This window comes from Saccostrea cucullata, unplaced genomic scaffold, assembly GCF_032062105.1.
Source record: "Saccostrea cucullata isolate Sc308-1 unplaced genomic scaffold, CSIRO_AGI_Scuc_v1 ctg39, whole genome shotgun sequence".
NCBI lineage: Eukaryota > Metazoa > Mollusca > Bivalvia > Ostreida > Ostreidae > Saccostrea > Saccostrea cuccullata.
In genome coordinates this window covers 607,908-679,996 of record NW_026937104.1, presented here as the reverse complement: position 1 = coordinate 679,996, position 72,089 = coordinate 607,908, and the positions used below count along the sequence as shown (strand labels likewise).

Genomic DNA, 72,089 nt, shown 5'->3' with positions numbered 1-72,089 from the left:
ATTTATTTTTTCTTTTAACTGCAACAAGTTTAGGGGAAATAAGTCAGTATCCTCCAGCATTCTTAATCTTCCAGCAGCATCTTCATTTGTAAAATATGAGATACCAGTTTTCTTGCCTTTTAAATATATTTCAAAAGAAACCATATGCCTGATTAATACAATGAGGTCACATACTATTGACTCTTATCATTATTTTACTTTCAGTGTTCTTTATGCCCATGCCATAAGAGCATTTCAAAAAGTTTACCTGCAATATTTTGTTATTAATTAATACTTTAATCTAAAACAATATAAAAAGTTTCACATTTTACAGTTCGCAGTTTTCTTTTTCAATCCTTTCAAATGAACAATTATTTTTGCATTAACATCTTTTAACTGCAACAAGTTATAAACATGACATCTCTCTCTCTCTCTCTCTCTCTCTCAAACACATGAAATATGTCACTATATTATAAAACACAGTTTGATTTTAAGCAGCATTCTTAATCTTCCTCAAAATCTTCATTTGTAAATCAATATGAGATACCAGTGCAGAAGTTTTTTCAATCCCATATTGTGAATGCAAGATAAATATGTTGACATCATTTTCATTACGTTGGAAAAATATGACATCAAGAAAATTGCAATCAAATAAATATGTATAAAAAAATCTTCCTTCCCATAAATATATTTAAAAGAAACCATATGCCTGATTAATACAATGAGGTCACATACTATTGACTGTGATCATTATTTTACTTTCAATGTTCTTTACATGCCCATGCCATAAGAGCATTTCAAAAATATGTTTGCACCTGATGACACGTTTTCTTATATTAATTGCCTGATAACATCCTTTATGCCCATGCCATCTTATTTCAAAAAGTAGGTTTTCTTATTAATTAATAACACCTTTAATCTTAAATATTTCACATTTTACAGTTCGCAGCCGTCCGATAAGTTCCCCTTCATGTTCGAATCCATTTCAAATGAACAGTTTGGAGGCAAAGGCCGCATCCAACTGGTTACCGTTTATTGTTGGTTCACGTAAATCATTACCAGCGATAAGACTTGTTAATAAATTCGTTAGCTGCATTAACATGGGATAGATTTGTAAAATGCAACGTTCAATACAGAATTATTCAGAATATTGAATTTCAAATTAATAAAAATAAATACATAAACATGACATCTCTCTCTCTCTCTCTCTCTCTCTCTCTCTCTCTCTCTCTCTCTCTCTCAAACACATGCATTCCACGTGACTGTCCTAACCCAAACAAAGGGGAAGGGTTGGGTAGAGCACATATGTAAGTTTCTTCAATTTTACAACTTGCCATTACTACCAAAACAGCAAAAAATAAATTAAAAAAAGGAAAAAATCCTCATTTGTATCGGTTCAAGCATATACTAATCTTGATGAACAATATTTTCTGATTATATGATATGAATGAAAACATTTTGAAAAAGTCAAAGTTCTCTTAAACAAGTTCCGTGTTCAAGCAAACGAATTTTATTTTGATTTTAATTTCATTGATTTTATTAATAAAGACATCAAAGGGCATTCAAATCCTCCCTCGTTTAGCACGGATAAATTGTTTAGTCGTAAACTACAGATATTTGTGTATCTGCGCATTTTTCAAAAAAATATAATTCAGCGTAATGTTTATCCAAAAGTGGTACTCATATCTGTAATTTATTGTATTCAGTATTTTAATAAACAAGGTTGTAGAAAATATTTATAATAATATTACGATTTATAAAAGTAATGGCGGATTAAAGGGGGTGTGGAGGTCGTATCCCCCCCCCAAAAAAAAAAATTCAAAGTATCAAAGTGACATATGACTAATATTAATAGTGCAATGCGTTGGTTTTTTATAATTTATGGTTAATTAATAAATGGTAATTTTATGACTGTTTTTGTGAAATCTTGTGGATGTACAAATGCTATTTTCAAATCTGGTCTTGTTTGTTCGTTTTTTTTTCTAAGTGAAATATCATAGTGTACATAAGTAACCCATTCCCCTTTTTTGTGCCTGGTTTTACACAAAAAGCCAGGAGCTTCCGCGGACTTCGTTCCTTAGACCCACTGCCTGAACTAAGTTATCCACCCCACCCCCTTATCACAAATATTGTTTTCGCCTATAAAAAGCATGCGGTAAGTCCTTGAACGATACGGTCAGTGTAATAATCTGAGTAGTGCACGTCGTAATTGAAGATCAAGCCAGTGAAAAAAGGCATGGTTCTACTTCTCAACATCACCCCATGTTTTGTTGAAAATCTATTATTCATTTTTTATCCATTCCTTTGGGACGTGAGAGGTAGGTTCACGGCAGATTTTTTTCAAAATACTCAGTAATAGCCTTGCTTAGAACTTTGCTGTAACAGAGGTGGAACAATAAACCTTTCAAGGATCATTTTACAGTAAAAGTTAGATGTATGTTTTAAAAAAAAACCGAGGGACCAGTTTCCCTCCCCCTATATACTGTATGCTAGGATATATCAAATGTTTGGAACAAACAGTGTGTCAATATGAACTCTAAATAAAGAATAATCTCCATCATAAAGCAAATATAACATAAATAAAATCTTGTCCAGCGATTTAAATAGATTCTTTAAGCAAAAACATTGGATCTGAAAATTACATTTAGTTACTTATCTCTCATTTATAAAATAACTTTTAAAATATCATAAATATAGCTGTCGTTTACCAGTACAAGGCAGAAGCACAGGAATTTGTGGACAGGACAACCCCCCCCCCCGATATTAAACCCCGGAGCTTATTAGACATGTACATGGACGTGTATAATATGAATAAATTTCCAAAACCCCAAAATTATCGCTACACAAAAAAAATACTCCAGTATACATCTCTCTTATAATATATAGGGTTTTTTTTTTGGTGGAGCGATTATTTTGGGGTTTTGACGATTTATTCATATTGTTCACGTAGTAATGATTAATATTTATTTTCTCGACTATAGTTTTACATCAGTCCAACCGGAATTCGCGTTTGAGTGGAGAGCAAAAGTGGCGAGCTAGGATATATCGCTCGAGGTTCCTGGAGAAACTCTTGAGAATCAGTATTTATACTTTATTTTGGCACCAAAAATGAAAGTAGTTTTAACTTAAAATTATCCGTGTTTGACACTGAAAACTATTCATGATTGCTTGATAAATAAATTTGATTAAAAAAAAAAAAAAAGAAATATTCTGATCATTCTTTGAAATTTCGACAGTGAAACTTAAAAATCGTACGTTTTAAACAAAATTAAAGAGAATGTAAAAATGTTTTCCATTATGTACCAAATCATCGAACCTGTTCGATGACGTATTCATTTTGAATATGGATTTAACTTTAAAATAACCAAAAGATTTTGATAATTATTTCTCGTATATTAATTAACCTATTCACTTCATCAAAAATATAAGCAATATTCTTTTTTTGTAATATGCACACTAGGCGGTACAAGATCGTTCTAGTATTAAAGCAATAACCTACTGCTATCCTCCATCAAAGTTTTATAATATTCTGAATTAAAATCGCCTGCTCAAATTTGCACATTTTTAGATAGATTATACAGAAAAGTAATTAATTATTAAAGACGATGAAGACAAATATAACTTCTTAAAATCATTTATTTTTGATTTGGCGATTGTGGCCACGACCTACATAATACAATAAATATTTTATTAATATAACATAACTCTTTAATTATAAACCTTATCCTTATAAACCTTATATCCTTATCCTTATAAACTTTATATTGTTATCCTTATAAACATTGTATCCTTATCCATTTTAGATAGATTATACAGAAAAGCAATTTATTATGTTTTGCAATCTGGAGCAAAATTTAAAATTAGAATATTATAGCCCAAAATCTCACGATAAATATTGTGAGTTTAAGTGAAAAACAAAAAATACTTAGAGCATTTCAGACCTTTTTTGTGTTTGTGATTTTAGTGACACATGGACAAAAAGGACAATTATTCCCGATGATGTCTTTTAAAATAATACACAAAGTATTACAAGTCCTCTCTCAAAGTATCGTGCTGAAATAGTAAAACTGTATACAAATACATGTATGTAGCTTTTAAAATTTATCGTTAACGTTGCTATAATTATATTAAATAAATATAAAAATGAAAAAAAAATATTAAATTATAGACCCTTAATCTTTAACCTGTATGACGCCGACGATATACAAGCTCTCATCGTAAAGGTGAGCTAAAATTTCCCTTTTTTTTTTTTACTTTGCTAAGCCATTATGAGAACCACAATCTGACTGGTTGGAAGCAATTTTAGTGTGTGTTCGTTTGGGGGGATGGGGGCTGCACAAATATTTTCACGGAGGGGGCAATACCAAGCAAATATTCCTTGACAAGCAGAAAGGGAAGGGGGCATCTATGTTGAAAAAATTAAAGGGGAATTCAGCCCGGGAAATAATTTTTTTAAAATTCAACTTACCCGATAAAACTTGATCAAAAAAAAAAAAAAAACAGAAGAAAAGAAAATTGTCCAAATATATAATCCTATTCCAAAAGTGTGTGGTGGAGGGGGGCTTTCAATAAACAATTTATATAGTTAAAAAAATGTCTGGAAAAAAAGGGGGTGGCCAACCCCCCAACCCCCACCCCTATGATATGTGCCTGTTTATTATTGAGTGTGCCTGTTTATTATTGAGCGTCGGAAATAAAGTTACTGTAGCTGTAACCGATACTGCTCTGTATCAGCCTTTAAAATACAAGAGCTCTTGAACTTATTTGATAAGAAATACATGTATGCATGTTATAAAAGGACACTTTTATTAACTAATATCGCATTACATTATGTTTTCATTATTTAAAAGGATTATATTCATTATGGTATAATTTAAGCTAGGACTTACACAAGACAAAGGTGTCTCGCCCGCATGGCGCAGTGGTTAGAGCGTCTGCTCTAGATTTGCAATTAATTGGGGTTAATTGATCCTTACGTCACAGGTTCGAATACAACTGTGGGACGTGGATACCTATCCTTCGGATGAGACCGTATAAACCGAGTTCCCTTGTTGCAGCAGGTGTTTGCACGGAAAAGATCCCTCACTTCTCCATGTCCGTACGTGCCAAATATAGGACAAAATTTGCAGGGACATTAAACAACATGTACCAACAAACAAGAAAAGGGTTTTTTGAAGACCTTGTACATACGGTTATAATTTTTGGACTTGCACAGTTTGAAAATTAAGAAACTGAGGACCTTACACACATGGTAAAACTTTAGGGACAAGATCAAGATACATATATATATATAGAAATTAGGGACTTACTTAAGATCAAGATATAAAAAGAAATTGAGGATCTCATACACACGATAAAAGTTTTAGGGACTTATACATGATAAGGCTAATAAAAGAAACTGAAGACTTTATACATATATTTATAGAAACTGAGACCTTATACACATACCTAATGTTTGGGGACTTGCATAGGATAAGAACATTTATAGAAACTGAGGACCTTTTAAACATGTTAAAAGTTTGGGGACTTACACATGATACAGGTATTTATAGAAACTGATGACCTTATACACATGTTAAAAGTTTGGGGACTTACACATGATACAGGTATTTATAGAAACTGAGGACCTTATACACATGTTAAAAGTTTGGGGACTTACACATGATACAGGTATTTATAGACTGAGGACCTTATACACATGTTAAAAGTTTGGGGACTTACACATATTTATACAGGTATTTATAGAGACTGAGGACCTTATACACATGTTAAAAGTTTGGAGACTTACACATGATACAGGTATTTATAGAAACTGGGACCTTATACACATGTTAAAAGTTTGGGGACTTACACATGATACAGGTATTTATAGAAACTGGGGACCTTATACACATGTTAAAAGTTTGGGGACTTACACATGATACAGGTATTTATAGAAACTGAGGACCTTATACACATGTTAAAAGTTTGGGGACTTACACATGATACAGGTATTTATAGAGACTGATGACCTCATACACGTTAAAAGTTTGGGGACTTACACATGATACAGGTATTTATAGAGACTGAGGACCTATACACATGTTAAAAGTTTGGGGACTTACACATGATACAGGTATTTATAGAGACTGAGGACCTTATACACATGTTAAAAGTTTGGGGACTTACACACGATACAGGTATTTATAGAGACTGAGGACCTTATACACATGTTAAAAGTTTGGGGACTTACACACGATACAGGTATTTATAGAAACTGAGGACCTTATACACATGTTAAAAGTTTGGGGACTTACACATGATACAGGTATTTATAGAGACTGAGGACCTAAAAGTTTGGGGACTTACACATGATACAGGTATTTATAGACACTGGGGACCTTATACACATGTTAAAAGTTTGGGGACTTACACATGATACAGGTATTTATAGAAACTGAGGACCTTATACACATGTTAAAAGTTTGGGGACTTACACATGATACAGGTATTTATAGAGACTGAGGACCTTATACACATGTTAAAAGTTTGGGGACTTACACATGATACAGGTATTTATAGAAACTGAGGACCTTATACACATGTTAAAAGTTTGGGGACTTACACATGATACAGGTATTTATAGAAACTGAGGACCTTATACACATGTTAAAAGTTTGGGGAAGTTTGGGGACTTACACATACACATGTTAAAAGTTTGGATACAGGTATTTATAGAAACTGTTAAAAGTTTGGGGACCACATTATATACACATGTTAAAAGTTTGGGGACTTACACATGATACAGGTATTTATAGAGACTGAGGACCTTATACACATGTTAAAAGTTTGGGGACTTACACATGATACAGGTATTTATAGAGACTGAGGACCTTATACACATGTTAAAAGTTTGGGGACTTACACATGATATAGGTATTTATAGAGACTGAGGACCTTATACACATGTTAAAAGTTTGGGGACTTACAGAAGATAAAGGCATTTCTAGAAACAAAGGACGTTTGCACATGGTAAAAGTTTACAGACATAAATGTAATAAAGAGCAAGGTTCACTGAAAGCTTTTTTTTTTGGCCCTGTGAATTGTGAGAAATCAAAAGTACTCAGTTTTGGTAACCAATGCATCAGTTTATCATTTTGATACTTTGTGACAGTGTATTCATTGAAATGGTGAAAAGAGCTAGGTTCACTTTATCCATAAAATGGCCCTCCATATATATACCAATTAACTGACCAAGTCTCAAGGTCCCATTTGAATTCTCTCATATCCTGAAAATTCCTTTTTTTTTTGCATTTTTAATATTTCAAGAACTTTGAAATCTTGTTTAACTTCCAATCTCAGGACTCTATAAAAAATCTTTGTTAAAGGAAATGAGAAATACTCCATACTTTATTTTGATGTTAAAAATGGGACAGGGGGTGATTTTCAAAGAACTAGTATAAGAACAGGACTATTTATGCATCAAATCCAACTCTTTATATTCAATTCACATAAGAAAAGTACAGCAATATCATAGTGTTTATAAAGAATGAAATATGTATTTTTGCATATAACTTGAACTAAAGACTTGATCAAACTTAATTAGGATGAATATTTTTTTCACTTTCAGAAAGGTTATGTATGTGATGCTTAATCATTTTTTTGCAAAAATTAACTAAATTGAGAAAATTTCCTTTTGCATAGAATATTTAATACTTCAAAATCATTTCCTACATACATCATGCACAGCTTCTTAAGCACTCTTCATCTATGCAAGTTTAGTCCATGTAGGTTATATGAGGCCATTCCAAGTTTTTTCTTTGTTTCCCATCCAACCTTTATTTCAAACATTTCTTCGTTCCAAAAGAAAAATCACAAACCAAAAGGGGAAAAAACAACATTTTACGCAAAGTTCTAGAACTCCTTTAGCATCATTTAAGAATTTTCCTCATATTATAACTAAATTAAACTACTACTACTAGTTTAATGAAACAAAAAAAAAAAAACTTAGGCACATCACTTTTAAAAAAGAGAGATGCTGATCCCAGAAGAGTAAATTGCTTGTCAAAGATTTGTATTTGTCAATTTTATTTTGTGTTTGTTCTTAAATTGCTTGACCTCAAAACCAATCCATCTGCAGACACTAAACACAGAAAAAAAATGGAATGGCCTAATGATAAAACTGCTGCAAAGAATTCAATGTCCTCCATTACTGTGGCTCTAAAACAGTTTTTTTCATATTTCTCAAAGTATATCAATTGAAAGTAGAATGTTAATCAAGATTTTCTCTGTTTTTAACAAGATTACAAATGTATTTCCTTGGTGTTTTACACTTCTCTAAGGTCCTATTACAATTTTTTAGAAAATCTTTTCCAAAATGTCTGTTGATTAAATTCATTTCTCATGATGTCCTTGGGATTTTTTTGTATCTCTTGTCACTTGCATGTAGAATCTTCCACAGTAGATCTAGGATCAGAAATGACTTCTTCTTCCCTAAAATGATATTTTCAAAATATAATTTTCCTTGGTTGGTGGTATGGTCTGTACAAAAAAAAAATAATAATAATAAAAATAGCTTTCAGAGTTAAAGCAATTTTTTTTCAACTAAAATATAATCTGGCAGGAGAATGATTGTTTACTAGTATATTTGTGATACATAGGTACTTTCTTTATTTGAATGGTCTGTGTACTTGAAAGCTTTGCTATATAAATTCACATCCAGGAATTTAATCTCAGCTAACTCCTCCATCTCCATTCAGAAGACATATTTGTGAAATGTTATGACTCTGAAATTGGTATAGTTCAATTAATGCAAATAACTTGTGTCTGAACTACACTCTGGCCTATCCTTGAATAGAACAACCTGTTTGCATTTTAGACTAAAGCTCTACTAGTAATACTCAATATCAAGTCTTAAGAAAATTTTCCATGCATGTAGACTGGCTGGTCATGCTGGGTTTCTGCATATAATTTCAAGTTAAGAAACTTATTGCTTAAAATGGGTAATGCAGTGTGTATACAGTACCTGGAGTGACAGTGTGGACATCCTGATTGTCAAACTAATCTCCTCCTCACTCTTATTCTCATCACCCACACAAAAACAATGCCATCAGTTTCCTTTAGTGCCTTAAAATGGGTAATGCAGTGTGGAAAAAAATGGAACTTAATTGTAAAATTACAAACATTTCAACCAGAATAAAATGTGTATGTATATGATAAACTTTTGAGCAATAATCAACAGCTTTGATCCCAGTAATTTCAAACAAGAGGTCCAGGGGCCACATCGCTCAACTGAGAAAATCAGCTAGGAAAAAGCACAAATCAGATCAGGAAAAGTTTACTGAAAAGGGGGGGGGGCTTGAATTAATCCTACTTTACAATGCCTTCATATAAACACAGCATATGACTTTACTGTTCTTGATAAAAAGATTTTTAAAAACATTTTCTTCCTATATATAACTTCATAATAATTTGAATTTGATTCCCCATTGTTTCCCTTCTTGCCCCAAAGGGCCATAATTTGAATAAATTTAAATCCTAAATACCTGAGGATGCTTACATGTCAATATGACTAAACATAGCTTTTCTGTTCTTGGGATTTCTCCCTTTATTTTTCTATGTAAACTTTGATTCACCAATGTGGCCCCACCCTACCCTTAGGCGTTATAATGGTTTGAATGGTTTGACAAATTTAATTCTACACTACCTGAGGATGTTTCAACATAAATATCACTAATCATGGCTTTGAAGTACTTGAGAAGACAATTTTAAAAGATTTCCCTATCTAGTCCTATGTAAAACTTTGATCAGCCATTTTGGCCCCACCCTATCCCCAGGGTCATGATTTAAACAAACTTGAATCGAAACTACCTGAGGATGATTTCACATGAGTTTCATCTTTCCTGGCCCTGTGGTTCTTGAAAAGAATCAATTGGTTGGCGTATATAATTTGCATAAACGCATTTTGGCCAAGGCATTTATGCATAAAGTTATTATGCAAGCCAATCGATTGATCATTGTCATGAAATTGAAAATGACAGTTATTCTTTATATTACATAGAATTGATTCCGCCAATAAACGTGCTACAAGCTCTGCTTCTTGACTCTATATTTGTTCAGCCCTGCACATGATTTTTTTTTTAGCAATGAACAAGTATATTAATGGAGAAATAAAGTGCATTCATTTGACTATTTGTAATTGTCTCTTGAACAAAGACATTGGAAACGAAAATATAATTTGACACAGGAATGAATTTAGATTTATATTATCTGACATAAATTCAAAATATTTATAAGGCTATCTAAATTTAATTCCCTGGTTCTCAGGCCAATTTTCTCCAAAACAGATGCGGGAGGGCGGCATTTTATTTTTCATTTTATAGGCAATAAAGTAGATGAGGGAGGTATTTTTTAAATTTTAATTTCCGAATTTTCTTTAACATAAAGATAATTTTTTTAATCACAGATATACTTTCCATTTCTGGTCAAAATTTCTGCTTTATCAATTGCTTATCAGCGTGTAAACATTGTAGGTAATTTCCTCGAATGTATTTTCAAACAAAGTAGCCAAAATCTCATTGTAAATGGCTACCGGAAGTGATATTTGAATACTAAACTACGAAACAAATGAGGTTGGAATTTTTTTCCCGGATTGGTCTCCGCAACACCAACTTTTTATTTTATCAAAAATACAATAAAATCGGCTACCTCAAAACGGATGCGCGCGGGCCTGAGAACCAAGATTTTAATTTTATATGGCCTAAATACGGATAAAGGTTATTTGTATACAATGATATAAGTGTGATTACATCCAAACAATATTTACTGCATGCAATACTTTTGCCTTTGGCTTCTCAATAGATGTGATCATGAACCAACAAAAAATTAATTCCCTAGTATATATTTATCTATCCTATTTATTTCTTAAATTCCTAAATAATTCACCTGTAACACTTTTAATGATGAGGCTTTTCTTCCTGACATTCTCCTAGCTGTGGAACCTGGAACATATCCATCACTAGTCCTTGCTGAGTTGCATTAACTAATCCTCTAGCAATATTTACAGCTTTGCTAATATCTGTGTTGTCTCTATGTTCAGGATGGACTCAAGCTTCTGGTTGCCTTGAACATTCTAACAAAAAAAATCATAAATTTAATTCAGAATGTATTGGAATTTTTTTTTTTAAAAGTAGGAACAAATCTTTAATACATGTTGTAATAGCTGCAGATCTGAAGCTATCCGAAAAAATATATATTGATAGACCGGATAGCTACAGTGCCACCCATTTCAAAAACTGTATATTTATTGCGCACAAAAAAGTGCGCTCGGTTTTCGATTTATTTCTCCATGTTCCTAAAACTGAAATCTCATAATATATAACTAACCGTGTGTTCCTTACATATTCTTTGACTCTTTCCACAACGAAACATTCGTCATAATTATTTTTAATAGTCCTCCTGACCCTGATAGTGTAATCATCGAACATTTCGATTATTTATACTGCCATTTTGGTTTCAAAGATAATTCGGTCCAATACGCTTCGTTCAGATGTCAACTGCGAATGTAATTGATAAAGGAAACAGAAACTTTTTAAAATCTTCCCTCTTTTGCAATTGAGGTAAGAATTAGGAAGAAATAATAACCAGAAGTCTCTGTCGAGACTGTAGCTCTACTGGTTTGCATTTATAACAAAGGATGAGAAAAGAAGCCATTGCCATCAGACCAAAACTGTAGGATGACTAGCGTGTTAAAGGAATTTCAAAGAAAATTCAATTTTGAGTAACCATGGCAACATCGTTCAACGAAATTAAAATCCAATGCACTATTTTATGTATCTTAGTGAAGTCTACTTGTGTGCCAAGTAATATTGAAATCAAATCAAAACTGTAGGAGGAGTAGCGTTTTGAAAAATTGTTTACAGACAGACAGCTGGACAGACAGACAGACAGACGGACGACGGACACCTTACTATCGCATAAGCTCTTCTGGTCTCTGACCAGTAGAGCTAAAAAACCGAGCGCACTTTTTTGTGCGCAATAAATATACAGTTTTTTCAATGGGTGGCACTGTAGCTATCCAGTCTATCAATATATATTTTTTCGGATAGCTACAGATCTGCAGCTAATGTTGTAAAAGCATTTTTATACAGAAATTTATCAATATTATTCTCAAAGTAAAAGTTTGTAATACTACTGAGTTCCCATTTCTATACAATAAGCATAGAAATTAAATGATCAGGGATTAAGGTGCTCTCTGGTTGGACTAGACACCTTTTCCTTGGGCATTTTTGGGTGTACCTCAGAGTGAGTTCACTTCAAATTAAAGTTCCAGGAGGTTTTGGGGTTTTCCCTCTTGACCACGTTGACCAACCATATATTTGCTAACATTTTTTGACCAATCAAATAGGGCGTTTTAAAACATGTGTCATTGTAAATGTTACCATGCTAGATACCAATGCACTAAACTACTTTCTTAGTAAATAGTTGAGTATCTATTGTTTAATAATATTTTTTCCACTTTTAAACATTTGATAAAGCTGATAAATTACGATCATAATTAGTGTTGGCAACGAGTACCTGACTAACTGTCGAACGATGTGAGTATCAGTTAGTAAAACTGCTATTCAGTTACTCGGATAAAATGAATTCTCCATAGTAAAGGCATAGAAATAAATGTTTAATAATTTATAAATGTACCGGTATACTAACTTACACATTTCGCTAATTTTAGATACCATTAGACTTGATCTAGTGCATGGTTGTAGTGGATCAAACTGTTTTGATTAGTTTTCACAGTTTATATAATTGATAGCTTTGATTGCTTGGGGTATATATCTTTTGAAGACCTGAGCTATAATTACCTCATTTGATAATTTAACGAGATGCCGTCGCAGACATAATAAGCTTGAAGTTTACCAGAAGAACAGCTGATTCAAAATCTGTTAAATCACCTAATCTTAAAATATTCGGAAACCAGCGATTTACTGGAAACTCTACATACTGACTATTAATTATGGAGTATGTAAATAATTATTCTCCTTGATTGCGACATATTTCGGGGGCTGAAAAGGAAAGTGTAAAATGGTGATTGACAATGATATATTTATTTGTCTTCTCGGTGTGTCGACTTCCTTATTTTCTTTATTTTAAAACAGTAAATCTTTGATGATATCGTATGTGTGTATTGTAAAAATAATGTCCATATACAGTATATTTGCAGATTACTATACCGATAAGAATGGAAAAAGATAAATAATAGATATTGATGCTTTTACCAAAAATCATCTGAGTAACCGGGTACTCGATTGGAAGATGAAGCGAGTAACCACTTAATAAAAATCATCCGATTTGCTAACACTAATCATGCAAATCATAATGTGTTATTACACTATGCTTTAAATCATGAGTGTATACATTTGTTGGAGACAAGAACAAACGTGTCAAACATTTGGAAATTCAATAACATTTAATAACAATGAATTAATTGGCTGACTTTTGAATCGCCTTTGGCCTCAGTAAACTAACATACTACATGTACATGGTCTATTGTCTCATACAATTTTGTTTGTTTCTACTTCTATTTCAATGCACTCGATCCGTAATTTGAAAATAATCTATAATTATTACATGTATTTGTAAATTAAGATTAAATTTATTTTCAAAAAGTTAAAATTACAAGAATATGAACCCACCAAACAGTACAAAAATTGTGTATGATCACAAGTACTGTTTTTGTGGTTTAATTTATTAAGGGTGTGATATTGACGTCACAATAACCGTATCAGCCCTGCAGGGCTGATACGGCTATTGTGACGTCAGCTATATCGCATATGCAAAAAACCTGTATTTATTACTAAGTGTGTAATAAAAATATAATATTTGACTTTTGAGCAAGTTAGCGTATAGATTTGATTTAGTGCATTTCATAAAGTTCTTAATTATTAACATATGTGCAAGACATTTAGCATACTGTACTTGACTTAGCGGAAGTTTCTTTCCCCCCAAAGTGCTAAAAAGATTGCAAGCCAAATAGGGCTGAAACAATTCATCGAAATATCGATATTGTTCATTATAATTCCTCAATTCAATATTCAATTCACTACCTCAATTTTCAATTCAATACACTTTTTTATATTCAGGTTAGCTAACCCTTCAATTGACTGTCTTTGTCCTCATTTTGTCAGTTTATTTGACACTCAAGAGAGAGAAAATTAAGACAGAAAAAGTTTTTGTGCAGGTTGCTGCTGCTAGAATTGACACAGACAATGCGCTTTTTTAATCGACAGAAGCACAAAAAGTGTTTTCTTTTTGTATCGTTACCTTATATGTATCTTTTGGAATCTAAATACATGTTTTCTTTAACTTAATGATCTGTTTCTTTTTTTAAATGTATTGTATTGAAAAAATTGAATTGTGACACAAGTATTGCAATACGTATTGTATCGTGGAGGGGGTGTATCGTTTCAGCCCTAACGCCAAATGTAATGTTAATATTTGTATAAAATTTTGTGATTTCTAAAATATTGGATATCATACAATCAAAATTGTTTGAATCATTCGATTGTCACTAGTGTAAAAATTGTTATACGTATGCCAGAAATCTAAATTGTGAGATTTAGAGCCTTCCCTTGCAAAGAGCGGTAGTAAGAATTTATATCTGTGAGGTACTCGCGATACTACATGTAGGTGTTGTTCTATGAGGTCAATATTGGCATTCCGACTTTACAAATTTATAACAGTCTTACAGAAAACTGCTATAATGTACGTACGATGTACATAATAATTACCCCCAACCAAAATATAGTCTAACCCAAATATGAACTATAAAAGCAATATAAACAGATGGACAAAAAGATGATTCTAGTATGTGAAGAGTGTAGCTATAGAGAATAAAGCCAGTCATCTTCCTCCCCGATCTGATAGTCGCATAAAAGTGGGTGTTTCCAAATATAAGCAAGATAATTTACATCGGGATCGAAATGAAATAATTTAAGAATACATAAATAAACTTAATATACCACAATACATTTAACAAGTCAAATGATTCTTATTATACTATAGCCTATGACTTTTCTGATAGAAAGGATACAAAAATTAAATACATGATGCACTCTGCTTTAAAAAAGATTATATCATATGATATACAATTATAATTAACTCTTAAAAATTCAATTTAAAAGCTGTTTGTATATAAACAAACACACTAACAGTGAAATGAAAATTAAACCGAGGGAATTCGGAAAGGCTTATCCATATGATCTGTCTAACAGGTATAAAGCGGTCGACATGAAACTACTTTGATGTAGTGTGTCTTTGTACAGACTTCAAGTCTCCAGAACATAATTACACAATGAATCGTTTCAAGGAATCAAACAAGGACGTTGTTTTTTTTTTTTTCAGTCCAAACCATGCCTTACCTGCTTCCTCAGTTCCTGAATAAGCTGTTTACACCGGAAGTGTATAATGCCCTTATAGTACAATGTCCTGACTGATTATAATAAATAGTTTTTTGTCAATTTTGGTGCATACACAATATCATTTTTATTGGAAATAATAATTTAAAATATTGTTATCTTCATTGAGAATCGTGGCAAAATGCACAATGAAATATATAAACTTTTTATTGGACATAATAAAAACGACAGGGGTATAATGTCCTGCTTTAGGATATAATGACCAGATTAAAAAAATCTAATAAACACAAGTTTGCATGATTTTTATATTCTAGTTTAATTCTATATCATTTCACATGTTTAAGGATAATAATTATATAATTAAAAAAAAAATTCATTAATAAATTTTGTTCAAGACGTACATTTTTATCCATATTTTCTTTCTGGGCATTTTTATTCCAATGCCCATAACACGTACAGGCCCTTAGAGACATCAAATGTGATTTAAAAAAAAAAAAAAGAATGCTGTAAAATGATAATAATTAAGAAAAAATGTGGAAAATATAATTGTCACTTAATGAATTATACTGTCATATAAGTAATGTGGTAGCTTTTTAAATTAAAAGATGCTTCAGTCCAAGTTTCTTTAATATAAACAACATGTAAACAATTAATATATGTTTGATATTCAATTACTTGCTCTTTAGCAGTAGATAATAAGTGCATTTTGAGTAAAATTGAGATAGGCTATTATTGTATTAAGTAATGCTTATATTTTATAGGACAAGTGAAATATATGATGAATATGATAACTACACTGTATGTTCTCTCTCAAGTAAAAGGTGGGGGGGGGGGTACAATCCGATCTCACTTATTGCTTTAAAAAATTAAAAGAAAACAACACCAGAAATAGGTTGCTGAGCTCGACAAGAAGAAGGAGGTGGTTGTTGAGGTGTTTGGTACAACCCGATCTTAGGTTTGGCTTTAAAAACAAAAAGTTGCAGATCTCAAGAAGAAAGGGGGGGGGGTGTTACAATCCGATCTCACTATTGGCTCAAAAAAACTCACACATACAAACTACATTTCCATTTTCCCAAATTAAAGTGGACTGGATTTAGTTCAGTTAAAACTTAGTAAAGGTCATTTCATGTTGACATGAACAGCTGATGAAATACAAAACACATTCGATTAATATACCTCACATTTGATGAATTTTAAATCATTGTGAAATGAATAGCATAAATTGTGTACTATTTCAAGAAAGAAAATCACATAAATAACTGTCTTTTCATTTCAACTGAGTACCCGATAGGCCTATGCCACAATCCCCCTCCCCCCGTCAATACTTTGATGCAAGTTTCCTCGCACCATATTTTATCTAAGAAGTAGATAACATACCGTTTTCCAGCATAAAAATCATCCTTATCAAAAGAATCTAGGATTCTGTGCCCAGGTTTTCCTCTGTGTCTTCTTTTCCACATGTTTATTGTATCCCGCTTCAAAACAATTGGACTTCCGCTTTTTTTTACACACGCGCATGCGTAATCTAGAAGTGTGTAACGTCAGAGATGTGTAAGTGAAGATGGCAACTTCAATCAACACGATATCTGTGTAATCATGTGTCCGATAAAACCCCGTAACTGGGACACGTTATTTTTTTGATATTTTTAGGATTTAGACATGTCAATTTTTCGTTTTCAACGAAAAAAAAGTTTGGGGACTTAAATCAAGTCCCCAATGTTTTTTATGTCCCCATTTTACGACTTGCGTATCTGTAGCAGGTCCCCAGTATGGGGGAGCCACACACGCACCCTCACACACACACACACACACACACATACACACAAGATAGGTTTTCGAGTTTGGGCTATTTCATTTTAATTATGCCCCCGTAAACGAAGTTTCGGGGGCATATAGTTTTTGTCGTGTCTGTCTGTCTGTCTGTCTGTCTGTCTGTCTCTCTGTCTTTCTGTCTCTCTGTCTCTCTGTTTGTCTGTTTGTCCGCAAAAACTTTAACCTTGCCCATAACTTTTGATTTAGTGGAGCTATGACTTTCATATTTTATTTGTGTATTCCTTGTGATAAGACCTTTCTTTGGGTTCCATCAAATTTGACATTTTGACCCTAACCCTGGAGTTTGACCCACTTTTACATGAAAATTTTAAAATTTTACATTGGCCATATCTTTTGAACAATATAATCCAGGACATTTATACTTCATATATATAATGTTTGTAAAAAGACCTTTCAGTGGATACCAACAACCTTGACCCTTTGACCTTGACCTTGTAGATTTCCTTACTTGTGAAAAAACTTAAACCTTAGCAATAACTTTTGAACGGTAAAGGATAGGGCTATCATACTTCATACATGTAATCCTTGTGAGAAGACCCTTCATTGGATATCAAGAACTTTGACCTTTTGACCTTGACCTTTAAGATTGACCTACTTTAAAAAAGCAAACCTTGACCATAACTTTTAAAGAGTTAAGGCCAGTGCTTTTATACTTTACAAATTTGATCCTTATGACAAGACCTTTCTTTGGGTACCACCAAATGTGATCTTTTGACTCTGACCTTGGAGTTTGACCCACTTTTACATGAAAATTTTACTTTGGCCATATCTTTTGAACAGTAGACACCAGTATATTTATACTTCACATATATAATGTTTGTTAAAAGACCTTTCAGTGGATACCAACAAACTTGACCCTTTGACCTTGACCTTGTAGATTTCCTTACTTGTGAAAAAACTTTAACCTTGGCCATAACTTTTGAACGGTAAGGTATAGGGCTATCATATTTCATATATGTAATTCTTGTGAGAAGACACTTCATTGGATACCAAGAATTTAGACCCTTGGACCTTGACCTTTGAGATTTACCTACTTTAAAAAAAGCAAATCTTGACCATAACTTTTAAAGAGTTAGGGCTAGTGCTTTCATACTTTTCATATTTGATTATTATGACAAGACCTTTCATTTGATAACAATAACTTTGTCCCTTTGGCCTTGACCTTGGAGTTTGACCTACTTTTTAAGAATTTGAACGTTGAATATACCTTCTGAACGGTTAGGGCAAGGGCTTTTATGCTTTACAAAAGTATTTTATGTGGCAAGACCTTTCATTTGATACTAATTACATTTACCTTTTGACCTTGACCTTGGAGATTTTTGTAATTATTAAAAAACTTTAACATTAGCTTACTTTCAAATTTCATAATTGTTTTCCAATGAGAATACCCTACTTTTGGTACCAATTAATGAAATTTGCATTTAAGAAAAGCTTAATCTTTGCTATGTTGCCATACGGGGGCATCAGTGTTTTACAAACACATCTTGTTTCCTTTTTGTTTTTGCTTGTCAAGTTTTTAAAATCTTTTTTTCAGCTTGTTTGAATTTTTTTTCTCTGGTTACTCTCTCCTTTCAAAAACGATGAGCACTACGTCAATGTATAACAATGCAATATTTTCATTTTGCATGGTTTTACAATAGGTACAATGTTAGATTTAGCTATTTTTATGAAAGTTTTGATAAAAATCTTATTTGAAATCAAATCATTTGGATGTTATGTATTTTATAGAATTTAAAATTTCTTTTTGAAATACTAATTCCATCCACAGGGGCTTGCGTAGACAAAAAAAATAAATAAAAAAAAAATCAGTTAAAAAAAATTAGTAACTCGGAGAAAAATACACAGTGTATTTTTCTCCGAGTACTAATTTTTTTAACTGATTTATTTTCTCTACATAAGCCCCTGTGTTCCAGTTTTTTGAGAAGAAATATCCTCTCAATATCAATATTTTTAATATCTTTAAAGATACATGGACACGGATTTGAAGTTCATTTTATTTCATCTTAAAGTTATTGAAACAAGATTGCTACTTTTCCTTAGTATTAAGAATAAAATTAAAATTTGCGAGATTGCAAGGATCCGTCTAAAACTTTTAAGTTCTAATAACTTTTAGATGAAATAAGATTTTTAATATATTTTTGTGTGAAATGCTATTACAATTTATAAGTCGTAATATTATACAGAAAATATTAACTCCAAATCTGAGTCCATGCACCTTTACTTTCTACGTCTCTTAGTTTTCATATTTATAACGGAGTACTACATTTAACGCTTTTGGAAGGTGATGCTGCTGATTCCTTAATAAATATAATTGAATTAATTTAAAAAGGAAATATGCATTAAAAGTTTGAAGAGTTAATTTCTATGCACTGACAAAAAAGACCCCCCCCCCCCCAAAAAAAAAAACCCACAAAAACGGGACCGCCGGCAGTCGGGAAGACTAGATTTATCGCGTGCACGTTTGTTAAGTTTTTTCGCTTGTCGTGTTTTTATGTACGTTTGTACTGCAAAGATGATTGTTGGTTTTGCATTCATACATGTTTGTTACGTACGTGGTCGTTGGTTTTGCTTTAATGTACACTCAACAAAACTTCTAAGTGTTCACTTTAATGAATGTATTTATTAAAAAAAAACTGCTTTATAGAATGATGTGATATTTTCAAATTATTACAACAAATGAGTCTTCTCAACAATTGTTGAAAGAAAATCAAATATCACCGATGAAAACCATTGTTCCGTGACGAAGCTTAAAAACAATAAATCTGTACTTTGCGGTACGTGTTTTGTTTTATTAGTATCTGTTTGTGATCATTATCAAATTTTAAAAAATGGTTTCACTTAAAAACTCAAAACATTGGCAAAATGACCAATGAGCTAGAAAGAAGAGCCGTTGGAATGTTGAAATAATGAAAATCTTTGCACCATGTTTTACTCACTTTTAATTAAGTGTTTAATTGTACTTGAATTACTTTTAAAAGTTAACAACTAGTATTTAAACTCATTTAAACTCATTTTCTATAGGCTGTGTGTCATTTTCATCACTAATTTATCACAATTTGAAAGTTTTTGACAAATTTTAACTAAACCGGAAGTAACCTTGATATTCTTCTGAGGCCAAAATTTTGCGTCAAACCCTGTTAAAAGAGTGTTAAATTGTCCTGAAACAGTCTTAGAAACATGAAAACATATAATTTCAATCGTACGAGAATGATCAGAAATCGGTGCTCGTGACAGTCTAATATCAGCTCAAGCAGTCTGAATTATCCTGAAAGAGGTACACTTACGTGCTGACACCCTAAGATATTGGGCAAAAGGCATCTGTTTGATGATACACTGTCAAATTCCCGGATCTGAATCTAATTTAAAACATTTGGGATTTTATAAGAAATGTCAACCCCCCTCCTTTTCTACGCAATTTCAACGGTTTGGAAAGATCTAGGCAGTAGGTGTGGCAGCAGATGGGTAAATCACCTATTCAGGGATACATGGCATTCAACTGTAATTACAGTATTGAAGTAATTGAATCGAGTGGTGGTCTTACTCCATATAGATATGTTTTTGTGTGAATTTTCATTTTGAGGGTATTTCGTTTCCTTGACACCTTTCTTAAAATTCTGACGAGATAAACTCATGAAATTTACGCAACATCCAACTCAAATATGCATCATTAATCTGAAATTAAAGAAATTATTAATTGTTTGCATTTATTCTTTAAAACTTCAAAAATGTTAGATGAGCACTTAGAAGTTGTGTTCAGTGTACATTTGTTGTGCGAAAACGTCTGTTGATTATGCATTGTATATCATTTGTTAAGTTTTTATGGTCATTGAAATTAAAATAATTGTTTATTTTCTCATTATGGTAATTTTTGCCCTTTCCGCTGCCCATAGTAACAGGTATTTAAATCAATAGAGTATAATATAATCAAATTTTATGTTGACAAAGTACTTAAACAGATACACATAGAAAAATTATGTTGCTAGGGGAACACATAAAAAACACTGTCCAACACACCCCTTAGCAACATGTATAGAGGGCCAGGTCACCTGTATACAATAATTACAAGTTTATTGCCAAAGATTTTCAGATGTGAAAATTGTATGTGATGTCGTTTGGTGACTAAGTAAAATTTCATAAGAGCATTTTTCATAAAGATTAACATGTCTTCACTTGTAATATTATTTTTCATAATTCTATACATTTCATTTTATATTTAAATATTTTAAATGACAAGACATTATTGAAAACAAAAGTATTGTAGTTGATACCATGACTAAAACCCACAAAAATATTTCTCCAACTAATATCTATACCTAATGATTTCAGAGACTTTGTTTCATATTTATTTAACTTGAATGCAATCAAAAATCAGATGCTTAGAATTCTCTTCACTGCGACATACTGGACAGTATTTATCAATATCTTTATTCCATTTACTAAGATTATAAGAGATTATTCGGTAATAAATTATGTACTAGTTTATAATTAAATTCAGCAACATTTTTATCAAGAATTTTTATACGCCAGTCTAAAGACGGGACGTATTATGTTATAGGCTTCATGTCCGTCCGTCCGTCTGTCAATTCCTGTCCGGCTCATAACTTGAATACTATATGGCCTAGGATTATCAAACTTTGTCAACTGATACTTCTTGGGTAGACGGTGTGTCGCGCACAAAAAGTAGGGCACTCTGACCTTTAATAAAGATGCTATGGCCAAATATGGAAAAATCCTGTCCGGCTCATAACTAGAAAACTATTAGACCTAGAGCTTTCAAACTTGGCAAAAGTATACATCTATAGTAGAAGGTGTGTCGCGGCCTATTTCAAGGTCACTTTGACCTTTAATTAAAGTGATTTTTTTTAAAAACTAAGTCTTTTAAATTCTAAATTTCATAATCCTAAAAAATGTAAAAATATAGTTGCATCCTTATTAAAAGATGTTAAATTAAGTAAAAACTTTTTTTTTTCATTATATACTTTACAGCAATCTGTAACAAATGTTTATGCTTTGAGAGGAATTCAGTTTGTCCCATGGGCATAATTATCAAAGCACTGGTCAAGAAGAATTTTGATAGCAGAAATTTGCATGTCAAATTAGAGAGAAATTAATGAGTTTATTGTCAGGAGCTAAGAGCATCTCTAGACCTGATGCAGCAGTTATCTTAATTTATCTCTTGGGAGTTGGGCAAAATGAAATGGCCTCATAGTTGCTTAATTGTGGTAATTAAGAGTTCTTGATGGCTAGTCCAGATAAAGATCTTTCAATTTGTGTAATTAATTAAAACAAATTGATGTTTTAGTGTATGATTAAAACTAAATTAGTATTGTACAATAGGATTAAAACTAATTATACATGTGTTAATTGAAAAAAAAATTATATTTCAATTTTTATATACTGTAGAAGTGGATTACATTACGGTGTTTTTAATTTCACTATGTTCACGATTTAAGAATTTTCCGCGAACATTAAACCATCGTGATTATTATTTCACATCATTTCTACCTATACACAGTCATAGTACCAGAATATTTACAAACAATTCTCCGTGAAATTAAAACCACCGTGAAAGGTAACTTTCTAACAAACCGTGAAATTTTAGACACGTGAAATTAAAGACGTCTACAGTATTTGCACAAATCATGTCTCACTTAGAATTTTATAGTCTGAAGAATAATTATACCCCCCGCTTGAAAAGCGGGAGGGTATATAGTAATCGTTAATTCCGTCCGTCCGTCTGTACGTCCGTCCGTCCGTCCGTCCGTCTGTTACGCTTTGGGGTACCCATCTCTTATCCGCAACTCCTCTCATACCACTGAATGAAATTTGATGAAACTTTCACAGAATCTTTATTACATATTGCCATTGTGCACCTCCTATTTTACTTTTTGATCCGACACATATTTTCGGTTTCCTGGCCACAGGAAAACATGGAATTTTTCACCAGTTATAACCATATGGGAGGCGGGGGGTATCATTTAGTGAGCTCATCGCTCACAGTACCTCTAGTTTGTGTTTGATTTTTTTCATTAGACCGTAGCATTTCCATTATTTCGTAAAACATGCAATAAACAATTTAAAGCTGCAGATGGATCTTTGTTATGCTCTAACACAACCAGTTTAGAATTATATGATATATTATTTGTTATAATCAATCCCTACATTGTAAAGTGTCTGAGAGATGTATGATAAGAAATGGAAATTAGATAATTGAAATTTGTGTTAATCTGTTAATCATGGCTACCTGATTTTCTTTCATCCTAACCAATTCATGATTATTGAACAATATTTGACGGGCGTATCATGCTGTGGCGGGGGCACTTTATTCTTTTTTTTTCCTCATATACAGTATGTTTTGCCATTGATTTGAGTAAATGATATTAAACTCTTTTGACCATATAGTTTCCATAATCGGCTTTTGAGACTTTTGTTGCAACAAAATTTTATAGAAAAACTTTGATGTTTTGTCTTCAATGTTTTCTTTTTTATCTTGAAATTTAAAGGAAAATGAATTACATGTGTCGTTAATATTGATGAGTGAAGTGTTACTCGAATTTATACCGTGCCATTTACTAAAGATTGTTTTAATTACTAAAGTATTCACAAAGATAGTTTTGTTTTTGTTAAGTTTTTTCTGAATTTCTGTGAGAGATTTGAGTCCGTTTTCTACGGAAGCGTATTAGTGCCACGCAATATTTTTTTTAAAGGTGGTAATTCCAACTTTAATCTTGGCTTTTCCAACTTTAAAGTTGGTAATTCCAACTTTAATCTTGGTAATTCCAACTTTAATCTTGGTAATTCCAACTTTAATCTTGGCTTTTCCAACTTTAAAGTTGGTAATTCCAACTTTTATCTTGGCTTTTCCAACTTTAAAGTTGGAAATTCCAACTTGAAAGTTGGTAATTCCAACTTTAAAGTTGGTAATTCCAACTTTAAAGTTGGTAATTCCATCTTAAATCTTGGCTTTTCCAACTTTAAAGTTGGTAATTCCAACTTTAATCTTGGCTTTTCCAACTTTAAAGTTGGTATTACCACCTTTTAAAAAATATTGCGTGGCACTAATACGCTTCCGTAGTTTTCATCAAAAAGATCTTTTACATATCTAAAACCACTTTCAATCCAATTTTTGAAAAAAATAATTTTTCCCTTATATTTCAAATCCTTATTAAACCATATATTTTCACGCAAAAGTTGGTTCGATGCGCTTATTTCATTTTGTGCTTTACACTGATTAAACGCACAAAAAACTTCCTTATAAAAGCGAGGTAACTTATAGAGAATGTTGAAGTCTGTAATATCAGTAATATTTGATCGTACAAGGTAGGGTAAATTAAGCCCGTGTTGCTCTAAACATGCATTTAAAAGATCTTTTAGACTACTTTCAGTATTTATAATTTTGGAAACCCGTGCTGCTTTTGATGCCTAAAATACTTTCGTTCAAAATCAATTAATTTCGCGAATGTATGGAATCCGGATAGGGCCACGCAGTTCAATATCGCATCATCGCACCATCGAGGTTTGAGTCGATGATGCGATGATGCGATGATGCGATAATGCGATGACGATGAAGCGATAACGATGAAGCGATGGTGCGATAGCACGATGACGATGATGCGATGGCGCGATAGTGCGATGACGATGATGCGATGGTGCGATGGACCGATAAAGCGATGACGCGATTGCACGATAGAGATGCTGCGATGGTGCGATAGCGATGATACGATGGCGCGATAACGATGAAGCGATATTCTATCGTGTCATCATCAGTGCTCTATCGCACTATCGTCATCGCTTTATCGCTCCATCGCGCTATCGACTCTTATGCGCATGCGCTATTGAGAATAGAAATGGTGTCAGGTAGTGAGGATATGAACAGAATATATATCAGAAATAGATCTTACAGGGTTAATAAACTTCACTTGGGCATTAAAATTATCCATGTCTTTCTTGCCAGACATATATAAATAGTTAGAAGATTGTTAAAATATAGTTTGATTATCAAGATAAGTTTAACAATACACTCATCTTGTGACTGATGTAAAAGAAATCGAAATCCGCGTGATCTAGATTTTAGTTTTTAAACGGGGGGGTTGGGGGTCGGGGTGGGTGGGAGGGTAATATTGTGGATTGGAAAATAATTACTATGGTTTTAGTTTAACTATGTTTGCAATTCATTTTTTTCCGCAAAATTTAACCCATCGTTAATGCTATCATTGACTATTAAAAACGAGTTTATGCTTATACGAAATTTAAATTAATTTCTTGTATCGTGAAATCAGGGACCTATATACTAGTATATAGGTCCCTGGTGAAATTAAAACCATCGCTATTGTACTTTCTGAGAAATCGTGAAATTTTAGAACCGTTAAATACAGTATTCACAATCAAGAAAATTAAAAGCAAACAAAAGACAAAAGTCTTCCTCCCTCTCTCCTCTCGGTACATGTACTTCGTGTTTGTTATTTAAAATATGATAATCAAATACAAATTAAAAGTCAATTTATTATCATTGGGCAATCAAATCTTTGTTTGACTTTTAACTACTAATTGTAATACACATGGAAGCTCTTCTGTATAAATCCATGATTTCTTTATCATAATATCCGTTAATGAAATATTCTTGAATCTTTTCATCAACAAATGCCATATTGTGCAATGACTGATGGGAATGCCGTCCTATCTATAAAGTCGATAGAGCGATAGTGCGATGACATGATGTCGATAGAGCGATAAAGCAATAACGATGACACGATATAGCATCGCACCATCACTATCGCGCCATCGCATCATCGCTATCGCACCAACGTAGTATCGCTATCGTGCCATCGCGTCATCGCATTATCGCTTCATCGTACCATCGCATCATCGTCGTCGCGCTATCGCGCCATCGCATTATCGTCATCGCGCTATCGTGTCATCGCTTCATCGTTATCGCACCATCGCGTCATCGTCATCGCATTATCGCGTCATCGGACCATCGACTCAAATCTCGATGGTGCGATGATGCGATATTGAACTGCGTGGCCCTATCCGGATTCCATACGAATGAGTGTATTTCGTTTGATGCGTTCACGATTTCCCCAAATAAATGAATTAATTAATCTGTTCAGATTTTTAATAAAACTTCTATCCGGATTATCTAAAACATTAGCCGTGTATATGAGTTTTGATAAAATTAATGAATTTATTATCTGACATTTTCCAAAGATAGTAAGTTTCCGTTTTCTCCAGGAGTCCAGTATTTTTTCAAACTCTCTAAGTTTATTAAGCCATTTTTTTTCATTACATGCAGTTTTATCGTTTCCGATGTATATGCCTAAGCATCTCATTGCTTGACTGTTAATTTTGGTTTTGCAAATGTGTGATTCCTGTTTAAATGTTTCTTATAGTCGTCCTAAAAGGATACATTCAGTTTTTTGAAATGTTTAGTTTTGTACCAGAAACTTTACCAAAATTTTTGATTATTTTTAATGCATTTTCTAGTGATGCTTTATCTTGTAACTATGGAATCCGGATAGGGCCACGCAGTTCACTATCACATCATCGTACCATCGAAATTTGAGTCGATGGTGCGATGACGCGATACTGCGATGACAATGAAGCGATGGTGCGATAACGATGAAGCGATAGCGCGATGACGATGATGCGATGGCACGATAGCGCGACGACGATGATGCGATGGTACGATGGAGCGATATTAATGCGATGACGCGAGGGTACGATAGCGATGATGCATTGGTGCGATAGCGATGATGCGATGGCGCGACAGTGATGATGCGATGCTATATCGTGCTATCGTTATTGCTTTATCGCGCTATCGACATCATGTCATCGCACCATCGCTCTATCGACTATATAGATAGGATGGCATTCTCAGCAGGTAGTTAATTCGAGCAAAGATTTGATTGCCCAGTGATAATTTACTGACTTTAATTTTGTATTTGATAATCATATTTTAAATAACAAACACGAAGTACCAAGAGGAGAGAGGGAGGAAGACTTTTGTTTTGTATTTGCTTTAAATTTTCTTGATTGTGAATACTGTATTTAACGGTGGTAAAATTTCACGCTTTTTCTGAAAGTACAATAGCGATGGGTTTAATTTCACAAGGGACCTATATACTAGTATATAGGTCCCTGGTTTCACGATGCAAGAAATTAATTTAAATATCGTATAAGCAATTACTTGTTTTAATAGTTAATATGATAGCATTCACGATGAGTTTGATTTTGCAAAAAAAATGAATCGCGAACGTAGTGAAAGTAAAACCATCGTAATTATTTCCCACGTAATTATTTCCCAATCTACAGTATTAACCCCCCCCCGTTTGGAAACCAAAATCTAGATCACGCGGATTTCGATTTCTTTTACATCATTCACAATATGAGTGTATTGTTAACTTTATCTTGATTATCAAACTATATTTTAACAATCTTCTAACTTGTTATATGTCTGGGAATAAAGACATGGTTAATTTTTATGCCAAGTGAAGTTAATTCACCCAGTAAGATCTATTTCCGATTTGTATTCTGTTCATACTTTCACAAACTGACGCCATTTCTCTTCTCAATGGCGCATGCGCAAAAGAGTCGATAGCGCGATAGTGCGACAATGCGATGACGATAGTGCGATAGAGCACTGATGATGACACGATAGAGCATCGCTTCATCATTATCGCGTTATCGTATCATCGCTATCGCAGCATCGCTATCGTACCATCTCGTCATCGCTCCATTGCACCATCGCTCCATCGTCATCGCACTATCGTGTCATCGCACCATCGACTCAAACCTCGATGGTGCGATAGTGAACTGCATGGCCCTATCCGGATTCCATATGTATAACGGAAAAGTGCTGTCATCAGCGTGTTGAATACATTTGATTTCATTTTCAAGTGAGTCAATGCTAAAACCTTTTATTTCTGCCAAAGCATTTATTTTCAAGGAAAGCACTTCCATAACAAAAAGGAATAAGAGCGCTGATAAATATCAAAGTTTTATATAGGAAATATATAGGAAAAATCTTTGAAAATCTTCTTCTCATTTGAGAACCACATGGCCAGAAAAGCTGAAACTTATGTGCACATGGAAGCATTCTGTGGTAGTGTAGATTTCAAAAGATCTAAATTATGATCAGTGGGGTAGGGTGGGGTCGCAATATGTATTACAAGGGGGAAATCTGGTAAAGAACAAAATGGTCAAAGCTTCTCAGAAGGCCCATGGGCCTCTTGTTTTTCAATCTGATTAAAATGAGATCCTTATCTTTAGTGTACAAGGGAAATAGAGGTTTTCTCAGCGAAATTTTTTTAATTAAATCCATGGGTAGAACACTCAGCTATAGGAATAGCGAAAGACGCTGTCAATGTTGGCATCCAATATATAAAAAAGCGTCTTTAGTTGAATGGTAGTAAACATAATGTCTAAATAAATCTTCACAAGGTCCCATTTGTGCTCAAGATTGGTTCCTAACAAATATATAAAGAAATAAGGGAAATTAAAATCTATGCATCAGCGAAATTCCGTATTTTAAGAGGGAGGTATCCAATTTGTTTTTAGGAAAAAGGAAAAGACACTTTGCAAGTGTCATAAGGCGACACAATACATTATGTAAAATCTGATAATTTGTTTATCTATGCATATATCTGCTTGAAGTTTGGTATGTTTTCTGATGAAAAATGTACTTAAGAGAAGTAAAAAAATTTCATCACAGTGAGAATTTGTCCGACTTTACTTTTTAGTACAAAATATAAATTAAAATGTATGTACATGTATTGTGAAAAAATGAAATAAACTTTTATGATTTCCATATCATTTTACAAAATTAATTCTCTTGCTCCGAAGGAGTCCATCCTTTAGTCGCGGATTCGACTCCCACTGCGGGACACGCCCTTAATTCATATCATATGTTGCTGTAATTGCTAGCCAAAAAAATATCCCTCACTGCTCAAAATTTTTTTCTCTGTACAGTATACTTCATGTTTATACAGGGTACATAAAATACACAAAAATATGTGTCATTAATACTTGTTATTCTGATGCTCACCGTTGTGAAATACAAACTGTTAAGAAATCTTCCTATACTTTATACATATTTTGTATTTTTGCATGACTGCAATACTGTTGCTAAGGATTTCTTTAATGTCTGCAAGATGAAATTTTGAAATCTAAACCTAATAGATTTTAATCCTTGAGATAACAACATTTAACCTTACAACATCCCTCTCCCTCAATATTTGTATGCATTTTAAGTTGTTGCTGGGGATTTTTGGTTGCCATAGCAAATAAAATTCTGTCTTTCACCTACATTTTTAGATAGTTTCTAGGAATTTAATGATTTTTATCATGTGTGTGTGAGTTACAAAATATGGAACACTTACATAATTCTATAAATAAATGTTTTTGATATTGACTTTAAATTCAAATCATGGTTAAGTTCGATATGTTGCTAGGCAACCAAATTACAGGGATAACACCGAAAAAATATCACTTCCTGTTAGGATTGGGTACACCCTTGGATTACATATTGTATTAGTTTTTTTGAAGAGGGGGTCTGCATTGGCTCTTGTCCTATCTTGTTTTTTAAAATAAAGGGAAAATGAACTGAGCTTATGTACTGTTAAATCAATTGATTTTTGTTCTTTGCAACAAGAAATAAAGAAAACCAAACACAATGGCATTCTTAATCTGCATCATTTATTGTTACATGTACTTTACTTTCATGCTTACCAAAACAATGACATTCAATGAATATAGTACTCATTTAGCACTTTAAAAATACATCAAATTAAATAAATTATAATTTTTTATGCACTAGTATTACAATCCACAGTACATGTTTCCTTTAAAGTACATGTAGGCTAATTGTATTCAGCGCGTCGGTGCGCCAGGTACTATTAAGTTCATAACTGCTGGAAATATTTTCTTTCCAAAATAATTAACATTCACATTTTCCAAAACCTTTGAATGACTACATGCACTTAGAACAATAATTAACCAGTTGTTCTTGAACAGCATTTTATATGTATAAGGAAAAAATTTTAAATTATAGAAACTTTTAAGTTAACTAAATATAGAAAACATATTTGAATCCAAATAAATATACAGTCATGTTATTAAAATATTTGTGCTTCTGGTATTATTTAAATGTCAAAAATTTCACATTCATACACCTTACTCCCCTATGATACAGACCAATACACACTGCCTCCACTTAATTAACAGACATCTACAATACATTTCTACAGGTAAATCGCAGCACAACTTACAGTGTGGACTGCTCTCTTTGTAATTAACACACAGACAGACATCTACTATACAGTTCTATATATGAATCGCAGCACAGGTTACAGTCTGATAACTACAATTCAATACCTTTACTTTTAGACACACAATTTCATTCTAGTTTATATGCAGTGAACCAAAGAATATTTACAGCACTATTATAAGGAGAGAGAAAATGGTGTATATTATAGCACTACAACAATAAGGAATCTAACACACTACAGTTTATATGTACAAAGATGAGGTGTTAGAAAATTAACTAACTGAAAGACAAATCAACAAAATCGGTTATTAGATTTGGTGAAATATGTCATCAATGCACAATACTTAAAAAACATAACTCAAAATTATATGAACAAATAAACAATTATTTACCGAGGATAAAGGCCAACTTAAGTGATTTTTCCCACACTTCAACATCATCAAGAAATCAATCAAGGATTATTACCATTTTAAACTTTAATTGCTTTAAAGATATATTTGTCAAAATATAAACCTTTGTCTCTGACATATTCCCTTCCATTGTAGTTTTGGTTTTGAACCTGCCTCTCAAGCATTTAAAATGACAGAGGATAATAAATTATGTTTCTATGACTAGTGTTAATCTTGTGAACGATGGTGGAATAAAAAGCCAAACCCACGTTAGAGAACTACATTAATGTAGGTAGGTGTATTCATAATTATATTATTATGCATGTTTTCTCTTGACTAATATCAAATTACTTATAAATGAAAAGGAAAACATTATATTAATTGCACACCAAAATATTTCAGTTTGACTTTAAATGTGAAAATATGTTGTTTTAAAAATGTTAAATATAACTTTCTTTAATAATAAATATTCATGCACTATATTTATATTGTTTTAATGTAATATATGTCATATGTGTTTATCCCATTTTTTTTCTACAAGTATGATAATTAGGATTATCCTGCCTCTGATGAAAATCGTGAAATTTCATTGGCCGAGAGCAATACTGCATGAAACGATGTTATGCTGTCTACCCACCTCACATTTCTTATGTGCCCCCTCCACGTGACCTACCCACCGTATATTAAAAATTTACCAACCACACATCAGCAATATACTGCTTTCACGTGACCCGCATGGAGCTTCATAACTGACGTCACAATGCGTCTGACGACAACGTACAACGGATGTAGAACGTCTTGCTTAGACGTTCAGTGAAAGCGGTTTAATTGAATATTATTAAATTTTTAGAGAACCATCGGCAGGATAAATTCGTTATGTAGACACTTAGAGGGGTAATACGGACATATGTGGGGTCCTTGAAAAAATTGCATCTTGGGCTCGGCTTACGCCTCGCCCAATTTGGATTTTTTCAAGGACCCCACATATTTCCGTATTACCCCTCTAAGTGTCTACATAACTAATATTAACATACATGTTACAAATGAAACTCTCTTAATTCATTGAGCAAAACTAAATTCTTTACACAAAATCAGCTCTGTTTTATGTACTGAGTACTCTAATTACACATGACCTAAGAAAAAAAAACAGTTGTAGCACTCATTTTACACACATTTCATTTTGATTTACGAAGTGAATAAAATTTCATCATACGCATAGATGTAGATATACCCATAAAACAACATCAAAGTTTTCTGGACTCTCCTGTAGAAAAATGAAATGTACATGTATGGGTTTTAGAGATGTATATGAGAAGTCTCATTTGTTTCAATGTACATTGATTGAATTGTTTATAATGTTCATGTTTCTGTGAATTCCTGTGTAGCGGGGTAATGATTATAAATCCTTCCTTTGGTTTACGCTAACCAATCATCACCACAGATGGATCTCTCTTATCTCGCCAATAATTTGACTCGCTCGTTGAAGTGCCTGAAAAAATTTATTAAATAAGGAAATGAATTATCTGTAGAAAACAATTTTTGTCAAATAAGCAAAAATAAACTTTTTTATTAACCAAAGAAAATTATTTAAAAAAAAAACTAAGCTCAAAATAGGGTTGTTCAAAACATTTACAGATGGTAGCAGTCTTTGTTATACAGATTATTTTGCAGTTGTCCAATTTTGGGATTACAAGCCCTTGAAAATTCTCACGATATTTCTAAAATTATTAGAATATGGGGTAAATTTATCATCTTTAATATATATTTAAACTTTGGTTTCACAAAGAAAGACAACTCTGTGCTGTCCCACCTGTAACATTTCACTGGCCTCCTTACGCCTCTGTGCTATATGCTCTGATTCCTCCAGAAGGAACTCCAGCTCTTCTTTCTTGTACAGTGAGCTAACGAGCTCGCTCTGTAGATTGTCCTTTACGTAGTTCACCAGGAAGTGCATAATGGCCTTAGGGATCGTATCCTGGACGTTCTTCTTCACAATCAGAAAATAGGATCGGATTAAGCGTTCTAAAGTAAAGAATACAAAACTTTTAAAGGAAAAACAATGCCAAAATATTTCTTAAGGTCAAGATCTAGTAAATGGAAGGTGCCTACAGATTTTTCAAATTTAAGAAATTAATTCCTTTAGCGATGCTTTATAACACTAGATTGATCAAAATAGTTGTTTCAAGGCATAATTTGTAGAAAAACAAGATGAAAACCCATATTTTATATTAGCATTTTCAATGAAAAATTAAGAAAACCAGTATTGAAAATTGGAGTTTTTTCCATATCAGACAAAGAAAATGTATCCAGATTGCCTACAGTTTTTCAGAAAACGGTTATTTTTATGTTCTTAGTCTCTGCTTTAAAATAATGTTAAATATGAGATAGGTATCGGGACTACTTTTCATGTGATTTCAAATTGAATTGCATGAAAATACTTTATTTTCTTCATAATTCTATTAGAGCCGTAAAGTACAGGAAAAAGAAAGTTGAAAGTGATTATGACGTCATAATGGATTTAGCACTGAGAAGTTATTCTAAAATCATTTACTAGATTTTGACCTTAACTTGTGTCAACTGCTTTGTTTTTTAACTGCCTATTTAAAATATGAAAGTTTTACCAAAAAAGTACACATATAATGCCAAAACTGTTTTCAATATATTTCCTTTTATATCAGCTAGTTTTGGAAACTATACTAAATAGATGAGGACTGAAATTTAAATCCATTCCAAATTATATCTAACTGCTTAAACTGCTATTACAATATGTTATACTAAAACATCACTCACGTACCAGGTAAATCATATTTGCAACAGTTCAAAGCGTGTTGATTCTATCATTTCAGAATAACACTATTAACTATAAGATTCATCTAAAGTTTGGTTCTGCTGTTACGTTTGTAAGATATTTACCTATGACATCACAGTCCCGCTGTTCCCTGGGGGAGAGTTTCCTAGATGTAGGCTGGGGCTGTAAGAGATTTCTATCATTGTACTTTAAAAAAACATGGTAATAGTATAAAGAACTTAAAATACATGTCATTACTTAGAAATATTACATTTATACCAAAAATTTCTGACAAAACTTGGGCTCTTCTTGTGTGTACTTCTATGTATAATAAAGAGAAGTCTATCATTATAGTACACTCTACTTGTGTAAGATTCTAATCAGACCAAAACTATAGGAGGAGTAGAGTTTTAAATGAATTCCAAAGACATTTCTATTTACCTTTGCAAGACTGTCGAAAACAAAAACCAATACATAGAATTATGAATCTTGGTACAGTCTACTTGTGTACCAAGTGACAAGTCTAATTAAATTTTATAGCAAGTCTTATTTACAGCAAAAGTACCAGTAGATAAAATTTAGCAGTGCATATGTAATCTCAAACTGTGAGTTTCCTGTGCATCTATTACAGGGTTTAATTATACAAAACTAATTTACCACATCTGACAGGAGGTTAACTCCCTTTACAGCATGTATGGGTGAATCTGGTCGACTGCTTGCTGGGCTACTGGTCTGTGACAAATCATTATGTAGGTCACCCTGACCCCGCAAGTAATTAGAAATTTTACCCGGATTCCCCTTCTGTCAACGAAAGCATCTTTGTAAACAAATCATAGTTTTTATCATGATCTCAAAATTTCAGGCTATTAAAATTGAAAATTTTAAGATTTTTTTAAATGAAAGTCTATATAAAACATTTGCTAATTTCATGGCTGAACTTCATACCTTATGGTCTTTTGTAGATTCATTATTTACATGGAATTCATTTAAATTTTTACTAATTTCCAGTTCTTGTGATCTTTGGAATAAGTTGGCTTCATGAAAATCTGGATGCTTGGTGTTGATATATGCTAACTCTATTGCAACTAAATTTTGTACCTGGAAAGAAATAAACACATGGGCAGATGCAATCGGTATTTAAAATGTGCACCTTCTTGAAAAGATACTTCTATAAGAATTTCATATCATTTATTAATTGTACTCTCTCTCTCTCTCTCAGATATCAAGCATTACTAGAATATCAAAATAAAGAAAACAGTGAATAAATATTCAAATAAAAAGGTTAAACAATTACAATGTTTTCATCTGATAATAAAATATGACTCACCATATTGTTTGTGGGTTGTAATCGCCTTCGTAACAAGTTGGTTACAACATCTACAATCTTTTCATGAAGCTTGGGAAATCTCAACATCTCTTGCTGCATAAACAGCAGATTTATTAATAAAAGGAAAGGTTACAAATCTATAATTATTCCATTAGAAATATGATAAGTCTTATAATGCTGTGAATTAAGAGCTTACTTTAGTACCAGAAATAGCTATATGTATTTTAGTCAGAAGATTCAGCTTGTATATATATCTTAAAACTGCAGCAGACCTTAAAACAATCACCTTAGTGATTTTATAATGAACACCTGTGACCCTACAACAGTCTCCAGTGTGACCCAATAACAATTCCTTCCAATCTAGCTTGTTACATGAATTTTGTTTAGTTAGTAGGTTGATTGTAAATTTCCATACACCCAACTTGAGTAAGAAGTAAATAATATTTATATGTGACAATGCAAAGATTCTCGATATCCAAAAGCATTAACATAACGTCAAGATGCATTGTAGAACGTAATAGTTTGAAAATACCGCTGATTAGCCTTAGGTTTACGAAGAATGTTTTTGATTAAATAGGAAGGAAATTGGTTATTCAGGTTCCATTAAGGGTGTAGAGGATTTTACCTGGCCTTTGGCTTTGGGGTGAATGGAATACAACCCAGGGTAAATCCCCGTACACCCTTGATTGAATCTGAATAACTAATAGTGTGACCCTCTAATAATAACCTGTGTTCCACAGTGCTGTATGATCCTCTGCATTTCCTCATGGACTAGTTCTATACACCGTAAACTGGGCTCCTCTAGACGTCGGATCTGTCGCTTCACAAGGAGCTCAAACGACACCTCTGGTACAAATAGAGCTGGTCTTGGGCCCTAAAAAAATCACACATCCAAATTAGTTTTTAAAGAAACAGAAAAAAATATCATTATATCAGCAAATTTCTAAATACTCAAGACTATATAATTATGACTGTAAACAAGATGATATTCATAGTATATATTAACGTCATCAAAGATTATCAACCCATCTGATCTGGACAGTTAATTTTCTTATTAACAAATTTAAGCATTTATTATCTTTGTTTATTGTTATATTTGTTGAGGTGTAGGTATATAGGGATGTAATCTCCATGTCAGGCTTTGTTGTTAACATAACAATACTGCCTAATACAAACTGTACTAAATGGTCTTTACACTAGAGTGAATACACATATAACTGTGCATATATTTTTTTTAGTTGAAAATAAAAAATTGTTGCTAAATAAATTTTATGAAATTCACTACTCCTGAACTTTCTTTTTTAGTGTATATGTACCGTAGCATTCCTGATAGCTGTGAGAATGTCAAGGGCAGTTAACCCTCCCAGTGGATTGACTGTCTCTAGAGTCCTACCAAAAGTCTCATGGAAAATATAACAAATCCTGGCCCCTCCACATCTACAACAAAACATGGAAGCAAGTGTCAAACAAAAGAGAAATTTTAATTCATCCCTTTTTCTGCAATATTTGATTATATGGAGAGATATATCACAAAAGAGTAAGCTGCTCCTCCCTTGTTACAATGTTGTCAAAGGTTTTTATCAATTTTCCAGTGTACTGTTAGATATGTGAAAATAAGTATAACTTGCTTTAAAGAAATAATTTTCTTTTGATTCATTTCTACTTACAGTTCTGAAGTCTCAATGTTTTTAGAGTTTCCCTCTATGGTGCTGCAGTAAGCTGTGGCAAATCTGGTAATTATTTGTAATAACAGCTGACTCTGAAATATACATACCGGTACTTATTGTTATTAAAAAATACAAAATTGTTCAAATACAGACATTTCTGGGTTTTTTTTTCCAAAATCATTCTCAAGGAGCATATATGTATATACTTGAAAGTGCATTTTTCTTTTAATGTATTACATGTAATATCAAATCTAAATATAATGAAACCCAAATACTGCTATATATTTTACATTTTGTTATTATTCAAATTATTATGACTTCAGTTGCCATCATAAAACTTAAGTCAGAGTACAAGTACTGAAGCATTCCAACTACTTTTTTCATGATCTAATATTCATAAGAATCAATGCATATTCCAAAGTGAACCAAATACAAGCATACTGGCTTTTTTAAAAATTAATTGCACTGTACTACGGTACCATTTTTGGCATAGCACAAGGTATACAAATCATGATTTCAAATTTGACTTTTTAAAATAGTAGATAAATATATAAGTTACACAACATCTGGTCACTACCTTGTCTTCCACTGGTTCTCCGAAGGAATTCAGCAGAGACTGGAACTGAGCGATGGACACATTGACTCGAGTCTTAAGTTCTGGAAGACAGTCCCTAATGTGATGCATCAGCAGCTGAAACAATCAAACCATAACATCTGTCATAGATCAATTTGATTTAATCATTCTTATCTTTAAAATTATCTATAAAATAAAAAGCAACAATTGTGAGATTGGAAATTTCCTTTCTAAAAGATAACCTTTTATATACTTTCACTATTTTGAGTCTAGGCAAAAAAGTGCAGTTTGTTGAAGGCAGCATTGATCAATCTGTCAATAAATTACAATAATTTTTGCTGTGGATCATATTCATTGTTTGAGATAAGACCTTACTCTGTTGAGAGTCCTGGCAAGATACTGAGAACCATGTCGACTAGCTATGGTGGGGTACTTCCTCTGTAGAAATGATGCCTCATCTTTCAAAGTCTCCGACATTTCCTGAAGAAAAAAAGATGAGTTTCAATTCTGAAGACTTCATCATTCCAATACATAGTAGAGGACTTATTAATTTTCTGGAACGACTTTACTTTACCGGTCCCCAGAAAAACGCGCTAAAATGTAGTGTCGCCGAAGGCGACTTCAGTATATATGAGATCGCATGAGCGATCGAAAAAAATTTTAAATACGAGGTTTTTTGGTCTTTTGACCCCAAAATTGAATTCTACGGTGAAAAGTTTAGTTTAAAACTTTGTTTTTAAACAAAGTTTTTAACCTCGTTCTCTGAAAAAAATTAATAAATAGTTGTTTGTTCATGGAAAAAATTGACAAAGAATAATTCTGAACGAAGCGCGTGCGGTGCATGCTTAGTGTCATTTCTTTCGGACTTAGCCAATCTTCTATGTAAACAAACCAAGGAAATGCCTATGAATCTGAATTATGATCTTGGAAAAATTACAGAAACAACTGAATTTCTTAACTTAACTAAAAGAACGATTCACTAACCCTAATCCATCGTATGATATGCAAGGACTAAGACGTTCACGGTTCAGACGAAATCTCTCGGGCGGATGCTAAACTAACCCTAATCAGTCGAATAATGTGCGAGGACTAACCCTAATCTCTCGGATGGACGCGAGACTAACCGTAATCAGTCGAATACTAGTGCGAGGACTAACCCTAATCTCTCAGGTGGTGCAAGACTAACCCTAATCAGTCGAATAGTGAGCAAATTTAATCCATTTCAGTTGAGTGACGTAGTTGTTACGTCATAGTCCAATAAGCGCGAGGATCTTGCGGATCTGGGGACCGGTAAAGTAAAGTCTACCCAATTTTCTTCCTCCCTCTCCTGTCCCCTCAGAAAATTTAATTTAATTTATCTCTGAAGATTCCCTTCTTCCTTTTGAGTGAATTTTCAAAGAACTGATTTAAATAGAGTATAAAAAAAGTCTTCCAAGTCCATATCGAATATTGTTTTTTAAAAAATATTTGGTTCATAACTTTGATGTCATAGCTCTCTGTAAAATCTTTATTATAGCTGATATCTAGTTGACTAGTAGATTATCAGACCCATTGCTTGTTATTACCTTGTTATCAGACCCATTGCTTGTTATTACCTTGTTTTTGTTTATGTCAGCTTGACTTCTGTTGACCACACCTACGATTCCTAGCTTTACAGGTATGACACGCCCACACAAAACCTCCATTGCATCTGTTCCGTGGTCCATAAGGTCTAGCTTTGTCACTACTGCCAATGTACGCCGACCTGAAATAAACATCATTTAAGTATTAAACTTTCAAGTAAAGCCATTTTTAGTCAGTCTGTTTGGGGAAAGCAGACAAACACTTTTTTTTACAAGATGGCCTAGATATTCAATTTTATAATGCTAGTTATTGAGAACAGAATCTCTAAATGAATAGATTTTTTTTTTACCATCTGGGTCTACTTCTTTAGCGAGCTTGAGGGATTCTGAAGTGGCCATGTCCGTGTTGGCAGCACACACTGCCAGGATAATGGAGTTAGGGTTCTGGATGTAATCCATACACAGGTCCCGTATCTGGAGTTCTATGTCTTCTGGCTGGTCCCCCACGGGGACTTTGGTCATCCCAGGCAGGTCAACCAGCGTAAGACTGACCACTTTATTCGAGTAAATTTTCAAACTGATTGGCTCTGGACAAATTCCCTTGATTCAAAAAATAGAAATATGTTGATTCTTCTTGATATCTGTTTTCTTGACTTCTTTACTTTCTTGAAGGATTGAGAAATATAAATAATTAACATGATTAATGTGTGACAAAACTTCATCATAATTTGTAATATGTTGCAAACTTATTTGTGTACAATAAATCATTTCTGAAAGGTAAAAAAAATTATATGTAAATTCATTATGACCTTTGTTCTTCAATTCTATAGCTATAAGAATCCTGATTTTAGTTATGTGACTGTAATTCAAATTCTTTCATAATCACCTTATTGGATCCTGACATTCTGTCTGTTTCATTTTCAATTTCATGTCGAATCTCCTGAAAGTCTGTGTAGATTTTGTTCTTTGTATGCAGGAATTTCCCCCATTCATCTGCTTTAATTGGATCTATAAATAAGCAGTGGAAAGAAAATATAAAATTATAATAATCATGATAACTTTGTGAATGCATTGCATTGTAACACTGATTCATGCTTTGTTTGCAAGCTTGCTGAGCACCTGTTATCTCACACGCTGTGTCATGTGGGTCATTGTATGCCATTTAATGTCATGATTATTACGGTAATACAATTTTAAAGCCATGAAGCTTATTGCTATGATGGTGGTTACTAAAGCTGTAAATTTGCACTTTTTTAGTAAATTGATTCTTTCAGAGAATTGCCACACCATTTCAAGTGAATTCTATTACAAATATATATAATCCATACAGTCAGGATTCTTCTCAATTGATTTTCAGCCCTTATTCATTTTGTTATATGTAAAATAAAATAAAACTGATTTTAAATTTATTCATTATTTCTGAACATGCTGAAGTTGGTATTTGACTATTCCTATCATCTTACCTCCATCCTGTGCTCTTGCCTCTCTGTCACTTTTACTGACGTGTATCAGCTGAAGGATCAAAGGTCGCCGAGTAACAATACCGGTACCTCTAGGGAGGAAATCTCGCCCTACCAAACTCTCAATCACAGAACTTTTACCAGAGCTCTACAAAACATAAACAATGATAAAGTGACAAAGTATATAGAAAGTCAAACAAGATATGTACAAAGTCAGGCAAAATATACAGTCATCATACATGGAAGTTTGGTTATAGTTACAGTTAATGATTTATAGTTCAGCAATTTTTTTCCACCCATTGGGAAAGAGTCCGGTACCGGTTCAATTGGGAAAAAGAACATGGAAGAAAAACAAAGGAGAATTTTCTTTTACTTATGCAAATGCAACGTATTTTGCGTTTATTCCAACTTAATTACCTATTACTGCTTGTTTTAAAGAATAAACAACAAATAATTATTGTTTTTTTATATCAACGTCCCTTGTTTTCACATTGTCATGATTTCAATTGTCAAAATGTATGACAATACGCTGTCTAATCCACTGCTCCCGCCAAAGAACCCGCCATTAAATCTTTGTTTAATACAAAGAACAGTTCCATGGTAATTGATTAATCATTTTAATTCCAGCGCTAGATGGTAAATTATCATTAATTCCAGCTCTTGAAAAAAGGGGGGTAGACGATATTTCTAGTGGAAATCGAACTTTCAAGGATCACGATATTTTGAAATAGTTTTAAATATGATAAAATGTATCTCATATCTTTTCTTATGTTTTACGCAAATAAATAAAACATATATTAACTAATACAAGAGGCCCAGGGGCCACAGCGCTCACCTGAGCAAATCGTCTAGGAAAAAACACAGATCAGAACTGAAAGTAAACTGGGGGGGGGGGGGGGGATTTTATACCCCCCACCCCCAGGGGGTCATGATTTGAACAAACTTGAATCAACAATACCTGAGGATGATTCCCTATAAATATAACGAAGCCTGGCTTTGAAGTACTTGAAAAGAAGATTTTAAAAGGTTTCCCTATATGTTCCTATGTAAAACTTTGATCCGCCATTTTGGCCCCACCCTACCCCCGGGGGTCATGATTTGAACAAACTTGAATCTACACTACCTGAGGATGATTGCACATGAGTTTTATCTTTCCTGGCCCAGTGGTTCTTGAGAAGAAGATTTTTTAACAAGAGGCCCACGGGCCTTATAGGTCACCTGAGTATTGTGCAACAACTTTCAAACAATTAAATTTGGTTCGTGTCTTTAACCAGAGGCCATGAAATTCACTATTCACAATTTTGAAAGAGGCACCATTGCTTATCATAATTAAAGACTTAGCATGCTTACTCTATTTGTAATACGTAATATCCAGAGGAAGATCAGAGTAACATAAGAGAAAATGCACTTCCACTTTATAACCAGTTGTGCACCTCATCCCAAAGGAACCACTGAACCTGGGGCCACATATTTCAAAATTGTGCAAATTTTATCATAACATGGTTGATTAATACCAAAGAGCAGATTTCAAAGCATTAATTTATTTTCAGACTTTGTACCCCCCACCCTCACCCCCGACCCAAGGGGGGGGGGGGCATAAAAAAAACAATTTTGCTAGATGCAACTTTCTTCATCATAAATATATATACTTGGATCATTGGCATAAAACCCAGGAGCAAAGGAAAGACTTTCAAAGAATAAGTTAATGCATTTTCACTATAAAACCAATAGAGCCCCGCCCTAACACCAGAACCCCTGACCCTGGGGTCATAAAATTCACAATTTTGGAAGAGGCACTCTTGCTCATCATAACTATGTGCTTGGATAGTTTATTTCATACCCAGGAGCAGAGAAGAAGATTTTCAAAGAATTAATGCATTTTCACTATATAATCAATAGGGCCCCACCCTAACACCAGAACCCCTGACCCTGGGGCCACAAAATTCACAATTTTGGTAGAAGGCACTCTTGCTCATCATATCTATGTACTTAGTTAGTTTATTTAATACCCAGAAGTAGAGAAGAAGATTTTCAAAGAATAAATGCATTTTCACTATATAACCAATAGAGCCCCGCCCTAACACCAGAACCCCTGACCCTGGGGTCATAAAATTCACAATTTTGGTAGAAGCACTCTTTCTTATCATAACTATGTGCTTGCTTAGTTTATTTAATACCCAGGAGCAGAGAAGAAGATTTTCAAAGAATTAATGCATTTTCACTATATAATCTACGGTATATAGCCCCGCCCTAGCACTAGAACCCCTGACCCTGGGGCCATGAATGTCCAGGAGTAAAGAAGAAGATTTTTAAAGATTGCAATAATTTTAGTGGTTTTGGCTCATCCCTCAGGCCCCAGGGGGGCGGGGACCATAAAATTCACAATTTTTGTTCCCCTTCACCCATAGATGCTGTAAACCAAATTTGGTTGAAATTGGTTCAGCGGTTTCAGAGAAGAAGCTGAAAATGTTCAATTGTTAACACACGACACACGACGACGGACGAAAACGGATAACAATAGGTCACCTGAGTTACTCAGGTGACCTAAAAATGCCATTAATTTTTCTCTAATTCATAATTATCTCCCCTTGGAAAAAGGCCTGGCCCTTCATTTGAATAAATTTGAATCCCCTTCACCCAAGGATGCTTTGTACCAAGTTTGGTTGAAATTGGCCCAGTGGTTCTTGAGAAGAAGATGAAAATGTGAAAAGTTTACAACGACAACGCCGACAACAACGACAACAACAACAACGACGACAGACAATAGACAAATTTTGATCAGAAAAGCTCACTTGAGCCTTCGGCTCAGGTGAGCTACAATTATTTAGCTGTAAATAGTTTTAAAATTGGTGAAAAATCAGCATTTTATTTTTCGTTACAACAAACCATCATGTATGTCTGTATATGAAACTTAAATTGCCACCAACATATATATCAGTATATATATATACTTAATAGAAGAATTGCTCTTCACCACATGTTGTATTCTGTCTATTACTTTAATATTATGTTTATATGTAATTATATATGTTATATGTTTATGCCTACTGGGCCCTGATTGGTAATAAATTCTATTATATTCTATTCTATTCTATAAACATATGTCCCCCCCCATGAAACACAAAAAGCTTTGGCATAAATTTGCAAAATGACAGTCCATATTACCTGTAAAAAGGAATTTTTGTTTCATGAGGGGGGGAAAGATGTTTTAAAAATATTTTCCATTTTCCGTTGATTTCTATAGTGAAAAACACAAGTTTTACCAAAATTAAAGAGTTATCTCTCTTTGGTATCCCAAATAAGTAACGTTTTATGAAAATTCATATAATTATCTATAAAAATTTTGAAAATTATTCTAATATGTTAACTTTTGAGAATTGACTTAGAGGTACGCGGGAGAACAATACTATCGTTCGTAGTTCTTACGACTTTCTCTACTTTCGATTTAAGCCAAAGTGAAACAATTAGTCAACTTGTACAATGTTTCATTTAACAAGAAATACGATGTTGTTGTAATCTTTTGCTTCACTGTTGGATTGGGAATTTTCAGTTACAGAATTGGGAAAAATTATCGATTTTTGGCATTGGGAATGGTGCTGTTTATCGGTACAATTATATATGGGAAAAAAACGCTGTAGTTACTTGAATGGGAATGGACTAGCTGCAGATCTGTAGCTCTCTGAAAAATATATTGACAGACTGGAGAGCTACAGTGCCACCCATTGGAAAAACTGTATATTCATTGCAGACATAAAAGTGCACTGTTTCTTAATTTATTTCTCCATGTTTTTAAACTGTTGTCTCAAAATAATTACTATCTGTGTATTCCTAACATATTATTTCACTAATTCCATGACAAACATCCCTTATAACCATGATAATTGTTGTTAAAAGCCCTCCTGGCCCTGAAATTAAGACCATCTAAAATTTCCTCTATTCATACTGCCATTTTGGTTTCCAAGATAATTCTTCGCAACATGCTTCGTGCAGGTGTCCACTACCAGAGAACTTGACAGAGGAGTAAAGAATTTTTTTAAATCTATTTTTTTTACAATAAAGGCAAAAATTTTGAAGAATGAATACAGAACTAAGCGCAACTTTTTGTGCGCAATAAATATATAGTTTTTTTTTCACTGGATGGCAATGTAGCTCTCCGGTCTGTCAATATATTTTTTCGGAGAGCTACAGTTCTGCAGCTAAGGAATGGACTTGCTCCTAAAACTTAAATAGAAACAGGGATGTCAATACTGGAGGTATAAAATAAAATCTCATCTTGACTTTGTTGAGGTGAACTTATAATATTTCCAGTGAGTTTAAAGAATTTTATCAATTACAAATTTATGTAGGCCTATTAAAAAAAAGAGAGAGAACATGGAGAAATGTCAATAATTTGAACTTCATTTTCATTATTAATTACGCAGACATTCACAATCCCTCTTAAAAATAAATTGGCTAGGTTTCAAAATATCAAGTTTCAGTTTCGATTATTGATTCTGTTATGCAATATTCCTTTTTTTTTATATTCTTGACATTGAAACCGGTATTACAATACATATTTAGGACACCCCAGGGCATCAATGCCCCACTCACCTGATTTCCAATCACTACAATTTGTGGTAGGTTTATGACTTCTGAGCCGACAGTATTAAATACATCTTGAAGTTTGTTTATCACAGGTATAAGTCCTTCCATTTTAAATATAGCCTACATTCAATTTAAGTTGGAGTGTCCGTTTTCCTAATTTAACTTGAACAGGGTCAAGGTCGAAAATGGGTTTCCTTGAGGAAGAAAAAATTTATTCGGTATATCTTGGATTTTATGAAATCAAAAATAATAATAATAATAATAAAACATATTTTGCTTCTTTGTTAATTTTTTTTCTGCTGAAACAAAACAAAGTTTTGATATTTGGATTTTTTTTATACATGATTAATTTTTATCTGAAATTAAAAATTTGATCCCTAGAGTATTCCAAATAATCCGTTCTCCTATTTTTACGATTATCCGAAAAATACTATACCACTCAAACCAATGACGTATCACACATCACAGAAGAAATATGTCTGCGCCCATGAACATGCTTCGGACGTATCGACGATTGTCTAATTTCAGCTCCATTGTGCAGAATTTTAAGAAAGACAAGGTAGTTTCCAAAATTGGTTTAATAAGACAATGCTAAAATATATAAAAAAGTACAAAATACAGTGCTATAACAAATTTTCCCCCAATGTTTTGCTGAGACAACCCACATAATATCTGTTATCAGCTGATAACACTTGACCTTGTTATTAAAATGATGTCAGAAATGTAACTTGGAATTAACTGCTTCAAAAGTTTTTTAATATGTAAATACGGGGCTTTTAGCTGTGATCGATGTGCTATTTACACTCTGACTGAGAGTAGACTTGAAGAATTAAAAATGAAAATTATTTACCAAGTGCCCTTTTATAACTCACATATATTTTTTTCATGCTGCAGAAGAATGTTTTCTGTGTTTCCATAAGATGCTTGAGTCTACAGGAGTATCAAAGCAAGAAGCTTATGTTAGACAATGGTATCAACGTTCAGAAGTTTGTTGTTTGTAGCTCAGCCGAAGAGGCCAAAACAGCAGCCAAAAAACTTAGTAAATATTTGTCTAAAACTTAATTAATTTTCTGCAATGATGATTGTGAGAATTACTTTGTCTTGTTCAATTCATGATTTTATATTAGAAATATTGGCATATTGATTGGAAACTCATACTAAAACAGTGATTGCTAATACAAGGCCAGATAAAAATAATCTCTAGATTCTCATCCCCGCCCGCCCCTCTCAAAATTTTTTACCATGGTGTTTTTTATTTTGATTTTTGGGTGTTAATAAAAGTATTTTTATTCAGCCAGAATTTGGCTCAAAGTTTAAGAGTTATCTCCCATCAGTATCAAAAGTCGTGTGCCCCTATTTATTGCAAAAATAGCCATGTAATCGGCAGTAAAAAAAGTTTAAATATGTAAGGAAAAGATAATTTGACAGTATAGAGAAGGCAGAGAAGAAAAAATAGCATTAATACATACTGGCATGAGTAGAAAGATTTTAAATGAGTAAAACTAGATGAGGAAAATGACATGTGGACAAGTTTTAACAATCTCCATCTGTGTGTGATTTTGCTTAAATAAAACATCCTTAGCGGACTTTAGAGAACGTTAAGTGCTTAGAAAATGTTAAATCTTAAAAATGTTCAGACCTAGGTTTTTCAGTAGAAGATTTTTTTAGAATATTTTTATAGATTTTGCAAACATGACCTATTTCAATGTCAAACATGTCAAGTCTAAAGATTATATAGGGGTGCAATGATACGCCTTACGGCCTACCCCACGATACGATACGTATCACGGTATTCAGTTCACGATACGATACGTATCACGATATATGTGACATAGTGGGTTAAAAAGTCGAAAGTTTGTCATTATATAGTTTAAACTAAAAAGTTTTATCAAATGTTCATTTCACTAACTCTAGGAAAGTGATAACATCCTTCGACCCGTTAAATATGAGACTGGAAACAAGTTTAACTGCTGTTTCTGCAGTTTCATTGACCTCATGTTTCGTGCGGAAGCCATTTTGAAATTGTAAACGAGGAACCAAAACGGATGATTCGGATAATTACGGACTGATGGAACCGAACCGTGATATCAGTTTCACGTATCGTGAATGGAACCGTGGAGAAATAAAATGCGGTATACCGTCAAACGGTTTATCGTTGCACTCTTACTTAAGAATGATCAAATTTTTGGAGAAGGTGGAAATCTGATATTTTACTTAAAAACAGATTTGTTGGTAAAACTTAAAGGTATTTGGGGAAATTTAAGCCAATGAGAAGTCATGCAAACACAATTTATTGCTATCCCCACCTCATTATGTTTGGCGTGTGCCGTATTTGTGTACTTGATAATTTGTTAATTAACAATGAATATTTAATTTTTTAAGGCAAGATATTTTTAAGATATAAAAAGGGAAATGAAAATAATAAAATCTATTCATATAAGCATTAACATAATGAAAAAAAGTAAGAGTCCATGTTTTGTTGATACTAGTAATTTAACAATTACAGATGTATAAAAAATAAAATCCGCCCACCAGCCCCAATTTTTTTAGCAAATAAGGATAAGAATCTAAAGATTAATTTTATGTGGCCTAACCTTAGGTTGTGATCAAATGAGTGATCAAACCTTCAATATGTTCAAGAAGGTCATTTGGCTGAGATCTAGATCACTGAGAGAAAAAGTGCATATACCAATATTCATATAGGAAAAACTTTGAAAACAAAATCCTTATGGAAAATTTGAAAGTTTAAACTTAGCAAAACCTTTACTTACGTCATGGTCAGATGGTCAGGAGTGTGATGACTTTGACACAAGGTCATTTGTGTGGGCCCTTTTTTTTACCTTGAATCAAGGTAATTTTAGTATTAGTTTAAGGACACATGCAATGAGCAATGTTGTAAATTTTGTAAGATCTAGACGTCAGTAACTTTGTTTGCATGGATGTTTGTACATTTAATAAGATTTTAATATTGCACATGATAGGGGGTATGAAAGGTCAACTAGGCAAGTTCATGTCACCGACTAAAATCTAAAATGCCATGAAAAATGACAATACACTATTTCAATTCAGAAACAAAAAAGTCAACAAACAATAATTTTAGAATTTTGCAAAACTGTGAACCATGTGGTATTTCAACCAAATTTTTGTGACCTCCTCAGTTTTTTATGCATTGCATAGTGATCCCTTTTCCTCTTCATTTATTGAATACATTATGATTTTTTAGAGGTTGATGAATATGTGATTAAGGCCCAGATTCTGGCTGGAGGCAGAGGGAAAGGTGTGTTTTCTAATGGCTTCAAGGGTGGAGTCCATCTCACAAAGAAGTAAGATATCAGATGATTTCATTGTAGATTCTGAGATCAATACAATATCACTGATTGGTTTGATAACCTGATCTTCATAGGTACATCGTAAAAGAGTTATTTTACAACTTTTGATTCCAAACTCATTGAAACTACAACTAAAATTTTTCTATTTTGCATTGAAAGATGAAGTACATGATGAGTAATTAATTTTTATAGACTGTTATCTTAGTTTTTTACAAGCAAAAATTCCTTATAAAATCTGCAACTGAAAAAGCCATGCAAAATCTTTTTTTTATCTGCCACTCATTTTTGTAGCCCGAATGATGTGGAGGGCCTGGTCACAAGTATGCTGGGACACAAACTAAAGACAAAACAAACAACGGGAGATGGAGTCAAAGTGTCAAAGGTTTGTGTGTTTGTGTGGAGTATGTATTTACATGTAGCTTACCTAAGCCTTTACTGAAGGCCAGTGAGCTTTTCTGATCAAAATTGTAATTTTTTGTCATAAACCTTTCACCATTTCATCTCCCCCAGAATTATTGGATTAATATTATACACATTAAAATTTTCTAAAGGGATTCTTATCTGTTTCTATAAAGGGGAGATAATCAAGAAATGGGGTGTTTGTTATGATAAAATCTGTCATAAGAATTTGATGGGAAAATATAAAACTTCTCCAGAGCTATTTGAGCATAATAGGTATATGTTAAAACATAAATGTTCCAAGGTACTGCAGGTTCAAGGTCATGACCCTTGGGATTAGAATAGAGTAGAATGGGGCCAAAAAAAATAACATAGTTTAACTTTGTAAAATGTTGGGGACCCTTGGGGTTAGAATAGAGTAGAATGGGGCCAAAAAATATAACATAGTTTAACTTTGTGAAATGTTGGGAAAATCATTCTTGTAAAGAACAGCATGACCATCATTTGTCATACACTGTAAAATCACATTTTTGTGGGATCAAATTTCCGTGGTTTGAGAAAAATCTCTTGGTTTGTGGGGATTTGATTTCCTGGATCAAGGATTAATGAGTAATTATGTATGTAACATTTTACATTTCATGGTGGACATGAATTCGCGGGTCTCATCATACCTCGAAAACAACAAAAATTAACCCCCACGAAAATTTGTGATTCACAGTACTTGTAGCTGTAAATATGCAAACATTCCTCTCACAACGAAGATTCATTTTTTCAAGTCATGGCCTCCGAGACTAAGATGGGGCTAACATTCTGAAAAACGGCACGACCAAGGTGACTGTTGTGACCCATGGGCATCTTGTTGAACAATATATACAGATATACCGTGAAACTAAAATATCTCAAACTGCAAACTAGTAAGGATTTTAGCTGAAAGCTTTAGTGAGCTTTTCTGATCACTCATCCATCCAGCTGTCCATTTATCTGTCTTTCCATCTGTAAACTTTTCACATTTTTGACTTTTCCTCACAAAAACTATTTTGCCAATTTTAATCAAACTTTGTACAAAGCTTTCTCTGGTAAATGGGGTTTTAAGTTTTAAAAATGATGGACCAAGCCCTCTTTCAAGGTGAGATAATCAAGAAAAGACAAAAATGGGATGGGGTTATTTAAAAGTCTTATCAAGAACCACTGGGCCAGAAAAGCTTAAACTTTAATATGTGGAAGCATCCTGGGGTAGTGTAGATTTATAAATTGTTTAAATCATGACCCTGGGGGGGGGTGCACAATAGAGAATTCAAGTTTTACATTGAAATTTATTGGAAGAATCTTTAAAAATCTTCATATCAAGAACCACTTTGCCAGAGAATCTAAAACTTTCATGAAAGCATCCTTTAGTGGTGTAGATTTTAAATTGTTCAAACCAATAACTCCTGCAGTAAGGTGGAGCAACACTAGGTACTCTATATTACAAGGGGGGAAATTGGTGGAAAACAGCACAGCCAAAGTTACTCAGGTGAGCACAGTGGCTAATGGGCCTCTTGTTATAATTTATACAGAAGTATACTTTAGATGTTTGTTTTGATATCAGGTGATGGTGGCTGAGGCATTAGATCTAGCCAGGGAGACCTACTTTGCCATTGTGCTAGACAGATCGTTTGCTGGACCAGTGATAATCGGCAGTAAGCACGGAGGAATGGACATAGAAGAAACTGCGGCTACAGATCCAGACTCTATTATCAAGGTGTGGACGGGAGCAAGATTGTTCAAATTTAAACATTGTAAATCACGGCTTATGTTCACAAATTTCATTTCTTTTTAAGGAATCACTGTCTAGTGAGGAGAGTATGCCAGGGTATCAACAATAGTGGGAAACATGGGATAATTTGCATAATGGGCGAAGTCCGTTATGCTAAAATTATCCCATGTTACCCACTATTGTTGATATCCCTGGCATACTCTCCTAACTAGACAGTGATTCCTTATACATGTATTTCCATTTCAGTGTGAAATAAAATTATAGATTTAGACTTAAAAATGTATACATAGACTTAAATCACACAAGGACTCCCATGCGGATTTCAATAGTCCTCGCCCACTGACGTCAGACACAAAGGAAGCCGCGCGAGATTTACATGCATATTTGGCCTCCTTAGCTTTAGACACAGAGACAGATGCGCACAAGATTTACATTCATATTAGGCCTTCTTAGCTCCTGACCTATCGACCTACCTAATTTACATTCCAGTAGAATTGTCAAGAAATCAACTCGGGCAACTTTCAAAGGGTTATCACAGGGAAAAAAATTAGAAATGGAAATATACCGGTAATAACATTAATGTTATTTCATGGTCCCCTTTTGATTGGAATTTTAAGTTTTCATCTGTTAAAATAAACACATCGTTATATTCTTAAGGGAAATATATATTTAAATCTGTAAAGTAATTTATAGAATGTTGAGCTTGAAAATCATACAGGATTGAGTGTATGTAGTTATTTTTTTGACTCAATGTTTTAAATGGCTGGGAAGTAAGCCATGGTATGAGTATGTGACATTTTCTTTAGTATGATTTGTGTAAGGCACCAATTGTTTTAATACATGTATTTTTTTTTGTCCCCCTTTCACAAAAGCGAGGGGACATTAAATCTCATTCGTCTGTCCATCAGTCTGTTTAGCTGTCCGTCCGTCATAAAAACATTAACCTTGCCCATAACTTTTGATTTAATGGAGCTATGACTTTCATATTTCATACGTGTATTCCTTGTGACAAGACCTTTCTTTGGGTGTCACCAAATTTGACTTTTTGACCTTGACCTTGGATTTTGACCCACTTTTACACAAAAATTCCAAACTTTTACTTTGGCCATAACTTTTGAATGGTAGGTATTAGGACTTTCATATTTCACATATGTATTCTTTGTAGCAAGACCTTTTGACCTTGACCTTGGAGATTTTTGTACTTATGAGAAAACTGTAACCTTGACCATAACTTTTGAATGGTAAGGGCTAGGGCTTTCTTACTTCACATATGTAATCCTTTTGAGAAGACTTTTCATTGGATACCAAGAACTTTAACCCTTTGACCTTGACCTGGGAGTTCAGTGATAATTTCTGAATAGATGACTTATGATACGGCGTCCTAATTTGACACAAAATGTAATAAAAAAATGACATCTCACCCAAAAAGACACAGAAAACTGGGGACCACAATTCTTTGAATTTGCTTGTTTACTTATTTTCTGCACTAATCATGTTCTGAAAAAAAAAAGTGAATTGATTTAATTTTTGCAGGAGCCAGTAGATATAATGACCAGTGTCACAGAAAGACAATGTCTTTCAGTGGCTGAAAAGCTAGGATTCCAGGGCAACAAACTACAATCGGTAATAATCACTTTCTTTATATCAGGGATTATAGAACTTTACCAAATTATATCAATTTAAACAGATGATTTATTTTTGTTAAGACCTACATGTATTTTTGTATGTACACTTTGGATAAAAAAATTAATTGATTTTTTTAATGAAATGCTGAGGAATCATCATTGTTTGTAGTGAAGCAATGTTCATGAATATTAACATTAGAACATGAATTAAGTCCGAATGGACACTTGCTTTGTCAGTGTATTTAAATAGTAAATTGAATCTTTTTTTATATGAGTTAACCATGAATTATCCACAAAATTTCGTTCCCACAAATCAGTAAAATTTTGGTTACCCACAGACATTCATCGTCGCAAAACACAGGTTTTGTGTCCATGCATTCTATTCCCATGGAATGAACACAAAACACATTGCTTGCAACGATGACAAACATTGACTTGCACAAATTAAAATGATTCCTCAGTAAGTTTTTTGTGTGACTCTATTTCCAATACTTGTAGAGAATACCCTAAGTTACATGATCCACAGTTTCTTCCCTCTATTTTTTCAGGCAGCTGACCAGATTCGTAGGCTTTATGAATTGTTTGTTAAAGTGGACGCCACACAGGTGGAAATCAATCCCTTCGGAGAAACCCCTGATGGCAGAGGTAGGGGATACAGAATAACAAAATTGATACTGTAAATGTATTACATTTGGTTGTGTATATTATTTAGTGCCTTTTGCAGAGATCATCTTCTGCTAAATCAAGTGCATCAATAAATGTCATGTTTACACATACGTATTCTTATTAAAGCACATTCAGAGAGCACTAATTCAAATAAATGCTAACCTGTTAAAAAATCAATTTCAGCCAAATATCATACACACCAAATAAAATACATTTACAGTAAGGTCTCTACTGATGGATATGTCAGCATGATAATTAACGGGTATTTGTCATTCTGAAAGGTTGACAATTTGAGGGAGTTTCTACACACATCTTTGGTCTGATAAATTATGATTGTACAAGTATTTAATATCTGTTACTTAGGGTTTATTTGTTACTGTGGAATCGATTTGATGTCAGCTAAATTTTGCTGTAATCAGTTGATGTAATTTTGTGGGTAACTTGTATGTATGGAAGACCCAATGACTTGATGAGTTGACAAAGTTACAGGAGGTAAATTTGAGAGAAAGGGCGATCCAATAATCTCTAATATTGGATTCCAACAAACAGTACTGATTCCACAGTAGCAATGTTGATTAAGTTAACTGTTCTATGTTTGTTCCCAATGACCTTAAAACTGTACTTAATGTACTAATTTTCTTTCTTCCTGTTCTTTCAGTGGTTTGTTTTGATGCCAAGATCAACTTTGATGATAATGCTGCTTTTAGACAGAAGGAAGTATTTGCCATGGATGATATGGCAGAAACCGATCCCCGTGAAATTGAAGCTAGTCGACTAAAACTGAATTACATAGCCCTTGAGGGGAGCATAGGATGTCTCGGTTTGTTATCTCTGAAAATTTCTGTGCAATATCTTCATAGGGCTGGGTGTTGGCCAAAAATTTCGTATTGCGATATAATGCGATATTTTAAACGGTATTGCGATATGTATTGCAATATTTTCAGCAAAAATAAAATGGCATTTTCTTAATAAATTTACTTTAATTTACACACAGAATTTACAAAACTATGACAAGTAGCCAAAAGAATAAAAAATCTTGTTAAGTTTATTAAAGTAATGCTCTGAAATACATTCATAAAACAACTTTTGTCTTACTGTTTGGCTTTAAAACAAACATTTCTTACATTTATTTTTATATTTAATGATAAAATTCCTTAGTCTAATTATATTGCCGGTATATCAATATTTCAAAAACGTATCGCAATTCGATATCTTTTCTCATACATGTAGTATTGCAATATACCGAAATATCGATATTTTTGCCCAGCCCTATATCTTCAACAAACTAATTTAACTTTCATAACAAATAATCGTAGGGGAAATTTTTGCTTAAATTCCTTGGATTAAGTTTTTTTAATTAATGTAAAATACAACATATATGTGAAGAATTTCTAGTAGTGAAGATAGAAATTTGTGTAATTTAAAATATATTCAAAAGCAACTCACTCTATTTCACATTTTTACTCAATTGCATAATTTTTCATTGAAAAAATTTGCAGAGTAAAATTTTGTCCCTGCGCCTGATGTACTATTAAAATCAATGTTAGTTTACAGTTAAGTATTAAATGGAAACCTCACAATGTTTACAGATTTTGAATGTCAAATGCGTACAATGATCCAGTTTAAAATTTCTTTTATAGTTTATCAGTGAAATTATGAGTAAATATTGTGTATTGTTTGTATAGGTCATGAAAAAAGCATTTTTTTAACAGTATATTAATTTACAGTGAATGGTGCTGGTCTCGCCATGGCAACAATGGACATTATCAAACTTCATGGAGGGGAACCAGCTAACTTTTTAGATGTCGGAGGGGGTGTGTCAGAACAGCAAGTTCACGACGCTTTCTTTCTCCTCATGGGAGACTCACATGTATGCATTCAATATGTACTCATAATACATTAGGGGAAAAAAAATTAATGTGGTTCAACTTTATTGCAAATTTTTTTCTCAGCTTAATGTATAGTTTACTGCATACATATTTTTATCCACGGGTCAAAATTCCACAGAATCTCTACTTTAATCGGTGTGTAGAAATTTACACAGATTTCTTAGACAGACAGGGATGGGGTAATCATAATCAGTAATTGTAATCAGCTGTAATCAATTACAGTTTGCCAAGTAATCGTGAGTAATCAGTAATTACCCATTTTTCTGATTACAAGTAAGCGTAATTCTGAAAAAAGCCCTGTAATCATGATTACTTTTCGATTACTTTATGATTACAATTATTAAAACAAAGTTCATAAAATCATGATTTTGATGATATTCAGTGATTTTTTTCTTCCAGTGCTACCAGAAATGCTTATAACCAGGTACATTGTCCAGGCAATGAGTAAATTCTATCATTTCTTAGCTATAAGTAGTCATTTCAAAATACTTATGCATCTTAGCAATTTGCCATTTTTGACTAGATACATATATATACTGAAAGAAAGTTTAAAGTTTGAATTTTTTTGTTTCAATTTTAAAGCATGTGTGTAATGCAACATTTTGTTTTCCCTATAAATCTTTTAATAAACTTATATATATAAATATATATATTTTAATATCAAATGTTCCTTTCTTGAGATGTGTGTTCTAAAAATCATTTTGTTTACAATGTACATAAAAAGATAGTGTGAATTAATTAGTGATAAAACACACGTCAGATTTACATAATTTAGGTCAGCTTGGGTAATAACAATAATTGAACTATCCATGCTTGTCCAGTCTATGTGTTAATTTTAGTAAAAACATCTAATAATTGGCAGCTTAATTAAGTTCATCACTAATCAAGAAGGTCAATTACTTGTGTTACCATTCTCTATGGAATCCTTATATCCCTAACTATAATTATGTCCAGTTTGATTTATAAATAATAATAATAAATTCTATTTTTTCTATTTCTCTCAGCCATAGCAGAAGATATTTACTTGTATGAAAGATAGAAATCGGATGATATAAGAGAAATTTCATGCATCTATATAAAGTCATGTACCAATTTAAACTTAAAAATATTATTATTAATGATATATAAAGAAAGAAGAATAAAAACATGCAGTTGTCCTTGAACATTAAATTAAAAAAACTTAATGTAATCTAAAGTAATCAGAAGTAATCATGATTACATGAAGGAAAAGTAATCAGATGTAATTGATTACTTCTAAAAATGTTTGTAATCAGCTTGTAATCGATTACTTTTAAAATCCAAAGTAATTGTAATTTAATCGATTACTTTTGAAAGTAATCAACCCCATCCCTGCTTAGACTCGCAAGAGAATTAAGAAAATTAGGTTAAATGGGACAAATTTCTGCAGAAAATTTGTGACCGCCTACATAGCTTAAATTAAAACTGCATGGAAAAAAGTACTACTACAGTATATTATGTTTCAGGTGAAGACAATTTTAGTGAATATATTTGGAGGTATTGTAAACTGTGCTACTGTTGCTACTGGGATAATCAAAGCCAGTAAGAAATTACATCTGGAGCTTCCATTGGTAGTCAGACTAGAAGGTAAATTACTACGTACGGTACGTGTGTGTTAGAAGAGTTATACCGTGGATCTGTTTATTACTGTGCATATGAACTGAAAAACAAGACGAAACAAAAAACAAACTATAGCTTCATAGATGTATTAGCAACAAAGTAAACAAACTCCATATGGCTTTTAAAATTAATGACGATTAAAATCGCAGTCAAAATTGTTTTATGATAAAGATGTACAGTATAAACAGTAAAACTCTGTCATAATGAAGTGTCATTTTATTATTAGTGTTTCCTATAAGCATGATTTACTGTATATTTTGATTTTTACCACCATGCCTTTCTACCATTGACCTCAAAATGGAGTGGAAGGTCTAGTTGTTCCTTCAAAAATCAAACTTTTCAGTTTTAATAAATCTCAACTGGTTTTTACAGGTAACAATGTAGAGGAAGCTAAGAAAATTCTGGCAGAAAGTGGAATGAAGATCACCGTAGCCGACGGTTTTAACGATGCAGCTCGCCTCTCAGTGCAATCGGCAGCTACAGCTTAACTGTGATAATACCAGGCATTTGTTTTAATAATGCCAAATTCCAAAAACTTGTATCCGTAAATCCAGGAGGGTTGTGTACATTAGATTTATAGGTGCTTTTTGAGAATGAGTGATGATTTTATTATTTCAATTATTAATTGAGAAATTTACAAGTATATGTACTCAATTTTTTGATGGGCATTTAAAATTGTCTAATAGGTTAAACAATGATTTAATGCAACATATTTTATTTAGATTCTCTCCTTTTGCATTTGATTTGTCCATTAATTCAAGAAATGCTTAATGCTAGTGTGCACATATACATGTACATGTACCTGAAATTTTATTTGTGCACATGGGTCATGAAATTTGTACAGGTATATATAAAGTGTAATTTTGTTGCAACATTAATTTTTATTTAAAAGTTTGGAAGATTTGTATATAAACAGTATTATTTTATAAATATTCTGTAATTATCCTTTGCATCAAATCAGTAGTGTAAATCTTCACACTATTAGAGCTTTATACAAGCTTTTTCAGTATCACTCCCATTTACATCATACTGAGAATAAGTATGTTTTTGATTTATACTGGTACAGTAAAATTAATAATATTTCATGGGATTTTTGTATACCTTTTTCAATGATTATTGGCATTATAAAACACTTCAAATTTGTTTTGATAGTTCCAGTCCACTTAGAGGGAATGGGATAATCAACACAAGTATTGTACCATACTTGTACCATTTACAATGTAGGTTACTATTCTAAATAAAGCAAAATACTAAAGAAAAATGAGATAGTTTTCCTTTTAATTACATGTATACCCCTTCTTAAAAAACGGAAGGGTATATAGTACAGGTAATCAGTATGTCCGTCTGTTATGCTTTGGGGTACCCATCTCTTAGCTGCAACTCCTCTCTTACCACTACTAGTAAATGAAATTCGATGAAACTTTCACAGAATCTTTATTACATATTGCTATTGTGTACCTCCTGTTTTACTTTTTGATCTGACACATTTTGGGTTTCCCACAGCAAAAACATGGACACTGCCATTATATTCATATGGGAAGCGGGGGGTATCATAAAGGGAACTTATTGCTAACAGTACCTCTAGTTTTTAGCTCACCTGAGCTGAAGGCTCAAGTGAGGTTTTCTGATCACATTTTGTCCGTCGTCCGTCCGTCTGTCTGTCCGTCTGTAAACTTTTCACATTTTCGACTTCTTCTCAAGAACCACTGGGCCAATTTTGACCAAACTTGGTACAAAGCATCCTTGGATGAAGGGAAATTTAAATTGTTAAAATGAAGGGACATATCCCCTTGCAAGGGGAGATAATCAAGAAAAGACAAAAATAGGGTTGGGTCGTTAAAAAATCTTCTTCTCAAGAACCACTGGGCCAGTAAAGCTGAAACTTATGTGGAAGCATCCTGGGGTAGTGTAGATTCTAAATTGTTCAAATCATGACCCCCGGGGGAAGGGCGGGGCCACAATGGTGAATCAAAGTTTTATATAGAAATATATAGGAAAAATCTTTGAAAATCTTCTCAAGAACCACTGGGCCAGAAAAGCTGAAACTTATGTGGAAGCATCCTGGTAAAGTGTAGATTCTAAATTGTTCACATCATGACCCCCGGGGGAAGGGCGGGGCCACAATGGGGTATCAAAGTTTTACATAGAAATATATAGGAAAAATCTTCTTCTCAAGAACCACTGGGCCAGAAAAGCTGAAACTTATGTGGAAGCATCCTGGTATAGTGTAGATTCTAAATTGTTCACATCATGACCCCCGGGGGAAGGGCGAGGCCACAATGGGGAATCAAATTTTTACATAGAAATATATAGGAAAAATCTTTGAAAATCTTCTTCTCAGGAACCACTGGGCCAAAAAAGCTGAAACATATGTGCCCATGGAAGGATCATGGGGTAGTGTAGATTTCAAAATGTCTAAATTATGATCAGTGGGGTAGGGTGGGGATGCATTATGTATAACAAGGGGGAAATCTGGTAAAGAACAGAATGGTCAAAGCTTCTCAGGTGAGCGATGTGGCCCATGGGCCTCTTGTTTGTCTCTACCAATTACAAGTCAGAACCTTAAAAGCATATCAATTGTTTAACTTCCTGATTACAGAAATCTGAAGTTTCAACTAAATTATGTCAGAATTGTATTCTTGCTATGGTTTTCGTCGACTAGAACTTAACATGTTCCTCCTTAATAAATCAATTGAATTTTTATATTCAATTATTCGTGCCAGCACCTACTGCCACATGAGACCTTGGTCTTCAGGTTAAGGTTTCATATGAAGGATTGAGTGATTGATTTAAAAATCTTACATCTGGCACTTTCTTTTTCAGAATCAACTGGTCTGATCCCCCTGTAGATGTCATGAAGGGTTAACGTTACTACTGCAAGAGTGATACAGCACAGTAATAGTGTATCACCGTCACCTTATTGAGATTCTGCAATCATATTCTTCATGGGTTAAAATCCCTGTACATCTTTGACAGGGACATTACAAAGATTGAACTTATAGTTACTTGGGAATTTCCTACACTAGGTGCAGTTGACTGCTATAAAATTATAATAATTAAAATGAATATAGTGAATAATTTAATAATTCTTCTAATTTCATTAAATAATTTTAAAGAACATAATTTTTAGAGTAGTCTAGAATGAAAATAAAACATGCATAATTATTGCTATATAAAGAATGGTAAAAGAGTATTAATTAATTTAAAACCTTTAATATTTAAATTAATGATCTCTTCACAAGGGTGGTAACTCTATATACAGAAAATGAGCAAAACTTAAATAATTTTACTTTAAAACTACTTCACTTTGCAAAAAATAAATTCTTCAGTGTGTGGTTCCAAAATATTCATTTACCAAATTAAAGGATTTTGTTATCATCTGTGTAGCATTTAACCATGATTACAAAATACATTGTTCATTATTTCTTTCCTATGCCTGCTTTTAGTTTTTGTCTGCAATTTTTTTTATTATAAAATGTTGTGTCCCTTACAAATCCAAAATTCTAATAGTGAGGAGAAATTATTGCTCCTGTGAACTAAGTATTAGATACTCTCTTATGAGACATAACTATATGACATTAATTTTGGTAAAACAGGAATATGAACAGATTAAATTTGTCAAATACATGAAAAAAAGTTTTAAATCAATTTCAGGACCCAACCATTACAGCAAAATTCCATTAAAATAATTAATGGCAATTCTTACTTTATAATTACAAGTATCATATCATAAAGTTTTTTTTTATTTTAGCTTCATGCATTAAAATCAAATACATGTTCTAAATACATTTCAGGGGCAGTAACTCCATGAAAACATTCCTTCTTTATTTCAAGTTTTTCTTGTTATATCTCAGAAGCTTTCCTTTGTCAAGTCAATGAGTTGTTAATATATTGCACAAACATGTTGGGGATTTTAGAGAGGTCCTCCACGGGGTGCATCTTTGTGTAGGTTATAAACTGACGCCTGTGTCGCTGGAGTTCCGCTAGAGTGACTGGAATAAGAAGGTGAATCTGTAAACTAATTAAGGAAATTAACCAACATCCAGAGGATCTCTTATAAATTAAATCATAGTATACACGAAAAAAAAACTATTTAGAAAAAAACTGCTTGTTTTAATTTTCACAGAAAAAGATTACAGTGAAATTAACAGTTTATATATAAAAGATTTTCTCATAAACCGGTGAATCCAGCATCGTGGTTCTAATCTTCTGCAAGTTTTGACTACTATCTTACCTAAGAAAAAATTGATTTGTTATATGTACATGTTACATCTGACAGCAATTTTAAAAATAATCGAAACAGCAAAATCTAAGTTTGCATCCTCTACTTCTTTGTGCCCTGGTATCATTATGTTAGAGAGCATGGCTAATTCACATGTATTCACTTTGATGATCTGTCAGGACATTCAATAACATTTGATCATTGTTTTGCTCTACTCTCTGGGAAGGATACTTTTTCAGTGGCCCCGGGTATAGAAATATCATCTCCTGCCACACACAGTTTCTGGGATTCCATAATAGTCTGAAATATTACAAGGGTTTTATTGTGTAACGAAACATACATACATGTACATGTATATACATGCTGATTGGATAGAGTCATCAAAATTAAATTACATGAATATTATACATAAATGCAGTGTAAAATCATATATTTTTGCCCATTAAATTTTGTGAAAATTTTCATCCCCTTTCATATTTGTGTGAAAGAAATGGGGATAATAAATGGGAGGCAAATAAATTCTTTGTATACAGTAAATTTCATCCTTCTAGATCAGCCATGCTTACTGAGACTGTGTCCTGTGTTACTCTGTCCAGCTCATACAGGAAGTTAGTGGAGGAGAGAGGTTGCTACAAATGAAGACAAATTCGTATCACATACAGGCCAGTGATTATTTTCTTAGTACATAAAATACATTTTAAATTAAAGGAATGATACAGATATACCTTAAAACTGTGCTATTTTTTTTTGTCTTCATCTCTGCATTACAACAGAGCCTCTTTACTCAAATTTTCAAGAGTTTTAAAAGATCTTCATGTTAAATTTTTAACTTAAAAAAAACCGAAAGTTTCATGCATTGAAAATTATTCAAAGCAAATTTCAATGAAATAAACTCTGATGACAATAAGTTACGTTTTGTGTGGCCATGTTAGGTGGCGGTGGTTTCCTGTTAAAGAGAGCGTCAGTAATCTGATCATAAGGAAGTTTGTCCTCGGGGTGGACGACAAACAGGGGGCTGTCCCAGCGCTGGTTAGGGTTAGGTTCCTCAAACCGCATCATCAGCTCCTCCAGACTGGAAAAAAACATTATAATGATGTAACTTTGTAAAAATATAGGCATATCATAATATGAAATTAAAGACTAGAAAGCTGACCTCACTGAATGTTAAACAAGGAAAAGTCTAACACAAAATAAATGTATGGTATGCATCCTTATATCACACGTAAAAGAGTGGTTTACGTTTTAAAGCTTTGTACTAATTACTTTGAAATAAACTTGCTCTAAGAATTTAAAACTGGCCACTTGTTTGGAAATTGCTTTAAAATGGGACATTGAAGGAGAAAGAAAATGAGGAAGACAGAGAACTAGAGCAAAGCTCGTTGCAAAGCAACGAGTAGGTCTTCCGTCCTGTTTTGAGCGGAAGTGACGTCAACAAAAGAAAGCAATGAGCTAAGTCGTCTCCAGTCACTTCAATTTCAATTTTGCATCAAAACCTTAAAAAATAAGCTATTTTTGGCTACTTCCGGTTTGACCGGAAGTGATGTTGACGGACGGAAAATTAAGTTTTATGCTTCCTGTGACATATGTTACCCAAAAACTTGTCAAGAACGGCAAATATATGCATTTTTTGACGACTTCCGGTTTGACCGGAAGTGACGGCTCCAGACGAATTTTGACAACTTCAATAGATTAAGCTTGACATTTTGAAGAACTTTGCTTCTTGGACGTATTACAAATTCTCAATACTTTTTGAGATATTTGGAAAAAACTTTTGGCCCCTCTAGATCCCTTAATTTAGGGGTCAGCCCTTTTTTCGAGATATCATTTGAAAGATCTTTTAATTTTGCACAAATTTTGTTCTATATGTTTTAACAAAATATTTTTAGTTTAGAAGATAAAAAGCAAAATATGTGTAAATTTTCGCTCTTTTAGGCGTTCTAATTTTTGACCCCTGTATAGCGCCATTTTGAATAGAGAAATCGAAAAACAAAAACCGATGTGCACAACTTCAATCCTTCTATTATCTAAAATCAGTTCAATTTCTGCTCCAGCTTTAGCCGTCTCTGAGCCTTTGTCTGGAAACGAAAGCCTATAAATTTTCGTTTAAAGGGAAATAACTCAAAACCGGAAGTGATTTTTTGAAATTTTAGACAACATTCTGATAGAGTTTAGTAACTTCTAGAAGCTCTGAAAATTTGAGCGAAATCAATTGAGAAGTGAGTGAGATATGAGGCTTCAAAGTTGGCGTCTAGGAAGTAGAAGAAAAAAAAAAAGAATAATAATCTTTACCAACAGAATCAGTAGAAGGTCTTCCGCTAGAAACGGAAGACCTTAATAACTGGAAGTACAGGTAGAAACAAAAAGAACTGGGGTAGTTAAGGGGGAGTGCAGGTTGTTGAAAGTCATTTTGGAAATGTCAGACCCAGCATCCAAACATGTCTTGTACAGTGAATATTTAGAAACATAAAATTCATCCATGCAAGTTTGGTCACAACAAGGCTTGTTCCTCATATATTTATTTAATAGGATCCCAAAGCTGGTTTATAGCATCAGCCATAAATGATGATTAGAATTTTATACATCAGTGGTAATGGATAAAAATTTACATTTTGTCTGTGTATCTGTCTGTCTCTGGTTCTCTTCGACTGTTCCATTCTGTAGCTTTCTCTTTACTGATATCACAGAATATCTGTTAAAATAAAACCCATCATTTAAATTATGTTTACTTAGTCTTATTCATCTGACTGTCTAGGCAAATTTAGTTAATTTACTGTGCAATCATTCAATTAACAACTAGCATTTAATTAGGCCTAAAATACCTTACAACTCAATTTTTAAGAGAGCTCAAATTTGTAGTTCTTTAATTTTTCCTATTTTATAAAGCTAAGAAGCATTGTACATGTTTTTATTATTGTAATCAATAGTTCAAAAGTATTCTTAAAATCATGAAAATGTTCTCTCTAAAAAATAAATACAAAATTTAAGTTAAACAAGAGGCCCACGGGCCTTATCGGTCACCTGAGCATCATGCAACAACTTTCAAATGATTGAATTTTGTTCATGTTTTTAGCTAGATGCTATGGCATTCAGAATTTTGAAAGAGGCATCATTGCTAATCATAACTATACACTTAGCAAATGTTTAGTTTGTTTACTAAATACCCATAAGCAGGGTAAGGGAACAAAAATGCATGTCAACTACTCAGTAATATTCAGCAATAATCAGGAGTGCCCTTACCACAAATGAACCCCTGACCCTAGGTCTACACATTGCACAATTTTTGAAAAGGCAGACTTGCTTATCAAAAATGTTTGATTAATACCAAGGAGCAGATTTCAAACAATTCATTTTTAGTATATAAGTAGAGCCCCCCCCCTTTTTTTTTTTTGGTATCCCTGACCCAGGGGCCATAAAATTCACAATTCTGGAAGAAAAGCTATTGCACATCATAACCATTTAAATAGTCCATCTGCTTATTACCCAGGAGTAGAGAAAAAGATTTTTATAGATGTTATACATTTTCACTATATATAATCATTATAGAGCCACACCCTAACACCCGAACCCCTGACCCTGGGGCAATAAAATTCACAATTTTGGTAGAAGCATTCTTGCTCATCATAACTATGTCCTTAATTAGTTTATTTAATACCCAGAAGCAAAGAAGAAGCTTTTCAGAGAATAAATGCATTTTCACTATATAATTAATAGAGCCCTGCCTTAACATCAGAACCCCTGACCCTCGGGCCATAAAATTCACAATTTTGATAGAGGCACTCTTGCTCATCATTACTATGTACTTAGTTAGTTTATTTAATACCTAGGAGCACAGAAGAAGATTTTCAAAGATTTAATGCATTTTCACTATATATATAATCAATAGAGCCCCGCCTAACACCAGAACCCCTGACCCTGGGGCAATAAAATTCATAATTTTGATAGAGGCACTTTTGCTCATCATAACCATGTACTTAGATAGTTTATTTAATACCTAGGAGCACAGAAGAAGACTTTCAAAGATTTAATGCATTTTCACTATATAATCAATAGAGCCCCACCCTAACACCAGAACCCCTGACCCTGGGGCCATAAAATTCACAATTTTCGTAGATACACTCTTGCTCATCATAACTGTGTACTTAATTAGTTAATTTAATACTCAGGAACAGAGAAGAAGATTTTCAAAGATTTAATGCATTTTCACTATATAATCATTAGAGCCCCACCCTAACACCATATCCCCTGACCCTGGGGCCATAAAATTCACAATTTTGGTAGAGACACTCTTGCTCATCTTAACTATGAACTTAATTAGTTTATTTAATAACCAGGAGCAGAGAAGAAGATTTTCAAAGAATTAATGCATTTTCACTATATAATCAATAGAGCCCTGCCCTAACACCAGAACCCCTGACCCTGGGGCCATGAATTTCACAATTTTGGTAGAGGACTCAATGCTGATTACAATCATACCAACAGTTTGACTGCTTGATGTCCAGGAGTAAAGAAGAAGATTTTTAAAGATTGCACTAATTTTAATGGTTTTTGCCCCACCCCTCAGGCCCAGGGGGGGCAGGGACCATGAAATTCACAATTTTTGTTCCCCTTCACCCATAAATGCTATATGCCAAAATTGGTTGAAATTGGTTCAGTGGTTTCAGAGAAGAAGCTGAAAATGTTTAAATGTTAACACACGACGCACGTCGCACGACGGACGACGACGGACGAAAACGGATAGCAATAGGTCACCTGAGTTTACTCAGGTGACCTAAAAAAATTTATTTTCCTTACAGACTCACCACACATTGGGGGGTTTTACAAGATTTTGTAATGCAGTATAATTCATATCGAAAGCCTGGAAAGCAAAAGAATACAAATGGTATTAATTACATAGCAGTAAACATTAATTATGGAATTCAGGAGTAACAAGCATAAAAAAATTTTCTCTTATAATACTACACTTACACTAAAACTCGAGATCTGAATTTTCCCCATCAAAAAACTAACCTTTGATATAATTAAGGGAGTCTAAAATGACCACATCATCTTTGTTCAGTAGCCTACAAAGATAACACTGTTATAAAGTATGCAACATATGCTTTTTGAAAACTTTTACAGACAACTAGACAGACTACTGATTGATTTACAGTCAACTCATACACAAACCAACTTGTACACAAAAAGTCAACTCGTACACAAATCAGAAGTCAACTCTTACACAAACTAATATCATTAATACGTAGGTTTTCCTATGTGGTTTAAAGTATAATTTTCTTCAATGTACAAAAATTGAGGAGTCAACTCACACAAAGGTTTTTCTTGTACATTTCAATCTATTACAAAAAAAAAATATTTATTGGCACAAACACAATTACAGTAATTGGTAAAGGCCCAAAGAAAACATAGTGATAAGCATGAAAATACAGTAGATCACAACTAGAATACAAACAATTGGTGTAGCAAATTATGTATTGTACTCATAAAATACTATATAAATACATACATATGATTCAGTTCAATGTCGTTACTCATTTATAGCTAAAATATTTTTTCTTATATCAGATATTTGACATAAAAAAGATGAGAATATTTTAAGAACCTTTTTACAACTAGTTTTCATCAATAGTTTTAACAATTTGTCATTATTATGGATTGTTTGGTTCAAGTTAGGAAAAGTAGATAGTTTTGTTTTGAATATGTTTCTCTGTGCTTCATATTTTGGACATAGCAAAATGAAATGTTTTTCATCCTCAATGTCAAGGTTTTGACATACTTTACATATCCTATCATTTTTATTAATTTCAACATATCTACCTTTTTCAATTTCTAAGTTGTGTGCACTTAACCTAATTTTTGCTAAAAATGATCTATCATGTAGTGACTCTAGTTTGTCAACATAATGAGCACGTCTATTATCAAGACAAAAGTTCTGATAAAAAGACAGTTTTGAGGAGTTTATTATATTTGCATTTTGTTCTTGTAATATTTGATCATGAATGCGTTGTTTAATAATGCCAAGCATTGGTTTCATTGACATATTAAAATTTGTTAAATAAGAAAATCCTAAGTTATTAAGACAAGTTTTTAGACACATAGACCATGTGTTAGTTTCTTTAGTTTTGATAAAGATTTCATGTGCCAATGTATGTTCCATTGAAATTAAATGATCAAGGTATTTGATAGCAAACATAATAATTTTTGATTTGACTGGGAGTCTCCCGAGTTCAGAATAGCAGCCATTATTTGAAGTTTTGCAATGAACTCCTAAGATTTCTTTTAAAAATTTAATATGAAATTTTTCATAAGATGCTGAGCCTGAATTTTTTATGACTAGGTCAATACCCCAAACTTCGCTGCCGTAAAGCAAAATGGGGATTATCATAGTATCAAATAATTTTTCAAGTAATTGACAGGAATGATGTAAACCGAGGGATTTCTTTATCTTGAATAATGCTTTTCTGGCTTTATCAACTAACCGAGCTGCAGCAAGATTAAATTTGCCATTACATTTAAGATTTATACCAAGATAACAATATTTGTTGACAGTTTCAATACAGATACCATTAATAGTAAAATGGTTTAAAAAGGTTTTACCATTAGAATTAAATACCAGAATTTTTGATTTGGACGTATTAATCTCCAGCTTCCAATTAACACAATAATTTTCAAGAGTATTAAGGCTACATTGTAGACCATCAGGACTACTTGACAATAAAACTAAGTCATCTGCATATAACAAACAGTGTATTTTTGTGTCCTTTACCAATATCGGATCAGAATTGATACTGTTTAATTCATCAACAATTTTGTTTATGAAAATGTTAAAAAGCAAGGGTTTATGAAAATGTTAAAAAGCAAGGGACTTAATACATCACCTTGTTTGACACCCCTTTCAGATATAAAGGGTTCACTTAACCCCTCATTAAACTTTATTTTGTTCATGGTGCTTGCATACATAGAATAAATCACATTGAAAATTTTCTTTGGAACACCATTTTTTAGAAGTATGTAAAATAGACCTGTTCTCCAAATAGTATCAAATGCTTTTCTCAGATCAATGAATGCTGCATAAAATTTTTTCTTTTTGAGTTTGTAATGCTCAATTATAGATTTTATAGAAAATATATGATCAGCTGTTCTGCTGTGTTCCATAAAGCCAATTTGATTTTTGCTAATTTGATTATTATCTAAAGTAAATTTGATTAATCTCAAATGTATGATTTTATTGAATACTTTTCCCAAGTTTGAGCTTATTGATAATCCTCTATAATTGTTTGGGTCAGATTTACTACCTGTCTTATGCAATGGGACAATAAAAGTTTCCTTCCATATTTTAGGGAACTCCCCTTTTTCAAATACAAAATTAAAAAGTTTGGTAAGTGATTCGAGCAAAGTATGTGTACTATTTTTTATCATTTCATTTGATATTAAATCAATAGATGGAGATTTACCATTTTTCAAAGATTTAATAGCTTTAAGTATTTCACTAGACGTGATTGAGCTATTCAGTACATTCATGTCAAAATATGACTCTTGTTTCTTTTTTAGCTCTTCAAATTTTTGAATAATCTCCCTTTGAAATGCATTTAAGTTTGAATTATCCAAAGACAGTTTTTTAAAATGATCTTTAAACTTGTCATGAGGTAATACATTCTCATTTGTGCACTTTGATGAACGATCAAGTTTGTTTATTAATTTCCAAAATGATTTAGGATTTGAATTAAGAGAGTTCTCAAGCTCAGTATAAATCTTTTGTTTGCATTGTCTCTGCTCGTAGTTACATCGACGTCTGAAACGTGAACGTAATGGGTAAAACGCTTTTCGATATTCAGCATTAAAAGGGAATTTGTTAACTAATTTTTCATAGTTTTTGACTGAGATTTTTAGTTCTTCGCATGAATCTGAAAACCATGGTTTTTTGTTATTATTTTTTTTCAATTTTCTACAATTTACTTGTTTATTTCTCCTTTTAACAAATTTGGCTGACATGTTGGCTGTTTCAATTAGAATTGAGTTAACTTCATCCACCATATCATTAACATTATCAAAATCTTTTCTCATGAAATTAGTAATTTTACTTTTTATAGTTTCACTTTGAATGTTAGACTTGAATAACATAATGGCTTGATCTGTCCAAATGAATTTGCCTGGTAAAGGGGAAAGTTTTGATGATGTATTGGTACATTCTGTGTTACACTTAGAAATTAAACCACATACAATAGGACAATGATTTGACAAAGCAGTAAAATCCTCTACTTGAAAAAATCCTACAGATTGTAAAAGTTCATTTGATACAATGGTATAATCTACAAGGCTACACCCATTATAAGTAAAACATGTTGGTCTACCAAATAAATCACATGTAGTTCGACCATTCAGGATTCTATTTTATACCTATACCTATATACCATATGTGCAGATAGATTTTTTTCCACAAGATTTTGAATTTCTTAGAAATTATATCTGAGGTGTCAACTTGTACATATTTTTATTAGATAAATATTTATTTGATACAGCAACATAAATGAGAAGTCATTTTTTTTATTCTGTGGATTTAATTTTATATCTTAAACAACATAATAAATTTGATTAAATTGGATCCCTATTTGTTAAACATCATCACAACAAATTGTAATACGTTTACTTTACATTTTAAAAATAGTCTTCTTTCTTGCAAGTAATAGCGAGCGCAGCGAGCTCAATAGACTAACGTGTAAGAACAGAGGAAATTCGGATTGAAATCTGTACATACGTCAGCCAAATTTCTTTGTGCAACATTCCCAGAATTCCTGCACAACCCAATGTCCTTTGCGCGAATATTGCTGAATAAATAAATAAATAAATAATAACGTAAAGCATATATATCAGACTTTCAGTTTGTAGAAATCTTTCAAAGAAACAAGAATTAACTCTGCAATGTTTTTCGACAAAGATTGCACTAGTTCTATAGTTTCAAACAGATGCTCGGCTGTCTCCGTAAGCTCCGACGAGCTTTGTGACGTCGTACGACGTCACAGGTAGTCGAGATGTCTCGTGCGGCTTGACGTTCGAAGTGGCTGATCTCAAGTGTTTTTGATGGTACAACTGCGCTCGCCCCAACAGTCACACCGTAAAACATATTATATAGATATGAATATATATTACATTTACAAAGTAGGAAATTTAATGGCACCATATAACTTTTAGTTACATTGTATTCATATTAGTATATATCGTGCACAGGCCTTTGGATTCCTTCAAAAAAAATTGTGTGTGTAAAAAAAAAAAATTTTTTTCAACACCTCAATTTTTTTTCTAAGCGATCTAAAGGCCTGTGATATCGTGTAGGTACTAGGTAGTAAATTTGTTCGAAATACATCATAAGATTTTAATGGTATATTGTATCATTTCAAACAATTCATTCCATAAACATTTATCAAACTTATCAAATTTAAAAAAGGGAACACTACTAAACAGAGTAGGATAGAGTAAAATAACTTCTAAAATATTAGGAATACATACACATTTTACTTGTGCACGAGTTGACTTCTGATTTGTGTATGAGTTGACTGGACACATGATTTCCATTAATAAAGCTTTTTTACTTTACGATCAATGGAGCCTAAAATGAACAGATATATTAATTAATCCTAATGAATATTCCTGATGATTGTTGTTACCTGCAAGAAAATGTACCTTACCTCTGTACCTCAGACTTTAATTTTCCCCTAATTTCTTTCTCTTCAATTGAATCTATAAGTAGAAATTGAATTTTCAAACCCATGTAATTTTATTTATATCTTTCCTCTCTGTTCGTGATTACCACATGGGGGTAATTTGACTTTTACACCTGACAAGCAGAGTTTTGATGCACTTTACAGAGATAAGAGAATATAAACAGAAAATTAATTTATACTGTTTGGTGGTCTGCATGCAATTTTTTTATCTTGTTATTATAGCGAGCGTCGCGAAGCGACGCTCGCGAAGCGAGCTCAATAGACTAACGTGTAAGAACAGAGGAAATCCGGATTGAAATCTGTACATACGTCAGCCAAATTTCTCTGTGCAACATTCCCAGAATTCCTGCACTACCCAATGACCTTTGCGCGAATAAATAAATAAATAAATAATAACGTAAAGCATGAAAGGCTATCAGTTTGTAGATATTTTTCAAATAAACAAAAAATAACTCTGCAATGTTTTTCGACCAAAATTGCACTAGGTCTAGAGTTTCAACCAGACGCTCGGCTGTCTCCGTAAGCTCCGACGAGCTCCGTGACGTCACAGGTAGTAGAGACGTCTCGTACGGCTTGATCTTTGAAGTGGCTGATAAATTTTTCGATGGTATAACTGCGCTCGCCCCAACGGTCACACCGTAAAACATATTAGCGAGCGCAGCGAGGCGGCGCAAAGCGCCGCTCGCGTAGCGAGCTCAATAGACTAACGTGTACGAACGGAGGAAATTCGGGTTGAAATCTGCACATTGTTCCAAGAAATTTTTATCTCACCGCGTGAAAAAATTCCAAACTCCCAATACTCCTTTGCGGTGCATAGCAACATGGTGGCTAAAACATAGCAACAACGTCCTTGAAAAAAATTACAAACAAGTTAGTGAAACAACGATTTAATGCAACCTCCATGCCACAACACTATCGTTTGCGTTCAAGTCAACAGGACTTTTTATTTGACGTCATACTTTCGTCACTGAAACGGCTCGGGTATTTCCGATTTTGTCGGAAACTTCCGAAAAGTTCGGAATCTCGATCCCGATGCCTGGGAAGTGATTTCTTTTCATTCTTTTCTTCTTTTTTAATGAACTGAGGACAGGCAGTGAAAGTAAAAGCTTTGTAAAGGTTTTTGACAGTAAATAACTGCGCTCGCCCCAACGGTCGCACCGTAGAACATATTTTTTTTTTTTATTTTAATATAAATTAATCCAAGATGTATTTCAAAATCTACTTACCCCCTTCTATAATATTTTGACATGTGTAAAACCTCTCCTGCACATACAATGGTATAAATACTGTAGGATACCGTAAGAGTCAGAGGATAATTTTATACCGTATCGACTGACGAGGAAATTCGAAATTCCATGATTACCTGCATATACTTTATTCTTGTCAAATCCCAGTGTATGATCGCTTACGATATGTACAGTTCTCTCTGTATTTTTACTTAAGAAATGTCTCAAGTCTTCTGTTTGTTTACTTTTTCCACTAGATGGAAATCCACAAACCAAAACAAACGGCATGACGTCCACATGTTCAATGAAAATTTCCAAGATATCCGAAAGTAGATTGTACATTCACTCATTCGTACCTTAGTTGAAGTGATAACTAGACATTTCAAGATTCTTTTCAATGTGACCAAATATTAAAGGAACTACTGCAGAGTTGGTTGAGAGATGAATAAATATCAGATGGTATAAAATGAATTGCTTGGTAACTAGCTGCAGACCAAATGGTCAAAGACTAATATATAAAACCTACAGTTCTGCAGTTAACTTGGTAACATCCATGCAGGCACAGTTTGGGATGTAAAAAAAATGATTTTTTTTAATATTTTTTTTTATTTGTACTGTGACTTTGTATTGTGATGCATGACTGGACATAGAATAATTCCATCAGTTGACAGGGAATGCTTACTCCTCCATGGCACCTGATCCCACCTCTGGAATTCAAATAGTCTGTGATTGATCATGCCAATCATTTACTGAGATTGATGATTATTAATTATTATAATATTTTTTTTCAATTTTAGCATTTTT

The 72,089-nt window shown here is 33.1% G+C and overlaps 3 protein-coding genes and 1 long non-coding RNA gene across 5 annotated transcripts; 1 reads left to right on the top strand and 3 right to left on the bottom strand.

Moving 5' to 3' along the window:
- Positions 1–7,647: 7,647 nt before the first annotated feature.
- On the bottom strand, positions 7,648–17,186 carry LOC134247376 (uncharacterized). Its single transcript, XR_009987816.1, has 4 exons — positions 16,749–17,186; positions 10,903–11,089; positions 8,984–9,084; positions 7,648–8,451 (listed from the first exon to the last, which is right to left on the bottom strand). It is a non-coding gene; the product is annotated as an uncharacterized LOC134247376 (long non-coding RNA).
- Positions 17,187–31,992: 14,806 nt separating this feature from the next.
- Positions 31,993–44,992, bottom strand: LOC134247374 (dynamin-1-like protein). The gene is made up of 16 exons (XM_062729752.1): positions 44,826–44,992; positions 40,239–40,383; positions 39,662–39,783; positions 39,126–39,375; positions 38,809–38,957; positions 37,589–37,693; positions 37,217–37,330; positions 36,640–36,731; positions 36,289–36,409; positions 35,700–35,846; positions 34,973–35,065; positions 34,591–34,743; positions 34,303–34,446; positions 33,771–33,828; positions 32,668–32,879; positions 31,993–32,346 (listed from the first exon to the last, which is right to left on the bottom strand). The coding sequence occupies exons 1-16, from the start codon at positions 44,925–44,927 to the stop codon at positions 32,290–32,292; spliced, it is 2,064 nt and encodes a 687-aa protein (XP_062585736.1). The 5' UTR covers positions 44,928–44,992; the 3' UTR covers positions 31,993–32,289.
- Positions 44,993–45,294: 302 nt separating this feature from the next.
- Positions 45,295–56,740, top strand: LOC134247338 (succinate--CoA ligase [GDP-forming] subunit beta, mitochondrial-like). 2 transcript variants are annotated; one of them, XM_062729712.1, is made up of 11 exons: positions 45,295–45,381; positions 45,714–45,858; positions 48,043–48,142; positions 48,440–48,530; positions 50,136–50,288; positions 51,837–51,926; positions 52,477–52,573; positions 53,253–53,414; positions 54,322–54,464; positions 55,968–56,088; positions 56,494–56,740. In XM_062729712.1, the coding sequence occupies exons 1-11, from the start codon at positions 45,295–45,297 to the stop codon at positions 56,607–56,609; spliced, it is 1,305 nt and encodes a 434-aa protein (XP_062585696.1). In that variant the 3' UTR covers positions 56,610–56,740. The 2 variants fall into 2 exon arrangements, with proteins under 2 accessions (XP_062585696.1, XP_062585697.1); XM_062729713.1 differs by having other exon boundaries at positions 45,296–45,378.
- A 3,035-nt stretch (positions 56,741–59,775) lies between these two features.
- Positions 59,776–71,573, bottom strand: LOC134247337 (protein KTI12 homolog). Its single transcript, XM_062729710.1, has 9 exons — positions 71,423–71,573; positions 70,024–70,075; positions 65,351–65,403; positions 65,143–65,198; positions 62,950–63,032; positions 61,256–61,415; positions 60,910–60,972; positions 60,575–60,643; positions 59,776–60,132 (listed from the first exon to the last, which is right to left on the bottom strand). The coding sequence occupies exons 1-9, from the start codon at positions 71,571–71,573 to the stop codon at positions 59,989–59,991; spliced, it is 831 nt and encodes a 276-aa protein (XP_062585694.1). The 3' UTR covers positions 59,776–59,988.
- Between the last annotated feature and the right edge of the window lie 516 nt (positions 71,574–72,089).

Excerpts from the sequence above, each read along its gene's own strand:
- LOC134247338 (XM_062729712.1), top strand. The coding sequence starts at position 45,295 with ATGTCTGCGCCCATGAACATGCTTCGGACGTATCGACGATTGTCTAAT. Across the intron at positions 52,574-53,252 it reads AGAAACCCCTGATGGCAGAG|TGGTTTGTTTTGATGCCAAG; the intron begins GTAGGGGATACA and ends CTGTTCTTTCAG. Across the intron at positions 54,465-55,967 it reads TCCTCATGGGAGACTCACAT|GTGAAGACAATTTTAGTGAA; the intron begins GTATGCATTCAA and ends ATTATGTTTCAG.
- LOC134247374 (XM_062729752.1), bottom strand. The coding sequence starts at position 44,927 with ATGGAAGGACTTATACCTGTGATAAACAAACTTCAAGATGTATTTAAT. Across the intron at positions 40,384-44,825 it reads TTGTAGTGATTGGAAATCAG|AGCTCTGGTAAAAGTTCTGT; the intron begins GTGAGTGGGGCA and ends TATGTTTTGTAG. Across the intron at positions 36,732-37,216 it reads GAGAACCAGTGGAAGACAAG|AGTCAGCTGTTATTACAAAT; the intron begins GTAGTGACCAGA and ends TGTATATTTCAG.
- LOC134247337 (XM_062729710.1), bottom strand. The coding sequence starts at position 71,573 with ATGCCGTTTGTTTTGGTTTGTGGATTTCCATCTAGTGGAAAAAGTAAA. Across the intron at positions 65,199-65,350 it reads CTCCCTTAATTATATCAAAG|GCTTTCGATATGAATTATAC; the intron begins GTTAGTTTTTTG and ends TTTGCTTTCCAG. Across the intron at positions 61,416-62,949 it reads GACAGATACACAGACAAAAT|TCTGGAGGAGCTGATGATGC; the intron begins GTAAATTTTTAT and ends GTTTTTTTCCAG.